We start from the raw sequence: 63,474 nt of genomic DNA, 5'->3' as shown, positions 1-63,474 counted from the left end.
AATAAATCATCTGCTGAAACCTCCAGAGTTTCTTAGTGATTTTCTCCGTCATCAGCCCCTTTTCCAAGAAGGCTACATCCATACTATAAAAATATGACACTTTGACACCGCTTTAACCACTCAGTGCTATGGAATTCTGGGATTTTACCTTTGGACACTTAGCTTTCTCTGCCAGAGAGCTGTCATTCCACAACAAACTTCAAATCCCAGGATTCCATAGGATGGAACCAGGAGAGTTAACACACTTTAGAACTGGATTATTTCTGCAGTGCAGATACAGCCTGAGTCGGTTTTAAAAGGGTAGAAGCACCCAATTCTTGTTTTTACCCTCCTAATAATGGTTTTCCTTTAAAAAAAATATGTAATTTCTTTTAGTCGCCAAACCTTATTTTTGTTGTTCTTGTTTGTTTGTATGATTGTATACATCATTCTTGGTAATATGAGTTATTCTGGTATGTCAGCTTCCTTCTTGCCTGAAAATCTATTATTAAGGAAACTGGGGAGACTTTAAAACCTCCCAAAGGAGCCAGTTATGGCCTTTTTTGGGGGACTAGCCTCCTCTTAGAAGCCAAAGCCCAATGTTTGTGAATAATAATAATAATAATAATAAGGCTTGTATTAAAACTATCCTCCCCATTTCTGATCCCTTTTAAAACCCATGATCCCCAGAAGGAGCAAAGCTTTGTAATAAGAAAACCCTCTCAGAAAAGAGGCACAAAAGACACACTTCCTTCCTTTTGGCCCAAGAATCCTGACCTCCTTCTGACTCTGGAGCCTCAGGAGAGAAAGAGAGGCCTCTGTTCAACTGAGGCCTCAGAGAAGGTTCCGGAACATTATTCCCCACTATCACAAATAGCACACAGAATGGCCCCCAGGACACAAAATGGCCCCCAGGACACAAAATGGCCCCCAGGACACAAAATGGCCACCTCTGCCTGATCACTTGGCAGTTTGAGGCCTTCAGGGAACCGAAAATGGAGGCTGAAAGGGCTGGAAAGTTGGAAGGGACCCCAAACAGCATTTCCAGGCCTTAACAACATCTAAATGTTTTCCTAATGTGATGCTATAGAAACTCCCTGATTATCCTTATAAATAAGTCTTTATAAACAAATAAATTACATTTAATAATAATAATAAGCAACAACCAAAAAGTACCCTGCCCAGGAGTTGTTTCTTCTTCTCCTTATTCCTTTCAACCTTCCTCCTCCTCCTCCTCTTCCTGAGGCCCTTCCTCTAAGACTTCTTCCTCCTCCTCCTCCTCAGGCCCTTCCTCTAAGACTTCTTCCTCCTCTTCCTTCTCTTCCTGAGGCCCTTCCTCTAAGACTTCTTCCTCCTCCTCCTCCTCAGGCCCTTCCTCTAAGACTTCTTCCTTCTCCTCCTCCTCTTCCTCAGGCCCTTCCTCTAAGACTTCCTCCTCCTCCTCCTCCTCAGGCCCTTCCTCTAAGACTTCTTCCTCTTCCTCCTCAGGCCCTTCCTCTAAGCCTTCTTCCTCCTCTTCCTCCTCAGGCCCTTCCTCTAAGACTTCTTCCTCTTCCTCCTCCTCCTCAGGCCCTTCCTCTAAGCCTTCTTCTCCTCCTCTTCCTCCTCAGGCCCTTCCTCTAAGACCTCCTCCTCCTCCTCCTCCTCCTCCTCCTCCTCCTCCTTAGGCCCTTCCTCTAAGACGTCTTCCTCCTCCTCCTCTTCAAGCCCTTCCTCTAAGACTTCTTCCTCCTCCTCCTCCTCCTCAGGCCCTTCCTCTAAGCCTTCTTCTCCTCCCTCCTCTTCCTCAGGCCCTTCCTCTAAGACTTCTTCCTCCTCCTCCTCCTCCTCCTCAGGCCCTTCCTCTAAGCCTTCTTCTCCTCCTCTTCCTCCTCAGGCCCTTCCTCTAAGACCTCCTCCTCCTCCTCCTCCTCCTCCTTAGGCCCTTCCTCTAAGACGTCTTCCTCCTCCTCCTCTTCAAGCCCTTCCTCTAAGACTTCTTCCTCCTCCTCCTCCTCCTCCTCAGGCCCTTCCTCTAAGCCTTCTTCTCCTCCCTCCTCTTCCTCAGGCCCTACCTTGCCCTCTTTCTTGTCGGATTTTCTTGGCTATTCTTCAGACTTCAAGGTATATCTATATCTATATCTGTATATCTATATCTCTCTATATATCTATATCTATATATATGCGCGCACACATATACACACACATAATATATACATATATTACATACACACACACACACACACACATATATATATATATATATATATACAGTCAAACACACACACACACATATATATACATACATGTCACAACAAACTACAATTCCCAGGATTCCCTGGTTTGACAAGGGAATTGCCTCCACGCTTCCAGATCACAGCCCCAGAGAAAGAGTCTACAGTATATCAGTGTTGCCAATTTAAATCCATTTCTTCAGCTGCATTTGGATTTAATAATGATAATAATAATAATTGTGATGATAATAGAGAGATAGATCTTGTAGCACCTTTGAGACTCACTGAAAGAAAAGTTGGCAGTGTGAGCTTTCCTAGACTTAAGCGTACTTCCTCAGATGCATGGGAATTGTAGTTTATTGTGGCACCAGAGCTCTTTCTCACAAAACATTTCCCAGAATGCCCTAGAATTGAGCCAGGGCAGCTAAAGTGGTCTCAAAGCCTTGTGGAAGCTCAAAGACTAACAGAGGTCCCAGTCACATGGCGGAAATAACCCACTTTGAGATTGCTTTAACTGCCTTTGTTCAATACTAGAGAATACTAGGAATTGTTGTTTATTGTGGCCCCAGAGCTCTTTGACAGAGAAGGCTAAATGTCTCAGAAAACTACAGATCCCAAAACTCCCTAGCATTGAGCCAGAGCAGTTAAACAGTCCCAAACTGGATAGTATGTTTTGGATCTCTGTTAGTCTTTCAGTTTTCATAAGGCTCTGTGGTTTTGTGGACAAGAGACATGATTATTATTGTCATGCCTCCAGAGCATCTTTGATGCTCTTGAGACATATATTTAGTTGAGATTATTTTAGGCTTTCTATGTATCAGTTTAGGAGGGGAAATAGAAATCTACAGCTTTAAGAATGACAAGGATTTTGGGAAATCCCAGGGTCTTATGCTGTCTAGTTAGTTTCAGTGTGTAGTAAGATTTCAGCCAAGTCATACCTGGAGAGAGTATTTTCCTTTGACAAAAAGATAAGTCCACAAAAGAAGAAAGATAGTCCTCAGAAGAAGAAAGATAAGAGTCCACCAAGAAGAGAGAGCAAGGTATTTAGGAAGGACTATTGAGAAAAAAGAGATCAGTTTCATGTTTTTGTGTTATAACCAGTAACGCCTTTGAAAACTTAAGAAATTTGTGGACAAGCCTTTTGTTCTGGCTGTGTTCCCAAGAGCCAGAGGCCTTACTACACCCAAAGTACATAGCATTGCTCTTGGGACAAAACACTGCCCCCTCCTTATGGGATTCCTTGGGGCCCAGGTACTTGGGGGGTTATTATGAGAAAAGAGGGCAGGGGGATCTTTGGAGAAAGGCATGGCCTTGGGGCCCAGGTACTTCAATAGCATTGGAAACAACATTATTCAGGGGTGGGGGGCGGGGGGGTGGAGTTGTCTCTGGGGGGATGGGGCTCTGTCTGGGGGGAGAGAAGACCCAAATCTAGGCCAAAGCCAAGAGGAGGGAGATGGAGGGATCCCAAAGCCCCTTCTGGGGTGACTGACACCCCCCAGCAACCTGGGAACTAGGCTTAAAGGCCCACAGGTTCCAGATTAGGCACTCCCCAACATACATACCTTTCCCTTCAAAACAAGCCTGTGGAGGAGGACCAGCGGAGAGACCCTCAGCCCCAGAACGTATGCCCCCCCCCCCCCCCCCGTTTCTGGAAACATGCTGAAAGGGCCTTGGACTCCCTTAAAGGGATGTATATTAAGGGAGAAGAAGGAAGGAATGGAGTGAAAGTGCCAAGGAAAGAAAAGCATAAAGGGAGTGCTGAAGTCGGGGGGGGGGGGACATCTGGGACCTGACTCAGGCACCTTCCCCCCAGAACTCATTATTAGAGCCTTCCACAGCTCACTGTGACAATTTAAATTACTATTTCACAGAGAACATCTCTCAGATAAGAGCCAAATTGGACACTGGCATTATTGCAGAGGCTATAGGTGAGGTGTCCATGCTGGGTGAATTTGAACCTGTGAATATCGAGGACACGAACAAGCTCCTTGGAAGTGTGAAGAAGAGAACTTACCCTCTGGACGCTTGCCCTTCATGGCTGGAGATGCACTTAGGACTCACCTGAGATATGCTTCTCTTAAGGAGGGCTATTGTCCATCTTGCTTAAAAGAAGCAGTGGTACAGCCGTTTATGGAAAAGCCCTGCCTAGATCCCTTGGACATGAACAATTACAGATCGGTCTCCCATCTTCCATTTCTAAACAAGGTGCTTAAGAGGGCAGTTGCTCTTCAACTCCAAGTGGTCTTGGATGAAGCAGAGTATCTAGATCATTTCAAATTGGCTTCAGGATGGGATACAGAGTCGAAACTGTTATGGTCGCCTTAGTAGATGATCTCCACTTGAATATCAACAGGGAAAGTGTGACCATGCTGGTGCTTTTAGATCTCTCAGCGACTTTTGATACCATCGGCCATGGCATCCAGAAGGGTCTGAGGAAACTGAGGATAGGGGGCAATGCATTGTGGTGGTTCTAGTCCTAGCTCTCAAGCAGATTCCAGATGGAGATGCTTGGGGACAGTTGTTCCCAGGGCCGGCTCTAGGTATTTTGCGGCGCTAGGCGAGAAATATTTTGGCACCCCTGTCGCTCCTCATAATTATTTTCACTCCTTGATTTCCTCTGTTTCATTTGTTAAAGCTAAACATGACATAAAACGTAGGTTCCAATCTCTCATCACAGTACTGAGAATTAGTCAAAAAGCGAATTAGGTTTTTACAAGTTAATTGACTGCTGTGATATTTGGAATGGCGACTAATGCACACATATTCCTTTTGCAAGCTGGAAGCATTATTCATTCTAATGATGTGGGAAAATTTGGGTCCCATCCCATGAATTTATGGGGTAGTAGTGGTCCATGTATGACCCCTAAAAACTAAACATCTTCACCCAAGGGGCAGAAAAGGGTGTCACAAGAAAGAAAACCAGTAGGGTCACCAGGTGAGAGGACCAGGGCTGCAGTTTGACACCACTTTAGCTTCCTTTGGCTCCCATGGTGACCAGTTGTACTAACCGCAAAGGAGGACAAGGCACTGCAAAATGTAGGGCTTTCAAGTAAAATGGAGGACATGACCAGTAAAAGCTGAAACCCTTCATATAAATATAAATTCATGCTTCTTAGTGATGCTCAAAAGGGAGGACATTTTTGGAATTCCTCCTGGACAGAAGACTGAAATGTAAGGTATACCCCAGAAAAAGAGGACATCTGGTCATCCTGCGGGTTCCATGCTATGGAGCCATGGGATTTGTAGTTTGTTGTGGCTCCACTGCTCTCTGACTGAGAAGGCGAATTCTCCTCCAAAAATTTAAATCCCAGGATTCCATAGCATGGTGCCAGAGCAGTTAAAGCGGTGTCAAATTGCATTACTTCTGCAGTGTAGATGCAGCCTATGAAAAAAGGATGGGAATGGCTCCAGGTTGAGAAAGAAAAGACACATAGTAGGCACAGCCACCAAGAGTGGCAAGCCACACTCTCTCAGCCTCAAAGGAAGGCCCTGGCAAAGCTTCTCTGAACTCATATTGCCAAGAAAACCCCATGGTAGGTTGACCTCAGGGCAGGACAGACCTCCTCCTCTTCCAGGACATGTCCTCCATTCCAACCTTCTGTCCTCCATTCTGAGCATGACTAAGAAGCATGCATTAACATTGTTTGGAGCTTTTCTTGAGTCCTGTCATCCCCTTTATTTGAATGTCTTCCATTTTGTGGTGCCTTATTTTGCAGTGAAGACATCTGGACACCCTGGGAAGGAGACCAAGCTTTTAAAGTGTATTGTTGGAGCCAGTGTGGACTATTTGTTTGAGCACTGGACTATGACTCCGGGTTCAAATCCCAGCTCGGTCATGGAAACCCACTGGGTGACTTTGGGGGAGTCACACTCTCTCAGCCTCAGAGGGAGGCCATAGCAAGCTTCCTCTGACAAACCTTGCCAAGGAAACGCCATGAGAGGGTCGCCTTAGGCAGAAAGGACTTGAGGACACACAGCAACAAACAACAACAATAACAAGGGGGTCTATGAATCAGAGAAAAGGGTGGGTGAGTGGGAAGGGAGGCAAAAGTGGGTGGATAGAGAAGGAATAGGGCCAAAGTCTGGGAAGGAGAAGGAGTTAATGGGGGGGAGGATGGGGCCATGGAAACTCACTGGGTGGCTTTGGGGGAGTCACACTCTCTCAGCCTCAGAGGAAGGCCATGGCAAGTCTTTCCTGAACAAGTCTCTCTCTTGGCAAGAGAGAGAGGGAGAGAGGAAGGAAGGAAGGAAGGAAGGGAGGGAGAGAGGGAGGGAGGGAGGGAAGGAGTTAGTGAAGGAAGGAAGGAATGAAGGAATGAAGGAAAAGGGAAGAAAGGGGAAAGGTAGGAAAGAAGGAAGGAAGGGGAGGGAGAGAGGTAGGGAGGGGCAGGACGAAAGAAAGAGGTAGGGAGGGAGGGAGGGAGGGAAGGAAGGGGGAAGAAAGGGGGAAGGTAGGAAAGAAGGAAGGAAGGCAAGAAGGAAGGGGGAGAGATTGACAGGAGGAAAGAAAGAGTGAGGGAAGGAAAAGGAGAGAAGGAAGGAAGGAAGGAGAAAGGAGGTGCTCGGCACTCCACAACAAACTCCAACTCTCAGAATTCCATAGCCTTGAGCCAGAAAGAGTTAAAGCAGTGTCAAACCAGGTTAATTCTCCAGTGTGGATGCAGCCCAGGAGTTGCAGAGTGCAGCAAACTTCTTCCTCCTTCCAGCCTCAGCAAGCAGGTCTCTCTTCCTGATACTTGGAGGCTGGCGGGCGTAATAGTACGGACTGGGTCCATACTAGGGTTAGAAAGAGGCATCACTTCTTGACGCCCCTAACCCTAGTACGGACCCAATCCGTACAAAATGGTGGCACCCGTTCCACAAGGGGCCCACCATTATGACGTCACCACCGTGCTGCCTCCAAATGATGCGGCGCGGTGGTGACATCGTTGTGTGACGCGAGGGCACCTAAAGCGCCATTTCCGTGGCGCAAGAAGGAGCTCCGAAACGGAGCTCCTTCTGCGGTTTGCGTCGCTGGCATAGCTTTTAGATGGCTGCACCAGCAAGGTAAGGGAGAAAGGGGCCAAGTGGCCCCTTTCTCCTCCTCCCCGCTGCCGTCGGGTGTCCTTGGGGCATGAAGCCCCAAGGACACCCCTTTCCAGGCCGCAGGGAAGCGGCCTTTTGCCGCTTCCCCACTGCCTGAAAAGCGGCGGATCGGGGCCTCAGAGGCTGCCGTTGTGGCAGCTGAGGCCCCGATACAGCAGGGAAAGGGGCGGGTGCAGGCTGCCCCAAACGGGCAGTCTGTAATGCGCCTATGATCCTCAGGTTAAAGCCACTATCTCTCTTTCTCTCTCTCTGGCGCCCCCTGCAGTTTGGCGCCCTAGGCAGCTGCCTAGTTCGCCTATATGGATGAGCCGGCCCTGCATCCCTTATTCTGTTGGCAGTCCCTCCCTCCCAACACTTTCTCATTTCCCCCCAAAACCAGCGCAAAGCTGGCAGATGGAAAGAGGTTTTAAAGCAGCATTTAAATCTGCCATATTTGTTTTTAAAAGACTAAATGTCCCAAATGCTATCATCAGTTTTGTAGCTATTATTACAGAAAGACACAGAGTGCAAACTCCTCAAGTACCTTTATTTTCTGGAGTGAGATGGGCTTTTCCAACTGACTCACTATGATGATCTCCGGTGGTCCAAGCAGCCAAACTGCGGCCCTGTAATAATAATAATAATAATAATAATAATAATAATAATAGTTTTATACCTCTCTTTTCAGCCAAAAGGCTATCAGAGTGGCTTACAAATTGTTAATTAGACATTTAGACATTATGGCTTTTGGCCCAGCAGACCCTTAAATTCCTTAAATCTCTCTGCCATCATCCAGTGAATTATAAAAGGGCTTCCCTTAACCTACACTGGGACCAGTTAAGGAACCTTATTTCTACTTCTTTACTGATCTTCCCAAGCATCAACCGAGCCAAGACACGTGTAAAAGGAGCGTCGAGTAGTAGATACTCCAAGGAGATATTTATTATAGATAACAAAATATAACTAAAACATAAGTCATACAAGGTATTAAGAATCTTGCAGGTATAATATTTGTAAGTATATAATGTTCAATTCATATAAGCTATTAAATAAACCTAAGTGTCCAATTCTGAGACTAACTTCCAAGATCCGCTCTTTAACTCTCTCTCTCGATCTCCAACCGACACAATTCCCCCAACTGTCTCTTGGTCTCTCAGGCCTTATATCTCCTTCTCACGGAAGCTTCCAGAAGGACCATTATCTTGCTCTCTGATTGGTGAAGAGAGCCTTCCGTAGCGGTGATGTCATTCTGCATTTGCATAAACCTCCCTTTTCTGCCTGAAGAAGACCTCCATTGACTGGAGCCCAGTCATTACACAAATACTTCAAGGGTTTCTGCCTAACGACAACTAAACCGCTTCTAAACTGCGTCCAAACCGCTCCTAGTCTCCTGGACGCTCAGAAATGCCTCACAAACGAAGCCGGAAGCGGTGTACCGTAAGTGGAGAGACAAGACGCGCGGCTTAAGGAAAGCTAAGCCACAGCGCCATAATGGAGTCCATTAACGCTAGCTCTGAAGACAAAGAAGGAGAAGCAATTTTGGGGCGATCTATTCTGCCTCCTTTGGATTCTACTCTTCTTTCAGAAAGGGCTTTTCTTTTTTAATTTCCTGTCTGATTTTAACTCTTAAGGTTCCTCCTTTTTCCCTGGCAGCAATGAAGATTGGGGCTAGATATATTGCCAATATTGCTGTTGATTGCTTTGAGGACGCCCTCATTTAGTTATAGTTTTCTTGTCTAGATTTTAACCGAATTGAATTTTAAACCTTTTACATGCAAGATTATTATGTAATTTACTTGTCTTGTACTTTTATTATGCTGTTCCTACAGCTGTTTTGTATCTTAACATTTTGTATGCAAATGGCCTTGGGTCTAAGTATTAATAACTGATTGATTGCTAATGTTATAATTGCAGGGCTTAATTGATTTGTTGCTTCGACTGGCAAAGATTGCAGGGGAATCACTCTCTACTCTGCATCCTCCATCTGGCTAGAAACAAGGAGGCTAAATTACATGTTCTTCATCCTGTCTCTCCAAGGAAGTGGAAAAGAATATTCTTCTCAGTTCCCATTGATCTGAGAATAGTCTGTTAAAAATGTCAGTCTTCATTTCCACACAGGAAAATATATTGTGAATATCTGAATGACAAGCTGAAAGCAACTGTGGTTGGTATTTTATGCATTCGGCTGCATGACGTTGCTAGAGGCCCTGCCCCAGGAGCTAGGATTTAGCTCCCAAACCACAGGTCCTGGGAGGGTTCAGGGAGAGCTTATGGGAGCCAATGGGGAACGTTGCCTTCTCCTCCTGGTTGCTTTCCTGCACTCTTTTGTCAGGCTTGAAGACAACACAAGGTCAGTTCATGTAGTAATTCTGGAGTAGGAAGAAGAAAGTTCAACTGAAAACCAACCCTAGGATGGGATGGGTTGGGAAAGAAGGACTCAGGCTCTTAGACTGTTCCTGACCGCTTTTAATTTCCCAGTGAGAGTGGGTTTGTTCTTCATTGGAATCCTATTCTTGGGGGTTTACAGACAAAAGAGTCTTCTTAAAGACTAAGGGTTTTTTCCAAAATCCCTCTGCTTCTCCCTCCCAGAGAACATGGCTTCCCTTTGACATCTAGCTATGATGCTGAGTAGTACTACACAAAGATTTCCCCATCTCCCTTCTTGAAATGGTTCTGGTTCTGGGGGGAGAAAACCAACCCTTCCTTCGTTTTGGCCAGCCTTGCTCCAAGATGCCATGACAGTCCCTGGTGTAGAGAGGCCTGTGGGGAGGATGGCATGGACCCACGGTGGGTGGGTTTCCCCACTGTCTCTTGGCTACAGAGAGCCTCCGTGTTGAGAGGCAGGCGGCCCTTTCCCTCTGAATCCCAGCTGCCTAGGAGGAGAGCAACCTCAGCAGAGGAAGGCTCTCTCTTTGGAGCAATGGAAAGGCATTTCTTGGCCTGCCTCTTCCTGGGAAAAGGAGACAGGGCTCACTGGACTTTTTCTGGACCCTTGGCTTATTTGGCTGCTTAGTAGGGCTAGAGCAAGGTGAGCTTATGGCAGAAGGAGGAGAACCGGCTTATGATGTTCTTCAGAGGCAAAAAACAAAGACTGGTTTGTCCTCAGAAACCCATCTTAGGATGGGAAAGGAGACAGAGCAAAGAGACCATTCTGTACTTTCCCGTCCCCAAAGGCTGGCTCTTGCATGTGGGGATGAGCTAACCTCAATCCATGCGGGATTTGCAGCATAGAGAGAGGCATTTAGAAATCCAAGCCAGAGAGACCTAGTGCCTCCCAAACTACACATCCCACCATTTCATAGCATGTAGGCATTAAAACTCAAAAAAGGAATAGTGCCGTAACAGTGTAGTGTGAAACAACCCTTTGATTCCTCTTTATCTGTTTAGACTACATCTTACGGGATCCTGGGATTTGTAGTGTAGTCGGCACTAGAACGTTCTTGCAGAAAACTCCAAGTATCCCTTCCAAATGTGCAAAGCCTGAGGGATTCCCTACAGTGATGTCATATCACTTAAAGTAGAATCCTTGTAGTGTAATTCTCTGGGCATCAGCCCAAAGGAACCATTTCATAGGAGCTGTTGAAATCCACATTCCTGTTGGAGTACTCTGCAAATACAGCCAATAACCTCAAGAGGCTGAGAGGTCTGTCCCTTTCTCTTCCTGCCAGACCCTGAAACCAATCCTGGCCAGCTCCATCAGAGCCAGCCTGGAAGAAGAGAGTCCTCCCTCCATAACTGCCATCCCCCGGCCTGCGAGGGAGTTGACCAGGCAGGCCCAGCTCCACCAGGGCTAGCCTGGAAGAAGAGAGTCCTCCCTCCATAACTGCCATCCTCCGGGCTGCGAGGGAGTTGACCAGGCAGGCACTGCTCCACCAGGGCTAGCCTGGAAGAAGAGAGTCCTCCCTCCATAACTGCCATCCTCCGGGCTGCGAGGGAGTTGACCAGGCAGGCCCAGCTCCACCAGGGCTAGCCTGGAAGAAGAGAATCCTCCCTCCATAAATGCCATCCTCCGGCCTGCGAGGGAGTTGACCAGGTAGGCACTGCTCCACCAGGGCTAGCCTGGAAGAAGAGAGTCCTCCCTCCATAACTGCCATCCTCTGGCCTGCAAGGGATTTGACCAGGCAGGTCCAGCTCCATCAGGGCTAGCCTGAAGAACAGCCCTCCCTCCAGTCCATCTGCCTTGGTCCTGGCCTCAGAGGGAGAGAATAATAATAATAATAACAAAATAATAAAAATTTTATTTATATCCCGCCCCTTTGAGGTCAATCGGGGCGGCTAACAATAATAAAATACAATACAATATATACAAAAACTTCCCTCTCCCACTGGACCTCATCCCCTTTCCCACCACCATTCCCTTCTCGTTTGGTGTCTTGTCTTTTAGATTGTAAGCCTGAGGGCAGGGAACCCTCTAATTAAAAATAATAATTGTAAGCCGCTCTGAGAGCCTTTAAATACCATAAATAAAATAAATAAATAAAATAAAAATGCCCTCAAGCCCCTCGCAGACTGTCCCTTCCCTGAGTCTTGCTCTCCTGGAGGCTCAGAGGAGATTCTGGGGGGCCTGGGCACCTCCTCTTCTTAGGGACCCCAAGTTCAACTGACAAATGGTAATTTGCCCACGATGAACCCACCTCCCCCCCCTGTCCTGGCACATGCCTTAGGAAACCTCTTCCATGGAAATTAGGGAGCTCCTAATCTTAGTGGAAATGGGAACCTCTGGAATTCTACTCTTTTTCCCAGCTGGGAAGCAAAGCATCATTGGAAATCTCTTCCAAGGACAAGAGGTATTTGTTTGTTTGTTGTTGTTGCTGTGTGCCTTCTTGATGTTGCCAACGTATGGCAACCCTAAGGTGAACCCTATCACAGCGGTTTCTTGACAAGATTTGTTCAGAGCGGGTTTGCTCTCGTCTTCCTCTGAGGCTGAGAGAGTGTGACTTGCCCAAAGTTACCCAATGAGTTTCTATGGCAAAGTGAAGACTTGAACCCAGGTCTCCCAGAGTCCATTACGCCATGCTGGCACATTGCTCATTATTATTAAATATTAAGGCATTCTACATCTATGGGCTGTTCTGTGCCACAGAGGTGACACCGGTTTCTGTCCTGGGCCCAGAGCTTTTCAACATCTTCATCAAGGACTTGGATGAAGGAACAGAGAGCCTGCTTCTCAAATTGCCAGATGAGGCCCAATTAGGAGGAGTAGCTAATAATACCCCAGAGGAGAGGATCAATATCCATAGTAACCTGAATGGATTAGAAAGCTGGGCCAAAATGAACAAAATCAATTTCAGCAGGGAGAAATGTAAGGTACTGCACTTAGGGAGAAAAAATGCCATGCACAGATATAGGACACTGGTTTGTTCAGGCCTCACCTGGCATAATCCTGTGTCCAGTTCTGGGCACTATGTTTCCAAAAGGATGTTGAGAAGCTGGAGTGTGTTCAGATGAGGGCAACCAAAATCGTGAAGGGTCTTGAAACCATAAAGCCCTATGAGAAGAGACTTAGGGAGCTGGGTATGTTTAGCCTGGAGAAGAGAGACAGTTAAGAGGGGATATGAAAGCCCTGTTGAAAATCTTTGAAGGGATGTCATATTGAGGAGGGAGCAAGCTTGTTTTCTGCTGCTCCAGCGAACAACAAAATGGAGCAATGGATGCAAACTCCAGGAAAAAAGATTCCAGCCCAAAATGAGAAAGAACTTCCTGACAGTAAATTCCCTGAAGTCACCATGTTGGGGGCAGCAAAAGTGTGGGTTGAAGGCTGCAGAAAGTGGTGGCATGTGGGGGGCTTGGAGGGGGAGGTTTTTTTGAGGAGGAGGAGGAGGAGGAGGAGGATTTGGGTGAATAAAACAAAGTGTCTCCTATTCCCACCCTGTTTTGCTGTGGGAGGGGGGTGTCCTGATGCAGGAACATATTCCCCCACATTTGACTGCAAAGCTCCCCATCTCTGCCTCCCTCCCAGCCCAATGCTATTCCAACACAAGAAGAGAGATGACAGGGGTTTAATGCCTTTGAAAATGTTCAAGGAGGGGGGGGAGGAGCCACGAGCGATGGTGTGAGTAGCTAAGATCGACCGCTCCTGAAAGCAAAGCCTAAAAAGCTAAAAAAATCTCTCCTAATGAGAAAAAAAACTGTGAGTAACTGCAAATAAATATATTGGAAAGGGAAGAGAGCAGATTGGAACTGTTTAATTAAAGTTTTAAAGGGAAGGAAGAGAAATAAACAGCAATCTAACATACGGCATTGCCGGCTAGAGGTTTGTCAGCCGAGCGGACGCTTGGATTGCTGGTAGATGTCTAAAAGCCAAAAGAAAAATAAGGAACTCAAACAAACAGTGATAAACTGGGGAAGAGAGTCTAAACAACACCCTTCCGACAAGGCTTATAGTCGTTTGCAAAGAATAAGTTCTCAAGAGAAGCTTGGAACTTGTAATAAAGAAATGAAAAAGACAACGTCTAAGGAGGAGGTGGGAAAAAATGGAGCTAGACCCAAACAACAGGGCGAAGTTCCGGGAACAGAGCCAAAACAAGAAGAAATAAAGATATGGTTAGAAAAAACTCTCACTGAAAACCAAAATAAAGGTTTTGAGACCATGAACGAGTTGATAATTAAAAATAATGCTATTTTAACAGAAACTATAACTAAGACAATTATGGGTGAAATGAAAAAATCTTTTCAGATGATTACAAAAGAAATTGAACAAGTGGATAAAAAAGTCCAATTAATACAAAGTCAACAGAAAGATCAACAAAAAATAACTTTGGAACATTCAACCAGATTGGACCAGCTGGAAAGGAAAATTATTGACTTGCAGGATCGTAACAGAAGGAATAATATCCGCATCCGAGGCTTTCCTGAGTTGCCAAATGAAACATCTAGATCATTAAAAACAGAAATCCTTAAATGGCTACAAAGCATTGTCCCTCAGATGACTTGGGCAGAGGAGGAAGTGGAACGACTACACAGAGCATCAACAGTTAAAAGGGGCTTGACCCCTAGAGATGTAATCATGAAAATAACAAGTTTTTACAAGAAAGATCAGTTAATGAAAGAAATCAGGAAACTCTCAGGAGGACTGAAATATGGAACCACCACAATTGAAATTTACAATGATTTATGTCCAGAGACTATTAGTTGGAGAAGAAGCATTAAGCCTTGTATTGCAGTTCTGCAAAAAAGTGGAATAAGATACAGTTGGGGCTATCCTGTATTTTTGAAATTTCAATGGAAAGGAAAGCAGCACAAGATTTTCTCCATGGAGCAAGGATTGCAGCTGTTGGAGCAATTGGATCTGGCCAAGCAAGGAGGAGAGAGCGACAAGGGTGCAGCTGGAGGAGCCAAGGAATGATAGAAAACAAGGACAAGGACGTGGACTTTTTTGCTGTTCTATAATTTTCTCTTTTTCTTCTTTTTCTTCACTTTCTTCTTTTTTTTTAAAAGGACATGACAGGAGAGATTAATAATAAACAACCAGGAGGAAGAAATGGACCACACATCGGAGAGATGGCTTCTTTCTCCCCCCCCCTCCTGGAGGGCTAATAGAAGCCATGGGCGAGGTCTAAGACCTTGGGGATGGAGGAGGGGAAGAAGGGATAGGTGGGTTAAATGGGGAAGGGGGGGAGGGACGGGAGGGAGAGGGAGGGAGGGGGGAAATGTTTGTAGGGGTAGTGCACTGAAGAGCCTAGATAGAAGATGTAGAATAGCAACATGGATAACAAAATAAGGATAGCAACATTAAACGTGAAAGGACTGGGGTCTGTAATTAAAAGGAAAAGGATTGAATCATTAATGAAAAAACAGAAAGCGGATATTTTTTTCATTCAGGAAACGCAATAAGCGAAATCAGGATCGTCGGAATTGAAGATGAACTGGGTTGCCACATATGAAAAAGCATATGGTACTTCTAAAGCAAGAGGAGTAGCAACCTTAATATCTAAGAAATGTGGGTTTGATATACTAAAAGTTAAGTCAGATGAAAAAGGAAGATTTGTATTGGTGCAAGGAACGATGGGGGGAGAAAAATACTTGTTGGTAAATGTGTATGCTCCAAATGAAAATCAAATGGAATTTTATGAAAAAGTATTTAAGGAAATGGAGGATATGCAGGGAGATTACACAATTATGGCAGGAGATTTCAATATGGTCATGGATAAGGTTAAAGATAAATCAGACCCAACAATAAGGGACAGACTTAATAAGATTACACCTTTGAACAAGATAATGAATAGGAAAGAATTAAAAGATGTATGGAGATTGATTAAAGGAGATGAAAAGAACTATACTTACTATTCAGCGGCTCATAAAAATTATTCTAGAATAGATTTCATTTTTGATTCCAAAAATATGATGTCAAGGGTATTAAATAGTGAAATAGAAGGAATAAAAGTTACAGATCATGGAATAGCAAACATGGATTTCATAATTAAAAAAGATTATAGAGAAGCAAAAAGATGGAGGTTAGACACTAGCATACTTAATAATAAAGAAATAGTGAATAAAATAGAGGAAGAATGGCAGGTTATATGAGATATTAATAATAAAGAGATTTCTCAAGCTTTATTATGGGATACTATGAAAGCAGTGGCAAGAGGGATTTGTATTAGGGAAACATGCAAGGTAAGGAGACAAAAGGAAGAGAGAAAAATCAAATTGGAAACGGAAATTGAAAAATTAAATAAGGATTATATAAAGAATAGAAGTAAAAATATATATATAAAACTGCAAGCGAAAAGAAAGGAATTAGAGAAGATAGAAATAGATCAGATCCAGAAAAATTTGATATATTTACGGAGGGAGTTTTTTGAATATAGTAACAAAAATTCAAAAATGTTAGCAAGATTAACACAAAAAAAGAAAGAGAAAAATCTGATAGCGGTTATAAAGGACAAAACAGGGAAAAATGTATGCTGATGAAAGAAAAGATAAAGATATTTGAAGAATACTACAAAGATTTATATACAGCAGGGGATAGTTCAATTGACAAAATTGAGGAATATATAGAGAAAAATTGGAGAACAAAGATAGAAGAAGAGGATAAAGAAATAATGGAACAACCAGTTTCAAAAAAAGAAATTGAAGAAGTGATAGATAAATTAAAAGGAGGGAAATCACCAGGAATGGATGGATTAGGACCAGAATATTATAAAACTTTTAACAAGGTTTTAATACCTAAATTAGAAGTGTTATACAATAAAATTTTAAATGGAGAAAGGATCCCACCATCATGGGACCACTCAATGATAATATTGATTCCAAAACCGGATAAAGATTTGTCAGATCCAGGCTCATACAGACCTATATCCCTTATCAATCAGGATGCTAAAATATTAACAGCCATAATGGTAAAAAGAATGAATAAGTTTATATATAAATATATTCAAAATGATCAATGTGGATTTGTGCAAGGAAGACAAATGTCAAATTTAATAGGAAGAGTACTGAATAAAATAAATATAATAGAGAAAAGAAAGCAGAAAGCAGGAATAATGGCATTAGATATTTATAAAGCTTTTGATTGTGTGGAATGGCCAGCATTAAAAATAACGTTAAAGAAATTAGGTATGGGAGAAAAGTTTAGAGGATTGATAGATCAGTTATATTTAAATAATAGAGCAGTAGTAACAATAAATGATGGAATAACAGAACACATTTCAATTTCTAGAGGAACAAGGCAAGGATGCCCTCTTTCCCCGGTTTTATTTGCAATAATTATTGAAATATTAGCAAATATTATTAGGGAAGATAAAAATCTGGAAGGAATTGGGATGAGAAAATTGAATAAGATAAGTTTATTTGCAGATGATACTCTATTAACAATTAGAGACCCCTTGGAAAAAATGAATAATGTGAAAAATCATTTAAAGGAGTTTGGACAAATGACAGGACTAAGAGTCAATTGGAATAAATCAGAGCTAATGTTGTTCAATTATCCAAAAACGGAAGAACAGGAATTTGTAAAGGATGGAAAGATAGATATAAAGGTAAAAGATACAATTAAATATCTAGGAATAAAAATTACAAAAAATCTACACAAATTAGAGGATCAGAACTATAAAAAATTAAGAATAGAAATTAAAAGGAAATTAGAAGAATATAAAAATATAAAATTATCATGGTTCGGTAGAATCGCATTAATAAAAATGAAAATTCTGCCTAAGATTAATTTTTTGTTTAGGATGTTGCCAATACAAATATCAGAGGTTGAAATTAAAAATTGGCAAGTATTAGTGAATAATTATTGTAATGGGAATAAAAAAGCAAGGATTAATAAAAGATATTGGTATAAACCCCAAAAAGAAGGAGGTTTGGGTCTCCCAAATTTAAAATTGTACTATAATGCAAACCAAATAAGATATATTATAGATGGAATCATAGAGAAAGGGGAATTAGATTGGTTAGAGATGGAAACAACAGGAATAGAGGAAAAATTGGAAAATATATTTTTTAAAGAACTTACTATGAAAGAAATGAAGGAAATAGAAAACCCCTTTTTAAAGAATATATTAGAAATTTGGAAAAAAAATAAAGAAAAACTAATGCCAGCTATTTCACCTTTAACACCAGTTATAATGCTAAAATTTTTTCCAGTAAATTTAAAGGAAGAAGTAGAGAAATTAGTAAAAGGTCAAGAAATATATAGGATAAAAGAATGGATGAAGACTATGAGGGAGAAAGGGAAAATAAAGGAGAAATTGCAAGGATCAGAATTAACTTGGTATAATTGTATTCAGTTGGAACAATGGACAAAGAAGTATGAGAAAAATATAGGAGAGATTAGAGAATACACAAAATTTGAACATTTGATCAGGCAAAGAGAAAGTATAGAGGCAAATGAAACTTTGAAAGGGGTCACAAGTGAAATATATAAATTATTATTAAAATATAATGAGAAAGAAGATTATTTAAAGACAACATGGGAGGATGATTTAGTACAAAAAATAAATGACCACGAATGGGGGAAAATTTGGAATCAATGCCATTTAAAATTTTATTCTATACGAATGAAAGAGAACTACTACAAAATAATTTGAAAATGGTATTTAACGCCTGTAAGGTTAAGTCATATAAATAAGAATTATTCAAGGTTATGTTGGAGAGGGAGTCAAGAGATAGGCACTTATATGCATATGTGGTGGGGTTGCAGAACCGTAAGGAGATTTTGGCAAATGGTATTTGAGGAGATAAAAGAAATAACAAAAATTGATTTAGAACTTAGTCCAAAGATAGCGTTATTATCTTTATATGATAAAATTAACTGCACCCAAGTTATAAAGGATCTAATTACAAATTTATTAACAGCGGCGAGATTAAGGATAGCAAAAAAGTGGAAAGACCAGGGAGATTTACAAATACAAGATTGGTATAGAGAGATTTGGCAAATAGCAATTAATGATAAGTTAACTAGTGAAATTAAGTTTAGAAGAGGAATAATCAAGAGAAATGATTTCGAAGCAATATGGAAAACATTTGTACAAAAAGCTTTAGGAAAAGAAGGAGGTGTTTTACCACCAGAGGAAGAGTTACAATTCTGGAGATAGAGTAATAAGAAGATATTAGGCTCAGGGGATGGGGAGCACTTGGGGGAAGGGGGGAATTATGAAACATATATGATGAAAAGAAATATGAAGTAAAGTTAGATAAAGTAGTAAAGAATGGAATATAAAGGGATATATTATATGTATGGGGAATATAAGGTAAAAGTCTTTTTTATATATTATTGTAAGGTGAATTTAATCAATATTTTATCAATTTATTATAATAACATGTATTAATTTCATTCTACCAATAAAATTATAAAAAAAAGAAAAGAAAGAAACTCACTGGCTGCCCTTGGGCAAGTTACACTTTCTCAGTCACAGAAGAAGGCAATGGTAGCAAGGCTTTTACCAGAGGACCTCAATGTGTGGGGCGGATTATATGGGAGAAGGCGATCCCGTAAGTAAGGTTATAACCAAGACCTTGTACTGTGCCCTGAAATTAATAGGCAGCCAATTAAGAGATTTTAATATAGGTGTGATATGGTCACCTCTAGACCTTCCAGTGACTACTCTGGCAGCCATATTTTGGATTAGTTGAATTTTCCAGACTTGGTACAAGGGTAGCTTAGGTAGAGCGCATTACAGAAGTCAAGACGTGAGGTTACCAGAGCATGCATGATAGTTTTCGGGGCTACAGGTTCCAGGAAGGGGCGCAATTGGCATATCAACCAAAGCTAATAACAGGCACTCCTGGCCATCACATCTATCTGAACTCACATCTGGAGCAACGGATTCAGGAGCAACCCCAAACTGCAAGCACAGTCTTTTTTGGGAAGTGTGACCCCATCCAGGACCGGTTGACAAACCTCCATACCTGGATTAGGATCTCCATCAAGTACCTCGGTCTTATCTGGATTCAGTTTTAATCTGTTTCTCCTCATTCAGCACATTACTGCCCCAAGACATTCATTCAGAGGGCATCCTTAGTTGATGCAGAGGTCTGGGGCATGAAGAGATATAGTTGGGTGTCATCAGCGTACTGATAGCACTCCATGTCTCCAGATGATCTCTCCCAGTGGTTTCATGTTAAACAGCATTAGTGACAGGATGATGCCCTGAGGAACGCCAAATTTAAACCCCCTTTTAAAGGAACAACTATCCCCAAGCATCTCTGTCTGGAATCTGCTTGAGAGATAGGACCGGACCCATTGCAATGCATTGCCCCCAATCCCCAATTCCCTCAGGCTTTCCAGAACGATACCATGGTCGATGGTATTGAAAGCCACTGAGAGATCCAAAAGTTTCAACAGGGTCACACTTCATCTGTCGGTGCTCAAGTAAAGATTATCTACTAAGGCGACTATAGCATTCTCAACTCCATATTCCCGTCTTGAAGCCAGTTTGAAATGGGTCTAGATAATCTGATTCTTCCAAGAATGCTTGGAGTTGAAGAGCAACTTCCTTCTCAATCACCTTGCTTAGAAATGGAAGATGGGAGACGGATCTGTAATTGTTCATCTCCAAGGGATCTAGGGAGGGCTTTTTCAGAAGACACTGAAGCACTGCTTCTTTTAAGCAAGATGGAAAATAGCCCTCCCTAAGAGATGCATCTATGATACATCTCAGATGAGTCCTAAGTCCATCTCCTCCTTGGAGGACTAGACAAGAAGGGCAAGAGTTGAGAGGGCAAGTTGTCTTCTTCACACTTCCAAGGAGCTTGTCCACGTCCTCAGTACTCACAGATTCAAATTGATCCAGTATGATCTTATTCACTGAGTTACTGGACACCTCACCTATAGCCTCTATAATAATGTCGGCCTCTGGAAGAAGGGAAGGAGTACGCCCTTCCTTCCTTCCTTCCTTCCTTCCTTCCTTCCTTCCTTCCTTCCGGAATGGAGCCCAGGCTGCAGAGCTGGACTCAGGAGAGAAAGGCTGGGAAGACTCTGCTTTGTACATATATCTCTTTCTCTCTCAGTGCGTGTGTGTTTGCCTCAGTTCTTATGGCTGGGAATGGAGCTGAGGGCTGAGGAAAGAAGAACGTGTCAATTTTGTGCAAATGCAGAACTTCTGTGCATCAAAGAGTCCAGTGTGTTGAAATAGCAAAGAACTTTATTGAGAACACATAGAAGGAATTCAGTGTTTAAGCCAGAACTGCCCACTCCAAGCCAAACTATACATTAAAACCCCAAAACCTAAAACACCACCCTCTTCCCAACCTAGCCCCCATCTCCAATTCCTACAATCTATGCTCCACAGGTAACAAGGCCCCCTTTGCCACCCCCAGAAACTAACCCCCTTTCTGTTAATATCGGCCCCCAATTTTCTTCAGCCAACATCTCACCCATTGCAAAAACTAACATTCCCATAACTATTTGAGCCAGCTGCAACAAATCCCACCCCTCTATTTCGCTAACCTATACTACAAACTCCAGTCAAATTTATAAACTATGATCTATACTAACAGCAATGAAAACCTAAACTTAACAAAATATAACTTTAAACATAAACAGACTTAGCCACAGACAAACCACAGACATATGGATAGACAACCCTTACAAACATAAGCATAAGGGCCTTTTCACTGCTGGATTGAAAATATATTTTCTGTATTCATTCTTGACAAAAATAATGTTAATTCACTTCTGGGATTTGTTTGGCTTCTTTACTGTGTGGCCTCTCTGATGTCTCACTAGATTTGACCTCAAAGAAAAACATTTCCCACAATGCTGGCATTTGTGTGGCTTTTCTCCTGTGTGGACTCCCTGATGTGTAACTAGGCTTAACTTCCAAGAAAAACATTCCCCACAATGCTGGCATTTGTATAGCTTGTATAATGGAAAGGACAAGGGCTCTCCCCACTTCCCTCCCTCCCTCCCTGTGAGGGCAGTCATGGCTTCAGGGGCTGAGACTGTGCTTTCACAGATGCCCCCAAAGGGCCCTCTTCAGCATGCGCAGGAATTGCCAGAGCCTAGATGATGCTGCTTATTCCGCTGGCGGCCTTTACAGGAAAGGAAGCTATGTGCCGGGAGCTCAGCAGCCTCCCCTTCCTTCCTTCCCTCTTTTCTTCCTTTAAGGAGGCCAAGGTGCAGAGCTGGACTCAGGAGGGAAAGCCAGTAAAGGAAGGCTCTAGTTTTGAAATATAGCTCTCTCTGTGTATCCTGTATGTTTGTGTGTTTCTGTGCACATATGTGTGTGTGTGCCCCTTCTGTTCTTATGGCTGGGAATGCAGCTGAGGACTCGAGGATAGAAGAAAGGGTCAGTTTTGGGAAAATTCAGAACTTCTGTGCATCAAAGAGTCCAGTGTGTTGAAATAGCAAAGAACTTTATTGAGAACACACAGAAACCCAGTGTTTAAGCCAGAACTGCCCACTCCAATTCAAACAATACACTAAAACCCCAAACGTTCAACATCACCCTCTTCCAAACCTAGCCTCACCCCCAATTCCCACAGTCTATGCCCCACAGGTAACAAGGCCCCCTTTGCCATTCCCACAAACTAGCCCTTTCTGTTGATACCGCAAAATTTCTTCAGACTACATCTCACACTTTGCAAAAGATACCATCCCCATAACTATTCTATCCAGATGCAACAAATCCCACCCCTCATCTTCCTAACCTATACCACAATCCACGACAAATATACAACCCAAAGCAATTACCTATACTATTACCAATTAAAACCTAAACTTAACAAAATATGACTTTAAAACATAAACAGACATATGGACAGACAAAGCTAATAAACAAAACCATAAGGTCTTTTTCTTATTACCACAGGATTAAAAATATATGCTTTGTATTCCTTCTTGACAAATATAATGTTAGTTCAATACTGGGATTTCTGTAGCTTCTCTCTTGTGTGGCCTCTCTCATGTTTCACGTGGGCTGACTTGTCAGAAAAACATTTCCCACAATGCTGGCATTTGTATGGCTTCTCTCCTGTGTGGATTCTCTGATGTGTCACTATGTTTGACTTTGAAGAAAAACATTTCCCACAATGCTGGCATTTGTATGGCTTCTCTCCTGTGTGGATTCTCTGATGTTTCACTAGGTCTGACTTCAAAGAAAAACATTTCCCACAATGCTGGCATTTGTATGGCTTCTCTCCTGTGTGGACTCTCTGATGTGTCTCTAGGTGCGCCTTTGAAGAAAAACATTTCACACAATGCTGGCATTTGTATGGCTTCTCTCCTGTGTGGACTCTCTGATGTCTCACTAGGTCTGACTTCAAAGAAAAACATTTCCCACAATGCTGGCATTTGTATGGCTTCTCTCCTGTGTGGACTCTCTGATGTGTCTCTAGGTGCGCCTTTGAAGAAAAACATTTCACACAATGCTGGCATTTGTATGGCTTCTCTCCTGTGTGGATTCTCTGATGTTTCACTAAGTGTACCTTCAAAGAAAAACATTTCCCACAATGCTGGCATTTGTATGGCTTCTCTCCTGTGTGGATTCTCTGATGTGTCACTATGTTTGACTTAGAAGAAAAACACTTCCCACAATGCTGACATTTGTATGGCTTCTCTCCAGTGTGGACTCTCTGATGTCTCACTAAGTGTACCTTCAAAGAAAAACATTTCCCACAATGCTGGCATTTGTAGGGCTTTGCTCCTGTGTGAGATCTCTGATGTATCACTAGGTATGACTTTGACGAAAAACATTTCTCACAATGCTGGCATTTGTATGGCTTCTCTCCTGTGTGAACTCTCTGATGTCTCACTAGGTTTGATTTCAATGAAAAAGCTTTCCCACAATGCTGGCATTTGTATGGCTTCTCTCCTGTGTAGACTCTCTGATGTATCACTACGTCTGACTTTGAAGAAAAAGATTTCCCACAATGCTGGCATTTGAATGGCTTCTCTCCTGTGTGGACTCTCTGATGTGTCACTAGGTTTGCCTTCCAAGAAAAACATTTCCCACAATCCTGGCATTTGTTTGGCTTCTCCCCTGTGTGGACTCTCTGATGTCTCACTAGGTGTGACTTCCGAGAAAAACATTTCCCACAATGCTGGCATTTGTATGGCTTCTCTCCTGTGTGGACTTTTTCATGACTCAAGTGTTCTTCTGTAAAGAAAGAAAATGACAGATGAGACTGAACATCAGAGTTAAGAGAGGAGGGTGTTACCCCATGATTTAGCCCTCATTAATCCCTCCTTATTAGAGATAAAATTAAGAAAGTTTCTGTGAGTAACCGAAGCATGACCCTGCCGCTTATGGCCCTAAATCCATGGAACGATTGTATATTTACTTATAGGAGTTGACAAAGAAGAGATTGGAGGGGGTCTACCTTAAGGGAATCACTAGAAGGAGATATTCAGACAAAGGACTGTTGAAAAAAATATTCCATTAAACATGTGCAAAAATACTTTGATTGACAGGTGGCATAATATCCTGTGAGACTGCCATAGAGTGCTGAGTGAGAGCCCAAGTCATGATGGAAGCTAACTGCAGAGGTCACTTCATGCTGCTTGGCACCAGGAGATGACTCACAACCAATACAGTATGCAGCTCACATGCGGATTTGTGTGGATTGGATTGGAGTTGTGTGTACAATGGATGGTGAAGATGATGGAAGTCAGAGATGAGAGCTTGCAAATATTTGTATTATTTTGCAACTCAGGATAAAGAACCTTCAATGATTGCGATGAAATCAACTGTATTTGTGACATATTTTTAAGTGTGAAAAGTAGTCAGTGCATTGCCAATATCTATATATCTGGCTATTTCCTTCCGTACTCTGCTATGTTATTGCTGAGCTGCATCTGGGAGTGTCACACTCAGATTGTAGAGTAAACTGGCTTTTGAACACAATCGAAATTCGGAGCCAAGAAGGACCCGAGATTCTATGCGCTAATGAAATTTGTCTGAGATATTTGCACCAAGGACCCATTGCATTCAATTTGGTTTCAGATCATTTTCTCCCACAGGAAACTTTCTAAAGTGATTTAAACCTTTTTGAACACTCAGTTACATGGATCTGTAATTGGTTGACTGGCTGAAACCAAAGGGTGCTCAATAATGGCTCCATTTCATCTTGGAGAGAATTGACCAGTGAGGTCCCATAGGGTTCTGTCCTGGACCCAGTGCTGTTCAACATTTTTGGATGACAGAATTGAGGGTATACTTATCAAATTTGCAAATGACACCAAATTAGGAGGAGTAGCTAATACCCCTGAGGACTGGATCAAACTTCAGAATGACCTTAATATATTAGAAACCTAGGCCAATGCTAAAAAATTGAATTTCAACACAGAGAAATGTAAGGTACTGCACTGAGGGCGGAAAAATGAAATGGACAGATATAGGATGGGTGACACCTGGCTGAATGAAACTACGTGTGAAATGGATTTTGGAGTCCAAGTAGACCACAAGTTGAACCTGAGTCAACAGTGTGATGCGGCAGCTAAAAAGGCCAATGCAATTTTTGGCTGCATCAATAGAAGTATAGTGTCTAGAACAAGAGAAGTAATAGTGTCACTCTACTCTGCTTTGGTCAGAGCCCACCTGGAATATTGTGTCCAGTTCTGGTCACCAAAATTCAAAAGGACAGAACAATGGAAGCAAGGCACAGGAAAAGAGGTTCCACCTAAACATTAGGAGGAACTTCCTGACAGCAAGAGCTATTCAGCAGTGGAATGTACTCCGTCAGAGCATGGTGCGTCTCATTATGGTTATTATTATTATTATTATTATTATTATTAATTTCTAAAGCACTCCTTCTTTGAAGGGTTTTTAAGGTCTTTGAAGGTATTTAATCAAAGGCTGGGTGGTATCTGGTGGGGATGCTTTCAGTGTGTATTCCTGCATGGCAAGCGGTTGAACCAGATGGTCCTTGTGTTCTATTCCAGCTCTATGATTCTATGATTCTAAAGTGGAATCATAGTGCCATGATTATGTAGTATGAAAGGGACCTCAGTCTTCATAGGAAAGGCAATGAATTCAGCTTCCTTACCCACAGAAGCCACATTCTTGTAATTCTCCATCATCACATAATTGTACATAAGTCGCTGCTTCTTTGTCAACAATTTCCATTCGTCCTCAGTGAAATATATTGCCACATCAGCAAAGGTCACCTGCAACAGAAAATAGCCCTCATCCACAGAGTGACTAAGCAAAAGGGGAGGAAAGCACATGGTGCATCCAAATATTATTTGATCACTTTAGAATTCATTCCAGGGAATAAACTTTAAATGCTGTCAGCAAGAAAAAAGCTACTGCTGTTGAGATCCAGTTTGTCTTGAATCTTTTCAATATAATACACAATATAATTTAGGCCATAGCTGGGATATTGAAGATGGATTAGGATACTGACAATCCCAACACATGCAGTACATTTAGCCACCAAAGAATTATGGTGCCTTTAGACATTTCTTGCAACATTTCAGAGGCAAACATCATTTTAATAACAGTTCTGGGGAACACTCTGGGCTTGAAGCCCACTGGGCCCACCCCATATTTATATCCAAAGATGTTCTTCCATATCCTCCACCATTTCACAGATTGGAAAAGTAAGACACATGTGGACAAGCAACCCAGAATGCAGTGAAGATGGCCAAAGGTGTTTATGAGGAAGATCACACAAGCTAGGAAGGCACAGCAGTTTGCTTTGGTTTCAGCCTCCTGGGAAGGGCCACATCCTGCCTCCTTCTTTCCTCTTCTCTCCCCACTTTTGAGTTGATGGGCTGCAAACTCAATTGCACTCAGGAACTGAAGTGAGCTGAGAAGGGGGAAAGTGGGAGGAGGAGAGAGCAACCGGGACATTTTTAAAAGCCCATGAAGAAGTGGGTTACAGAGGATTAACCAGGACTGTCTCTGCCAAACTCAGACAGTATTTGATTTGCTTCTTTTCGTAAATTGGCCCAGCAATGACACAGATGAAGCTAATAGCATAGTGACTCACCAAAGAGCTGTTGTACCTCGGCATCCTCTTTCTGTTGGAGCCCAACTCCCTCCGCTTAGCCTCTGTGTCGGCTATCAGGTGGGCAGAGGTCCTGGTGGCCCTGCACTTGGTCACTTCCAACAAGAGAGGCCCCAAAGCCGTGTACAAGGAGGCCGAGATGGAGTTCCTGAGAAAAGGGACCAGGGTTAGGATTGGCTTGGCAAGAAACCCTGAAGCACTCGAAAACACAGAGAATAGCATCCTGCTGGTGACACACACAGATGACATATGCCTAGGGATGCCATATCCTGGTGGCCCCCGGGACAATTCTGCTTTTGCCCCCCCCCCCCGCTGCCTGCCCCGGTCCAGTTCCCCCCCAACCCCGGCCTTTGTCCCGCCTCCGGGCCAGCCCCGCTCATGCGGCCGTTGCCACGGCCGCTAACCCACCTCCTCCTCCTCTTCTTGGGCAGCGTCGCCCTCCTGCTTCTGGGCAGCGCCGCCTTCCTCCTCCTCGCCAGCGCTGCCGCTGCCGCCGCTGCCACCACGCCACCTGCAACAGGGCTTTCCCGCGCACGCGCGGGGCTAGGACAGAGGAGCTCGTCCCCTTGGGCCAGCCGGCCATTGGCCAGCTGGCCAAAGGGGACGGGCTCCTCTTCCCTTGCGCGCGCCACCCCGGCCGCAGCATGGGCCAGCAGCAGCGCACGCACATCCTTCACATGCGTTCCCTCGCGCGGGGCTTCCCAAGGAGCCCTTGCACCGAGGAGGAGGAGGATGAAGAGGAGGAGGAGGAGGAGGTGGAAAGGTGAGTCAGTGGCCATTTCAGGTCTGCCTTGGGGTTTTCTTAAATTAATTTTTAAAAATATAAAATACTTTTTTTGTTTATTTTATTTCATTTATTTTTATTATTGCTTGTTTTTATTTTATTTTATTAATTTTTATTGTTGTTTTTTATTTTATTTTATTAATTTTTATTATTGCTTGTTTTTTATTTTATTACATTAATTTTTATTATTAAATATATACACCCCTGCCTTGTTTTTTTCCCCATTATTTTTTATTATTAAATATATGCAAGTGCATTTTCTGTGTATTTATGGCGCTTTGAATGCTAACAAGTCTGCCTTTCTTGGACAATTATAGTGATGATGATGATGGTGGTGGTGATATTGATATCAACAAGCCTCTGAGGCACGGCCAATGTAAGTTGCTGAGATTTTTACAAACTCATGCGCAGTGAAGTAAAACCACAGTCCCTTGCCCAAGTACACACTTCTGAGAAGTACAGTGGAACCCGAGGGCAAGTCCATTTCTGCCATCTGTCTAGGAATGATGCCAAAATGTCCTCCATTTTGATCATGCCTAAAAAACATGCATTTATATTAAGATTTTTGAAAAACCCTCAATTTTTTGGCACGTCCTCCATTTTTTAAAAATGTGTCCTACATTTGAAAATGTTGTCCTACATTTGTCCTACATTTGTCCCGGTTTGGAGGTACTGACTTATGGCAACCCTATATATGCCTCCTTTGTGCCGATGCAGAGGTGGGCATCCCCTTCCTCCCTCTGCACCAAACAATGCTTCCTAGACCTAGCATAGATTCACTGCAGCTCCCCTACACAACAGATACTCCATGCCTTCTAAGAGTGGAGGGGGATTAGGGGATGGGGAATTGGAGAGGGCCCTGGTTATGTCACCATAAATAGATATGAAATGAGTGCATAATAAACAAACAAACAAACAAACAAATAAACAAATAATCTGCTGAAACTTCCAGAGGTCCCCAGTGCTTTTCCCCAGCATCAGCCCGTTTCCCAAGAAGGCTGCATCCGCACTATAGAAATAAGGCACTTTGCACTGCTTTAACCACTCAGTGCTAGGGAATCCTGGGATTTTACCTTTGGACACTTAGCCTTCTCTGCCAGAGAGCTCTCATGCCAAAAAAACCTACAAATCCCAGGATTCCACGGGATGGAGCCAGGAGAGTTAAAGCGGTTTCGAACTGGATTATTTCTGCAGTGCAGATACAGCCTGAGTCGGCTGTAAAAGGGCAGAAGCACCCAAGTCTTGTTTTTACCTTCTTAATAATGGTTTTCCTTTAAAATAAATAACCAGTCTGCTTATCTGTCTAATCCTTATTTTTGTTGTTCTTGTTTGTTTCTATGTTTATTTGGTAATAATATGAAATGGTCTGGTCTGCCTCCTTCCTTCTTCCCTGAAAATCTCTTAATAAAAAAACTGGGGAGACTTTTAAAACCTCCCAAAGGAGCTACTTTTGGCCTTTTTGGGGGACAAGCCTCCTCTTAGAAGCCAAAGCCCAATGTTTGTGAAGAAGAAGAATAAGACTTGTATTACAACTATCCCCCCATTTCTGATCCCTTTTAAAACCCATGTTCCTCAGAAGGAGCAGAGCTGTGTAATAAGAAAACCCTCTCAGAAAAGAGACACAAAAGACACACAAAGGGACACTCTTCCTTCCTTTTGGCCCAAGGAGCCTGGCCTCCTTCTCTCTCTGGAGCCTCAGGAGAGAAAGAGAAGCTTCTGTTCAACTGAGGCCTCAGAGAAGGTTCCGGAACATTATTCCCCACAGTCACAAGCAGCACAAAATGGCCACCGGAAGAGGAAAAGGCCACCAGAACACAAGATGGCTGCTGGAAAACAAAATGGCCACTAGAACACAAAATGGCTGCCAGAACATAAAATGGCAGCCGGAACACAAAATGGCCGCCTCTGCGTCAGCACTTGGCAGTTGTCAGTTTGAAGACTTCAGGGGAGAGAGAGACACTGAGGGGAAGAGTGGAAGGGTCCTGGACAGAAGGGGCCTTGGGAGATATAGAGCCTTCTGATATATTCGGACTTCGCTTCCTAACAAAGGGGTTTTTTGGCTTATAAAGGATTTGGGGCAAACTGCCAATGGGATTGAAAGTGTATTTCCTGGACTGGATCTCCCAGCATCCACATGGCCAGAAAGAGGAGGGGTCCTGTCCTGCAGTAAGGCCCCTACAATCCCTATGAACTGACGACTACAACTCCCAAGTTTTCTTTCTTTCTTTCTTTCTTTCTTTCTTTCTTTCTTTCTTTCCTTCCTTCCTTCCTTCCTTCCTTCCTTCCTTTCTCCCTGATGTTTATCACACTATGCTCTTAAAGAGGTACTATTCCAGTGTGACTCCCCTAGCTGCCTCCTGTTGCATGCTGGGATTGGCAGTTTTAAGGAGGGGTATTTAGAATTCTCAGGCAGAGAAGTTCAGCTCCTTAAAACTGCCAATCCCAGCATGCAACAGGAGGCTGCTAGAGGAGTCACACGGGAATAGTAGCTCTTTAAGAGCATAGTGTGATAAACATCCCTGTCTGGGTTTTGAGGTGTGATTAAGCCTTGTTAGTGGTGTTACTCCTCTTGTTGTCGTTGTGTGCCTCCAAGTTGTTTCTGACTTATGGAGACCCTAAGGGAAGCCCTTCGCAAGCTTTTCTTGGCAAGATTTGTCCAGAAGTGGTTTTGCAAGTGCCTCCTTCTGAGGCTGAGAGAGTGTGACTTCTTGCCTAAGGTCACTCAGTGGGTTTCCGTGGCCAAGAGGACATTCGAACACTGGGCTCCAGGATCATAGTCCAATGCTCCATCCACTAAACCACACTGTCTCTTTCTTGAGGCTTTGTGGTTTTTTGTGGAGTGGATCCAAGTCATTGCCGACTTCTGGGGAGCCTCTTCTGGGGTTTCCTTGGGAAGAGTTGTTCAGAGGAGGTTTGCCATTGCCTTCCCTGAGGCTGAGAGAGTGTGACTTCTTGCCCAAGGGCACCCAGCTGGTTTCATGGAGGAGTGGGGCACTGGACCCAGGCCTCCAGAGTTGTAACTCAACACTCAAACCACTGCACCACACTGCCTCCCATTCCCATGTACAACCTGAGAAATAATTGCAGACTTTTTTCTGTTTTTCATGTGTGTCTTCAAGTAGTTTCCAACATATGGCAACCCTAAGGCAACCTTATCATGGGGTTCCCTTTCCAGGTTTCTTCAGAGAGGGGTTGCCATTGCCATCCTCTGAGGCTGAGAGAGTGTGACTTGTCAAGGGTCCCCTAAGTCCCAAACACACTGCAGCAATAATCCAATCTGAGACCGCTTTAACTGCCCTGGCTCAGTGCTAGGGAATTCTGGGAAATGTAGTTTTGTGAGACACTGAGTCCCTCCCTCCCAACACTTTCTCATTTCCCCCAAAACCAGCGCAAAGCTGGCAGATGGAAAGAGGTTTTAAAGCAGCATTTAAATCTATATTATTTGTTTTTAAAAGACTAAATGTCCCAAATGCTATTATCAGTTTTGTAGCTATTATTACAGAAAGACGTAGAGCGCAAACTCCTCAAGTACCTTTATTTTCTGGAGTGAGATGGGCTTTTCCAACTGACTCACTGTGATGATCTCCGGTGGTCCAAGCAGCCAAACCGTGGCCCTGTAATAATAATAATGATAATAATAATAATAATAATAATAATAATAGTTTTATATCCCTCTCTTCAGCCAAAAGGCTATCAGAGTGGATTACAAACTGTTAATTAACCATTTAGACATTATGGCTCTTAGCCCAGCAGACCCTTAACTTCCTTGAATCACACTGCCTCCATCCAGTGAATTATAAAAGGACTTCCCTTAACCTACACTGGGACCAGTTAAGGAACCATGGTGGGATACAAACCGCCATATAGTACGTATTGTATACGTACTAGGGTTAGGAAGGGGCGGTGCTTCCGCACCCCCCTAACCCTAGTACGTATACAATACGTACAAGATGGTGGCGCCCCTTCCACATGGGCGCCGCCATCTTTACGTACTGGACGCATAGAGTCCAGACGTGTCGCGGCGCTAATGACGTCGCGAATGCGCCCTTGGCGCTTCGCGACGTCATCAGTGCGCCGCGGAAAGAAGCTCCGAAATGGAGCTTCTTTTTTGCTCCGCGCGGGAGCCGCGCGGTTTGGCTGCTGCAGCTCCCGCGCGGAGTAAATGGCGCCGGCGGGGGAACGCCGCAAAGCGGCGGTTTGTATCCCGCCCTTATTTCTACTTCTTTACTGATCTTCCCAAGCATCAACCGATCCAAGACACGTGTAAAAGGAGCGTCGAGTAGTAGATACTCCAAGGAGATATTTACTATAAATAACAAAATATAACTGAAATGTAAGTCCTAGAAGATATTAAGAATCTTGCAGGTACAATATTTGTAAGTATATAATATTCAATTCCTACAAGCTATTAAAATAATAAATAAAGCTAAACGTCCAATTCTGAAACTAACTTCCAAGATCCTCTCTTTAACTCTCTCTCTCGATCTCCAACCGACACAATTCCCCCAACTGTCTCTTGGCCTCTCAGGCCTTATATCTCCTTCTCACGGAAGCTTCCAGAAGAGCCTTTATCTTGCTCTCTGATTGGTCAAGAGAGCCTTCCATAGAAATGATGTCATTCTGCATTTGCATAAACCTCCCTTTACTGCCTGAAGAATACCTCCATTGACTGGAGCCCAGTCATTACATAAACACTTCATGGGTTTCTGCCTAAGGACGACTAAACCGCTTCTAAACTGCATCCAAACCACTCCTAGTCTCCTGGACGCTCAGAAACGCCTCTCAAACGAAGCCAGAAGCGGCGTACCATAAGCGGAAAGACAAGATGCGTGGCTTAAGGAAAGCTAGAGCATCCGGCAACAGTGCCGTCTCTTTGCCTGGAGCCATTGCAGGGGAATTTCCATCCTTTGACAAAAATGGGGCAGAGGAACCTGTCCTTTTTTTTTTAATAAGTCTTTTATTGAGAGTTCACATATTAATACATAACAATGCAACACTAAACACATGTAAAATAATAATAAGAATCATAGTCATAATAATAGGTTTGATTTTAACTACATATAATGATGAATCTCCATATCCTATATAACATTTCTATTTGTGTTATTACGGGATAAACAAATCAAACACACTATCAATTGGACTAAACAAACACATTTAACACTAACACATTTGACACTAACGGTTAACGAAAACAATAAAGAAAAAAACATTTATCTAAAGCTAACCTCAAACATTAACATCCAACCAAGACAACTAAACATTTAGACTAAAACAATTCTTCCTATGCTATGCATGAGAATAAAGCTTGTTATTTCCTTTGTTATCCTTATTATATAAATTGTAATATAAACTAGTTCGTTAGCGACATCTTAACTATATTAGATATTTCTCAAAAAACCCCGAACTTTGTAAAATTTCTTTGGCTATCTACTCTAATATTTATTTATTTATTTGTTTATGTAAGGTTATAGAAATTGTTACAATACTCATATAACTATATATGAACATAGATATATTAAAGTAAACATTCAATATTTATATAATTCATTCATAGATCTTAATCTTTAAACCCTTCTGTAAGTAAGTCGTTTCTTCCTTGTTGTATATATATTAACACGTTCTCCCAGTCTCTGTAAACATCTTCTAGACTTTCGTCCTTCAATAGTCGTGTCAGTTTGTCCATTTCTGCCAATTCATAAATCTTTTCAATCCAATCATTTATATCTGGAATTATTTCCTCCTTCCACTTATGGGCTAATGTTAATCTTGCTGCAGTGATTAAAAGAAAAACTATTCTACCATGTTCCCCCCCCCCCCCCCCCCCAAATTGTCATCTATTATATTTAACAGGTAAATTTCTGGCTTGAATTCCATTTTTATTTCCAATATATTGCAAATTATCTTATGTATTTCTTGCCAATATTTTTTAACTTTTACGCATGACCACCAGCTATGGAAGAAAGTTCCTTTTTCTTTTAAGCATTTCCAGCATTCATTCCTTACACCATATATTTTAGCCAATTTATCCGGGGTCTTATACCACCTATAAAACATCTTGTAGTAATTTTCCTTTATATTTTGGCATCGTGTATATTTTAACCTTTTATTCCAAGTATATTCTCCTTGTTGCAACTCAATATTATGTCCAACATTCTGGGCCCAAATTATCATGTTATTTTTAATGCTTTCTTTTTCCAAATCAATTTTTAACAGATATTTATATAGTTTTGATAGTAATCCTTTATTACTTAAATTCAATAATCTCTCTAAATACATCTCTTCCTTCGCTATTGATTTTTCTCTTTGGTCCGTTTTAAATCTTTCTCTTAATTGCCATCTTAGGCACCAATGTATTTTATAGTTTTGATTTATTAATTCTTCTTCAGTTTTAAATCTAAAATCATTTTTCTCTTTAACTAGTAAATCCTTGTATCTAAGCCAATTTTTGTCAGTCCTTTTTCTCTCCAGAGGAACGCTTCTTGAGGGGAAGTTTCAAGTGTAATTTCTTCACCTATTTTTTCCTATCTCTTTTCCAGATCCAAATGAGAGGTTTCCTTATACAATGATTATTGAATTGTTTATCAACTTTTTCTTTATTATAATACAAGTGCGCATGCCATCTAAAAGCTATGCTCTCACCTTCCAATTTCAAAAGCTTTTTATCTTTTAATTCCCACCAGTCTTTAACCCAAACTAGACATGTTGCTTGATAATAAATTTTTAAATCTGGGACGTCTAATCCACCCCTTTCTCTGGCATTTGTAGCGTCTTCATTCGTACCCTGGGTTTCTTCCCCATCCAAATGAATTTTGTTAATTCTTTCTGCCAGATATGAATTGATTTATCTTTTAATATAATTGGAATTGTTTGATATAAAAATAATATTTTCGGTAAAATATTCATCTTAATACAAGCTATTCTTCCTAACAGAGATAGTTTTAAAGGTTTCCAATTTTCTAAATCCCTTTTAATCTAACTCCATAATTTACTATAATTATTCTTAAATAGGTCAGCATTATTTGTTGTAATATCGATTCCTAGATATCTTACTTTTTTAGTTATTTTATATCCTGATATTTTTATTAGTTCGTTTTCTTCAGATTTATTTAAATTTTTAATTAGCATATTTGTTTTACTTTCATTTATTTTCAACCCTGATATTTTTTCAAATTCTTTTAATTCACTTTGAACTTCTTTAATACTTACTAAGGGGTTTTCCAGGAAAAGCGCCAAATCGTCTGGAAAAGCCAATGTTTTAATTTCCCTTCCTTTATTATCAATCAATGAGATTATGATCCAAAATAGATTTTACCAGTGTTTTCATATTAACTATATTTTTAGCCCAATTTTTAGAGATAAAAAACATGTCTATCCTTGAAAGTGATTTATGTCTATGGGAAAAGAACGTAAAATCTTCTTTTCGATCATATTTATATCTCCATACATCAATTAGGCCCAAATTATCAATCATGTTCTTAAAAGCAGTTGGTAGTTTTCCTTGATTTTTTAAAATTATTTTACCCGAATTTCTATCCAAGGTTGGGTTTAGCACCCCATTCCAATCTCCCATCATAATAATATCGTTATAATTTGAGTCCAGAACGCCATTCATTAAATTTTGGTAAAAGTTGTCTTTTTTGTTCAATGGTCCATACACACCTAATATCAATATTTTTCGATTTTCGACTTTTACTTCTACTCCAATGTAGTTCCCTTCATTATCCTTTAGAATCTCTCTAGATGGTATATTTGATTTAACATATATTACCACACCCTTCTTTTTGTTTTCATTTGCCAAAATCAATTCTTTTCCTAGTCTTTTGTTTTCCAATAGATTTATCTCTGATTTTTTTATATGAGATTCCTGGAGACATATTATATCCCAGTTCTCCTTTTTCAAGAGATGGAAAGTTTTTTCCCTCTTAATAGAAGTATTTAATCCCTTAATGTTCCAAGGAATTATCTTAAATTTCATCTCTGTTTTCTCTTGTAAAAACTAAGCAAGGAGGAAAGAAGGAGAGAAGAAAAAAACACTTATCTTATAACTCGTTAGCTGTTTCTCCTTCTTCTTTCTCTTCCTCACTTCCTTCGTCCCCCTGGTCACTTTGATTTTCTTCTTCTCCTAAATGGTCCAAGTGTTGATTAGAATTACTTGTCTCCTCTGGTAATTGGTTCTTCTTTAGTGTTCTCAGGAAATCTTTCGCTTTGCTTTGTGTGTTGATCCTCAACCTCTTTTTCTTGTAGGTAAAAGAAACTCCCTCTGGTATTTCCCACCTGTATGGAATATTCTGTCTTTTAAGGGATGATGTCAAAAGTTTATAATCTGCTCTCCTCCTCAGAATTCTCAAGGGAATGTCCTTCAAAATCATTAGCTCCTCTTTATCCACAATTAGTCTTTTCTGATAACTTTTCTACAAAATTAGCTCTTTAGTTCTGGTTCTGATAAAATAAATTGAAATATCCCTTGATAGATTTCTTTCTCTTGCTGTTCTAGAGTTGATTCTAAAGATTTTGTCCACTTCTTTTATAAGCTCTGAACACGATATTTCTGTGAAATCAGCCAAAATAGGTAAAAGATATTTATAAAGGTCTTCGATTTGTAATTCCTTGAGTCCTCTAATTTTAAGACATCGTTCCCTGGTCTTTAGATCTGCAATAGCTCTTTGATTGCGTTCTCTTTCTTGCTCTAGTGAAAGTTGTAATGTCTTATCTTCCAGTTCCTTAGTTTTAACTTCCAAAATTTCAACTTTCGTATCTGTTTCTTTTAGATCTTTTGCCACCTTTTCGTCCGTTTGTTTCAAGCTCTTAATTTCTGTTTTAAATTCACGTTTCAAATCTGTCTTCATTTTCCTCATTTCTTGCCGCATATCTTGCATTTCTTGATTTAGTTTTTTGATTTCCTCTAGGATTACAGACTGTTTTAATCTGATATAATAAGGGGAAAATATAATAAAGAAAAGCAAGAACCACTGACAAAGAAAATATTTCTATAGGATAACGAAAATGGCAATGTCTTTAAGGAAATACGCAACATCACAATTACCTCAATCCAGTGCCCAAAATAGGAGACCACCTTTAGAATATCTGTCTGTTTAGTATTATATTCTAAAGATGGTCTTCTATTTTGGGCACTGGATTGAGGTAATTGTGATGTTGCGTATTTCCTTAAAGACATTGCCATCCCTCTCTCTCTCTCTCTCTCTCTCTCTCTCTCTCTATATATATATATATATATATATATAAACTCTCTCTCTCTCTCTCTCTCCATATATATATATATATATATATTTAAATACATGTATGTACACATGCACACGTCCCAACAGATATCTATGGGTATGTATAGATGTATCTATGGGTGTTGTATGCAAGATCTATAGACTTGAAACATTCCATATATATATATATATATATATATATATATATAGGCTCATAAAGGTATAAGTCTGAGTGCACTTAGATAGAGATGCCTACACACACACACACACACACACATATATATATAAATATATATACACACACAGATGTACGGATGTATATGCACAAACACACATGCCACATACATCTGTTGTTGTCCATTGTTCTGGTTCCGTGTTCCAGGTGATGCTGGAGAAGAGGCCCTGCCTCCAACGTAAACAGAAGCTGCAGGCAATGAGGAGAGGGACTCCTTGCCCAATGCATCGGTCACCCGGAGGCCCAGCACCAGGAAGGCCAGTCCCCCCACCTTCACAAAGGCCCCATTCCCACTCCCTCATTTGCCCTGGACAGAACTGGGCAGATCCAGGTGCCCCCATATCGAATCTCCCCGGAAACAAGTTCCTACTACCCTTTACCTCAATCGGGGCAATCTACCCCCTGAACTTGACCTGATCATGACTCGGGTTGAGTTCATATTTGCCGGCAGCAGGGAAGAGCCAGTTGTTTCCAAAAAGAAAGGGTCAATAGTCCGCTTTCAGAAAACCACACTAAGGGGGATTTGTCCTGGATCTCTTGTGCAAGCGCCTAATCGAGTTGTGTTAAAATCGGCGCAAGTGTAAACCGGTTTGGGAACTGGGGTAAAATGTAGTCTGAATGGTCCCTACATTTAAGGGTGAAGGGAGCAAGAAACAACAAGCAAAGCCACCCTAAACACTTCCTTTGACCATTGCAGCGTTGGAGCGTGTCGCCACCCTTGAACTGTCAATCGCTCACCTGCAGACAGGCCAGGAGCAGCACAGAATGTGGCTATAATAACTCAGTGTGTGGCGCTCCCCACAACAATGATGTGGGTCTTCCTTTTTTTATGTTCAAAATTTTTTATTACACTGAGATATTCCCATGATAGTATTTAAATTACCAAATATCGACCAAACATTAACTATTAATTTAACAGAATGTTATCACCCTTTTCTTCAAATGTTTTAAGACAACTCTATTCCATTTCTAAATCTTCTTTTGGTTTCCCTCTTAGTAAGGCAGATACTACATCCATATTTCTAGCTTCATATATCTTAATCAACCAATCTTCGATAGAAGGATTAATTGTAGATTTCCAAACTTGAGCAAATAAGATCCTTGCAGATGAGACCATATATAAAACAATTCTATTGTATTTTACTGACTTTATGTTGTGTGTCATGTTTAGTAAAAATACACTTGTTTCAAAGGGGATATTCATATCAAGTATGTTTTGGATGGTTCCATGAATCCTTTGCCAGAATCCTTTAGCTTTAATGCATGTCCACTTCATATGAAAGAAGCTTCCCTTGGGCTCCCTGCATTTCCAGCACTTAGCATTGCCAGTTTTGTATATCTGGTGGGTTTCTGGGGGGTTATATACCACCTGTATAACATTTTGATATCATTTTCTTTATAGTTTTGGCACAGAGTGAATTTATTTGTTCCTTTCCATGATTTTCCCCATTCCTCTATAATTATAGTTTTATTTATATCACGTGCCCATCTTACCATGCTGTGTTTAATAATTTCATCTTCTAGATCTCTTTCTTTGAATAGTTTATAACATTTGGATATGTGTTTACCTTTTTTGTCCATCATAATTTTATCTATTTCATTGTTATCCATCGTTAACCCTGCCTTAAAACGATTGTTTAATTGGTTCTATAAAAACCAGTCCTTCATGTTTCCTCTTTCATTAAGTTCTTCCATAGATTTCATATTGTATTTTCCTTCTGGTGTTTGGTTTATTAAATCTCCGTATCTTAGCCATGGAGTATCTTTGTCCTTTGTTCTATTGTAATAGGCTTCTTGCAATTACACCCAAAATTGATGTCTCATTTTATACCATACTTTAAGCAATGATCTTCTTATAACATGATGGTTAAAAGTATCATTATCTTTTGGTTTTGTATACCACATATATGCATGTATACCAATATTCAGGTTAGCTTTTTCTGTATTCAATAAATTCTTGTTTTCTAATTTGAACCATTCTTCTAACCATTTGAGACAAGTTGCATAATAATACACCTTAAAGTTTGGTAAGTTACATCCCACCTTGAAGCAAAGATCATTTACTAAGGCAACCATAACAGTTTCGACTCCGTATCCCATCCTGAGGCCAGTTTGAAATGGGTCCAGATAATCTGTTTCATCCAAGACCGCTTGGAGATGAAGAGCAACTGCCCTCAAAATTATGCTGGTTAGAAATGGAAGATGGGAGACCGGTCTGTAATTGTTCATCTCCAAGGGATCTAGGGAGGGCTTTTCCATAAAGGGCCGTAGCACCGCTTCTTTTAAGCATGATGGAAAATAGCCCTAACTAAGAGATGCATCTATGATATATCTCAGGTGATATAAAAAGGGCAAGGGTCGGGAGGGCGAGTTCTCCTCTTCACACTTCCAAGGAGCTTGTCCACATCCTCACTACTCAGATTCAAATTGATCCAGTATGATCTTACTCATGGACACCTCACTTACAGCCTCTGCAATAATGCTGATGTCCAATTTGGCTCTTATCTGAGAGATATTATCTGTGAAAGAGCCATTTAAAGTATCATAGTGAGCTGTGGAAGGCTCTAATAATGGGTTCTGGGAGGAAGGTGCCTGAAACAGGTCCCAGATCCAACAACCCCCCCCCCCCCCCGACTTCAGCAGTCCCTTTATGCTTCTCTTCCCTTGGCACTTTCATTCCTTTATTCCTTCCTTCTCCTCTTTTAACATACATCGCTTCAAGGGGGTCCAAGGCCCTTTCAGCGTGATCCCAGAACCATGAGTTTCCCCCAAATGAATGAGGGCTCTCCCCACTTCCCACACTTAAAGCAGCTTCAGGGGCTGAGAGTCTGCATGCGCAGATGCCCCAAAGACCCCTTCTCAGCATGCGCAGGGATCGTAAGGCCTTTGCTGCTGCTGCTGCTTATTCCGCTGGCGGCCTTTGGAAGAAGGGAAGGACTATGGCCTTTTTTCCTTCCTTCCGGAACGGAGCCCAAGCTGCAGAGCTGGACTCAGGAGGGAAAGACTGGGAAGGCTCTCCTTTGTACATATAGCTCTGTCTCTCTGAGTATATATGTGTGTATGTGTGTTTGCTTTTGTTTTTATGGCTGGGAAAGGAGCTGAGGGCTGAGGAGAGAAGAAAGGGTACATTTTGTGCAAATGCAGAATTTCTGTACACCAATGAGTCCAGTGTGTTGAAACAACAAAAACTTTATTGCAAACACATAATCAGAAATTCAGTGTTTAAGTCAGAGCTGCCCTCCCCAAACCAAACATTAAAACCCCAAAACCTAAAACATCACCCTCTTCCAAACCTAGCCCCCCTCCAATTCCCACAGTCTATGTCCCACAGACAACAAGGCCCCTTTTGCCATTCTCACAAACTAGCCCTTTCTGTTAATACCTGTCCCCAACTTTCTTCAGTCAACATCGAACAAATTCCAAATGCCATCATTCGCATAACTGTTCTAACCAGCTGGAGCCAATCCCACCCCTCTGTTTAACTAACCTATTCCACCACCATGATCCCCACTCAAATTTATAAACTAAAGCAATAATCTATACTAATGGAAATTAAAACCTCAACTCCACAAAATATAATTGTAAAATATAAAGAGACATATGGACACACAAACCTAACACACGAAATTACAAGGGCCTTTTTTATCACCACAGGATTTAAAATATATTCTTTAGTATTGCTTATTGACAAATATAATGTCAGTTCATTTCTGGGATTTGTGTGCCTTCTTTCCTGTGTGGACTCTCTGATGTCTCACTAGGCTTGACTTATCAGAAAAACATCTCCCACAATGCTGGCATTTGTATGGCTTCTCTCCTGTGTGGACTCTCTGATGTGCCAATAGGTATGACTTTGAAGAAACACATTTCCCACAACGCTGGCATTTGTAAGGCTTCTCTCCTGTGTGGACTCTCTGATGTGCCAATAGGTTTGACTTTGAAGAAAAACATTTCCCACAACGCTGGCATTTGTAAGGCTTCTCTCCTGTGTGGACTCTCTGATGTGCCAATAGGTTTGTCTTTGAAGAAAAACATGTCCCACAATGCTGGCATATGTTTGGGTTCTCTCCTGTGTGGACTCTCTGATGAGCCAATAGGTATGGCTTTGAAGAAAAACATCTCCCACAATGCTGGCATTTGTATGGCTTCTCTCCTGTGTGGACTCTCTGATGTCTCACTAGTTCTGACTTCCAAAAAAAACATTTTCCACAACGCTGGCATTTGTGTGGCTTCTCTCCTGTGTGGACTCTCTGATGTGCCAATAGGTTTGACTTTGAAGAAAAACATTTCCCACAATGCTGGCATATGTTTGGGTTCTCTCCTGTGTGGACTCTCTGATGTGCCAATAGATATGACTTGGAAGAAAAACATTTCCCACAATGCTGGCATTTGTATGGCTTCTCTCCTGTGTGGACTCTCTGATGTGCCAATAGATATGACTTGGAAGAAAAACATTTCCCACAATGCTGGCATTTGTTTGGGTTCTCTCCTGTGTGGACTCTCTGATGTGCCAATAGATATGACTTGGAAGAAAAACATTTCCCACAATGCTGGCATTTGTATGGCTTCTCTCCTGTGTGGACTCTCTGATGTGCCAATAAGTTTGACTTTGAAGAAAAAAATTTCCCACAATGCTGGCATATGTTTGGGTTCTCTCCTGTGTGGACTCTCTGATGTGCCAATAGATATGACTTGGAAGAAAAACATTTCCCACAATGCTGGCATTTGTTTGGGTTCTCTCCTGTGTGGACTCTCTGATGTCTCACTAGTTCTGACTTCCAAGAAAAACATTTTCCACAACGCTGGCATTTGTATGGCTTCTCTCCTGTGTGGACTCTCTGATGTGCCAATAGGTATGATTTTGAAGAAAAACATTTCCCACAACGCCGGCATTTGTAAGGCTTCTCTCTTGTGTGGACTCTCAGATGCATGACTAGGACTGACATGTAAGCAAAATATTTCCCACAGTGCTGGCATTTATGTGGCTTCTTTCTTGTGTGGACTTTCTTGTGACTGACAAATTCTTCTGTAAAGGAGGACAATGACAGGCAAAACTGAATATCAGTGTTAGGAGAGGAATGTGTTACCCCAAGATTTAGCCCCACGTTCACCCCTCCCTATTTGAGATTAAATTAACAAAGTTGGTGTGAGTGAACTGAGCATGACCCTGTTCTAGATGCCCCCAAATCCATATAATGACTGTATTCTTACTCATAGGAGCTACTAAAGAAGTGATTGAAGGGGAACTGCCATGAGGAAAGAAGTGGAAGGAGATAGTCAGGCAGTTATAAAATATTCCATTAAATGTATATAAAACTATTTCAATTGAAAAGTGGCATCATTTCCTGTGAGACTGCCATAGAGTGTTGAGTCAGAGCACATGGCATGATGCAAGCTAACTGCAGAAGATGCTTCATGCTGTTTGGCACCAGGATATGACTCACAGCCAATACAGTATACAACTCACATGCAGACTGGTGTGGGTTGGAGTTGGGTGTGTAAGAGATTGTGAAATGGATAGAAGTCAGAGAGGAAAGTTGGTAAATATTTGTTTTATATTGCAATTCAAGATAAAGAACTTCTAAGGACTTTGAGCAAATCAACTGTGTGTGAGTAATTTTTAAGTGTGGAAAGTGGTTTGTGCATTGCCAATGCCTATATCTGGAGATTTGCTTCTGTAGTCTGCTATGTTATTGTTGAGCTCTGGGAGTGTCGCCTTCAGACTGTGCTATACACTGGCTTGTGAATCGGATCAGAATTCAGATCCAAGAAGGACCTAAGAGCCAGTGTGACAATCCTGTTTGGCTGAAGTATTTCACCAAGCACCCATTGCATTTATTTCAGTTTAAGACAATTCTTTCCCCACCCAGGAAAAATCCTAAAGCAATTTAAACCTTTTTGAATGCTCGGTTTCTGCCCCCAAGCAACAACTTCAGTATAAATATCAGCCCCAACCGGCTGTTCTTTAGTTTCAGTCCACTTGCAGACAGATAGTCCATTGGTGTACATCTCACTACACTCGCCAGCCCCACTTGCCACAGGACATACTGACTTCTCTCCCCTTTCTGGACCCTCAGCAATTGGAATCAAGATCCATCTAGGCAATGTATTACCATTTGCAAAGCCTCAAAGTATTCGCCACTCCCACCTTTGTTACTCAGTTCTTGTGTGTGTGTGTGTAAACACCTATATGTGTATATGTCTGTGTATGCGTGTATTTTGCTTTTCCCCTAAATAAAACACAAAAACCTATTTGAAATGCATCTGGAGTTCTGTGTGCTTCTGGGCCTGGTATAGTTGGGATGAATCCCGAGGTCACTGTTGCCCCAATCTCTCCTTTGGGCTAAGTATGAAATTCCCCTAAAAGCATAGCTCTTGGGAGTGTCCTCCCCAGACTCCAGCATTTCGAGTGACAAAGGGCCTCTGGAATCAACCACGGAGCTAAGCAAGCTTAGGATGGAAAAGAAACATTAGAGAAAAAGGAGTTTTTGTGTTACTCTTTCCTCTCTTCAGAGACATTGCTTATAATTGCTAAATGGAACCCTTAATATGTATGAAAACAAGGGCCTGATTTCAAGTTCAGTTCTTAAGTTCAGTGCTCTACAAGGGGCTACCTTTGTCCCAAGTTCGGAAGCTTCAATTAGTTCAAAATGCTGCACCAAATTGGTCACCGGAACATCTAGGTCAGACCATATAACACCAGTTCTAAAATCTCTTTGTTGGCTGCCAATTAGCTTCCAGGTGCAATACACAGTGATGGTTATTACTTTTAAAGCTCTACATGGCTTGGGCCCGAGCTTCTTGAGGGAAGGCCTCTCCCTACACAATATGCCCCATACTCTCAGAACATCTGGGAAGACTTTATTAGATTACCCAAAGGTCAGGCTAAGAACAACTTCCCACAGAGCGTACATAGCCATGGCCCCCCAAGTTATGGAACAACTTGCCGGAGGAGATCTGTCTTATCACCACCTTGGATGCTTTCAAGAAAGCACTTAAGACAGATCCCTTCCGGCAGGCTTACCCACCCGACCTCTTGTAAAGAACTTAAGGAAAAATCCCACTTCTGATCGCAATTGTGCATTTTATACAATGTTTTTATTTATCCCGAATTGAGTTTTAAGCAACTTGTTTTTTTACTGTGTGTAAAAAGATGCTATTGTTGTTTTGTGGCTATTTTACAGGTAAATACAAATAAAACCTATTATTATTATCTGAATGGTTGGTGGCTGCCTCCCAATCCCCAAGACCCCTCTCCTTGCCCTTCCCAGAGGTCCCTTCCTCTCCGCACAGAGCCAGGCGATCCTGGCTTTGCTCCTGCCTTCCCCTCCTGGCTCCCACAGGCTTGATCCCCTTCCCTTTCTCCCTCCGTTCTCCAACCTTCCCTCTTGCCCATCTGCACTGCTTTACCATTTAACCCTCAGCATCTCTTTCCTGCCTTTCTGTTTTTCACATTGCCTCCATTGCTCTATCACAGACACACATCCACAGAGTGTGATGCATAAAAGGGACACTTTGAGGTTCATTTCTTGAGAAAGGCAGGGCAATCAATATACAACTAATGCATTAGGAAAGGCAGAAGAAGGAGTCTGGGACCTGGTTTTTGATATTAGTGAGGGTCAAGTGCCAGGGATGAGCATTAAAACAGCCTCTTCAGAGCCAAAAAAGGCTGGAAGAGGGGCTACAAAAGCCAGGAAACTTGATCAGGAATGGCATAAGGACCTTTTGGAGGCAAAAAGCATTAATCTCCATGGCTCCTTCCCACAAAATTCCAGAATTGGCAGTTTAGGATTTGATATTTAGAATCCTTACAAAGTGGAGAACAATAGTGCCTCTCTAAAACTAGAAATTCCAAGATTCCACAGGAAGTTGTTATGACAGTTAAATTACATGTGAAAGGGAACTAGGAATGGTAGTAGAGCACAAGTTGAACATGTGTCAATGGTGTGATGCATCAGCTAAAAAGGCCAATGTGATCCTAGGCTGTATCAATAGGAGTATAGTGTCAAGATCAAGGAAAGTAATAGTGTCACTCTATTCTGTTTTGGTCAGGGCTCACTTGCAATAATCCTGTGTCCAGTTCTGGGCACCACAATTCAAACAGATGTTTAGAAGCTAGAGCATGTCCAGAAGAAAGAAACCAAAATGTTGAACAATCTGGAAACCATGGTCTCTGAGGAATAACTTAGGGAGCTGGATATGTTTAGCTTGGAGAAGAGAAGGTTAAGAGTGGATATGACAGCCCTGTTCAAATATTTGAAGAGATGTCATATTCAGGATGGAGCAAGCTTGCTTTCTGCTACTCCAGAGAAAAAGACATGGAACAATGGATGCAAGTCACAGGGACAAGAGATTCCACTTAAACTTTTGGAGGAACTTCCTGACAGTAAGAGCTCTTCAACAGTGGAATATACTCCCTCAGAGTTTGGTGGAGTCTCTTTCTTTGGAGGTCTTTAAACAGAGGCTGGATGGCCATCTCTCGGGGGTGTTTTGAATGTCTGTTCCTGCATGGCAGAAGATTGAACCGGATGGTCCTTGTGGCCTATTTCAACTCTTTGATTCTATCATTCTAAAGGGGAATCATAGCGCTGTGACAGTAGATTATGAAAGGGCCCTCAGTCTTCACAGGAAGGGCAATGGATTCAAGTTCCTTACCCACAAAGGCCACATTCTCATAATTTTCTATCATAACGGAACTGTACATAAGTTTCTGCTTCTTTGTCAATAGTTTCCATTCCTCCTCGGTGAAATATATTGCCACATCCGCAAAGGTCACCTGCAACAGAAAATAGCCCTCATCCAGAGAGTGACTAAACAAAAGCGGAGGAAAACACATGGTGCATTGCAAATATTATTTCAATACTTCACAATTCAGTCCAGGAAATAAACTTTAAATTCTGCAAGCAAGCAAAAAGCTACAGCATTTGAGATCCAGTTTGTCTTGAATCCTTTCAGTATAATATACAATATAATAAAGAATATAATTTAGGCCATGTCTGAGATATTATTGATTGATTAGGATACTGACTATCCCAACATGTATAGTACATTTAGTCACCAATGAATTATAGTGCATTTAGCCATATCTCACCTAATTTCAGAGGCAAATTTCATTTTTAAAAAACAGTTCTGGGGAGTACTCATGGCTTGAGGGCCACTGGGCCCACCTTCAATTTAGGTCCAGAGATATTCTTCTATAGCCCCCAGCATTTCACAGACGCGGAAAAGAAGACACATGTGGACAAGCAACACCAGAAGGGGATCAAGATGGCCAATGAAGATCACACAAGCGAGGAAGGGTACAGTAGTTTGCTTGTGCATCCGACTCCTGGCAAGGGCTAGACCGTGCCACCTTTTCGCCTCCCTTCTTTTGAGTTGATGGGATGCACACTATTTTGAACTTGTAACACATTTTGCAGCAACTGAATTGACCTGAGGAGAAGGGGGAAAGTGGGAGGAGCAGAGAGAAATAGGACATTTTCAAAGCACCTGAAAAAATGAGGTGACAGAGGATTAACCAGGACTCTTTCTGCCAAACTGGGACAGGATGTTCTCTGCTTGCTTTCATGAGCCGGCCCAGACACAGATGAAATGAATAGTCAGGATGGCAACTTACCAAAGAGCTGTTGTTCCTGGGCAGCCTCATTCTGTTGGAGCCCAACTCCCTCTGCTTGGCCTCTGTGTTGGCCATCAGGTGGGCAGGGGTCCTGGTGGCCCTGCACTTGGTCACTTCCAGCAAGAGAGGCCCCAAAGCCGTATACAAGGAGGCTGAGATGGAGTTCCTGAGAAAAGGGACCAGGGTTAGGATTGGCTTGGCAAGAAACCCTGCAGCACTCAAAGAGACAGAGAACAGCATCCTGCTGGTGACATACGCAGGTGACATATGCCTCCTTTGGGCCGATGCAGAGGTGGACATCCCCTTTCTCCGTCTGCACCAAACAATGCCCCCTGGACCTAGCATAGATACTCCATGCCTTCTTAGAGTGGAAGGGGATCAGGGGATGGGGAATTGGAGAGGGCTCTGGTTATGTACCCGTAGCTAGATGTGAAATGAGTGCTCCATAAATAAATAAATAAATAAATAAATAAATAATCTGCTGAAAACTTCGGAGGCCCCCAGTGCTTTTCCCCAGCATCAGCCACTTTCCCAAGAAGGCTGCATCCACACTATAGAAATAAAGTACTTTGGCACCACTTAAACCTTTCAGTGCTATGGAATCCTGGGATTTTACCTTTGGGCAACTTAGCCTTCGGTGACAAATAGCTGATGTCACAATGAACTACAAATCCCAGGTTTCCATAGGATGGAGCTAGGACAGTTAATGCAGTTTCGAAGTGGATTATTTCTGCAGTGTAGATACAGCGTGAGTCGGTTTTAAAAGGATAGAAAGCACCCAATTCTTCTTTTTACCCTCCTAATAATGGTTTTCCTTTAAAAAATAAGTAATTTGTTTTAGTGCCTAATCCTTATTTTTGTTGTTGTTTGTTTGTATGTTTGTTTGTTTCATTCGTGGCAATATGAGTTATTCTGGTCTGTCTCCTTCCTTCTTCCCTGAAAATCTCTTAATAAGGAAACTGGAGAGACTTTTAAAACCTCCCAAAGGAGCCACTTTTGGCCTTTTTGGGGGACTAGCCTCCTCTTAGGAGCCAAAGCCCAATGTTTGTGAAGAATAAGAATAAGGATTGTATTTAAACTATCCTCCCCATTTCTGATCCCTTTTAAAACCCATGTTCCCCAGAAGGAGCAGAGCTGTGTAATAAGAAAACCCTCTCAGAAAAGAGACACAAAAGACACACAAAGAGACACCCTTCCTCCCTTTTGGCCCAAGGAGCCTGGCCTCCTTCTGACTCTGGAGCCTCAGGAGAGAAAGAGGAGCCTCTGTTCAACTGTGGCCTCAGAGAAGGTTCCGGAACATTATTCCCAACAGTCACAAGAAGCACAAAATGGCCACCTCCACCTTAGCGCTTGGCAGTTGGAGGCCTCAGCACAGCAGTGAAGCCTACCGCTTCCAGGCCTTGTCCCTCTCCTCTCCTCTCCTTCCTGCCTTCCCTCCCTCCTTGTCTTTGTCTCTCTCCTTACTCCTTGTCTGTCTCTCACCCCTTCTCACTCTCTGCTCCTCACTCACTACTACTACTACTACTACTACTCCTTCACTCACTCCTTCCTTGTCTCTATCTCTCTGTCCCCTTCTCACTCTCTGCTCCTCATTCACTCTTCTGCGCACAGAGCTAAATAGAGAGGCAGAAGCTCCTCCCCTTCTTCATTCTGGCCAATGGGGGCAAAGGAGTTGGAAGGCCCTGCCCCCTGCCCCACCCTCACAGGCTCCTCCTGCAGTTAATATGGAAGAAGGCAGGAGGGACTGAGGGACCCTGGAGCCCCAGCCACACGGACACTGGCCAAAGGCACACATTCCCAGAGCCTAAGACCCATGAAATGGCAGCCCTATGCAGGGCAGGACCCTCCCCTCTCTGTCCATGAGGATGCTGGGAGATCCAGTCCCGGGAGTACACTGCAAACCCCATTGGCAAGAGGAAAGGCTAATACTACTCTCTGATGTCTCACTAGGTGTCAGAACCTGTTATTAATATCAGTTATAAGGTTATATCTTTTCAGTTCATGTACATTCACTTGATTTTAAAACCTCCCAAAGGAGCTACTTTTGGCGTCGTTTGGGGGACAACCGTCGTCTTAGTGGCCCTCCTATTAGAGACCCCTCCTCTTTTGACCCAAATCCTTATGAGGCCCAAAACCCCTTTGTTAGGAAGCGAACACCGAATATCTCAGGAAGGCTCTATATCTGTGAGGGTTGGAATCCTCTGATCAATGGCCCACATCCAAACGTATACCAAAAGTAGAAAGTCTATTGTAAGAGCATTGCAGTAGTGATCTGTAACACTTTTTTGCAGAGTCTGAGGCTTCAGAGAAAAATGTACACTTTTAAAATTATTATTATTATTATGATTAACCTTTATTTATAAGGCGCTGTAAATTTACACAGCGTTGTACATACAAAAACGCCCCCTCCTTTCTCCCCCCTGCTAGTTCCCCACCGCACACACACTTAGCCAGGTCCCCATCACAACCCAGCCTCACTCAAGACAGTTGCAACATTGCCAGCTAGTTGTCTAAGACAACACTCCAAAGCAGTTAATAGGGCCCCACTTAGAAACTAACACTAACTTTAATATTCTACCCATATACTCTCCACCCCCAACATCTTAACTAACAGAACAATATAGGTCAGATATCTCAAAACATACATGAAGTGATTATACATGAACTGAATATATACAGCATTATAACTGATCTCAATAACAGGTTCTGACAATATCTCCCAAGGCCCCCTCCCTCCAGGACCCCCTTCCACTCTTCCCTCAGTCTCTCTCTCTCCTCTGAAGGCCTCAAACTGCCAACTGCCAAGAGCTCAGGCAGAGGCAGCCATTTTTTATTCTGGGGGCCATTTTGTGCTGTTTGTGACTATGGAGAATGTTCCAGAACCTTCTCTGAGGCCCCAGTTGAACAGAGGTATCGCTTCTCTCCCTAAGGCTCCAGAGAGAGGAGGAGGCCTGGCTCCTTGGGCCAAAAGGAAGGAAGTGTGTCTCTTTGTGTGTCTAGTCCTCTCCTTTCTTGGGAGACTCTGTGGGGCCATGAGATTTTTTTTTTTTTTTGGGGGGGGGGAATCCCAGAGAATCAAAGGGACACTGTGACCATGGAACCTCAGAGTATGATCAAGATTACAAGGTTATTTCTGAGGAAGGAGAGGCAAACTAGGAGAGGCTGCAGCTGTTTGCTTTTGCCTGAGCCTCTGGGAAGAACCCCTCTTCTCCTTTCTCCTTGGCTGTCTTCATGGAGGGCAGACTCCTTTTGCCCTTTGGACTCAGTCTGCAGCAATGGCAGTGAGCTGAAGAGAAGGGGAGAAATGGCAGCAGGAGGAGGAAACTGTGGCCTTTGAAGAGCAGCTGAAAAGGTGGGAGGGCAGAGGATGAACCAGGGGAGGGTCCCTGCCAAAGTGGGAGAGTTGGAGGGTATGCAGAAGGAGCTGGGCCTGTAAATGGAGGAGGAGAAGGGGGCTTATAAAATGACCTCCATGGATGAGGAAGCTGGGCCAAGTCCATGGCATACAATGGCCCATTGAAACCATGTCCATGTTGTAGGAGCCAGTATGGCCTAGTGGTTTGAGCATAGTGGAACTACGACTCTGGAGTACAGATTTAGAATCCTAGCTCTGCCATGGAAGCCCATTGGGGGACTTTGGGCAAGTCACACTCTCTCAGCCTCAGGGAAAGGCAATGGGAAAACTATTCTGGAGACATTTGCCAAGGAAACCCTGTGATAGGTCTGCCTTAGAGTCACCATAAATTCAAAACGACTTGGAGACACACAATAACAACAAGAAAAGCAACGTCTATTATATAAAATGGCAAAAACAAGAGTTGCCCTTGGAATTTACATTGTTTTTCTATGTTTTCAAGCTTTGGATGGTTCAATCCATGGGTAAAGAAATCTGTAGATAGAGAGGTCCATCATCATCCTCATCATCATCATCATGAAAAAATAGAGGGTCTTCTTTATCAGATTTTTATCAGGAGGGCGACTAAAATGGTGAAGGGTCTGGAAACCATGAAACCCTATGAGGAAGGCCTTACGGAGCTTGGGATGTTTAGCCTGGGGAAGAGAAAGTTAAGAGGTGACATGATAGCCCTGTTTAAATACTTGAAGGGATGTCATATTGAGGAGGGAGCAAGCTTGTTTTCTGCTGCTCCAGAGACTAGGACCCAGAGCAATGGATGAATGCAAAGGAAAAGAGATTCCAGTTCAACATTAGGAGGGACTTCCTGACAGTAAGGGCTGTTCGACAGTGGAACCAACTCCCTCAGAGATTTTGATGGAGTCTTCCTCCTTGGAGGTCTTCAAGCAGAGGTTGGATGGCCATCTGTCAGGGATGCTTTGATTGAAAGTTCCTGCATGGCAGAATGGGGTTGGACTGGATGGCCCTTGCGGTCTCTTCCAACTCTACAATTCTGTGATCAAAAGTGTTAAAAATCAAACAGGAGAAAGGCATTACTGTTGTGCATTTTGGATGTTATTGTTTACAGTGTGGCCAAAACACCTTCTCCTGGATATGCTTTCTAGATTCCAGGATACTACATTTTTTTAAACTTTGGTGCTAAAAGGAAAAAAACCATATAGGACCAACAACAATAACACAGATACAATTAAGAGACCTGACAAAATACAAATATTCACAAGCAACAAAATTTGTGAAACATACTAAGGCAGGGTACAGGCCACCAGAAAGAGGTGCGTCCCTGGCCCTACTCTTTTCTCCGCAGAAGCGCCGCAACAAACAAATTGAGCAGTGCTGTTGCGGAGCAAAAAAGGAGCGCGCGGAACTGGCTCCTTTTTGCGCTGCACTTCTGCCGCCCCAAAGCGCCAGCGATGGCGAGGGTACATTGCAGTTGCGCCTCCCTGTTTGGAGGTGGCACATCTGCAATGTCACCATTATGCGCCACGTATGGTGGGTGTGCTGCAGCTGCGGCGCCCTCATCACTTGCGAGGGTTGCCAGCTGTGTGGGCACTCCGCCTACCAGGCAACCCTCCCACATGACCAGGGTGCCTCAAAGGCTTCTAAAGGCTTCTAAAAACAGATCAAAGCGGCTAACAGTAAAAGCACTGGTAAAACACAATAACAACTTGTCATTGTTGGGTCCCAAACCCTCCCAATTCCTCCCATCCACAATAAAATATAATTAAATTCTTAAACAATTATTAAAACAATTATTAAAAATAGGGCAGAAGCAGTTAGAGCAGTTGCTGAGCAATTCAATTAATAAGAGATTGCTGGAATGCTAATCTGGAAAGAGATATGTCTTGATGAGCTTTTTTAAAGCCTTAAAGACTGGTGACATATCGGATCTCTTCTGGAGGCTGTTCCATAACTTGGGAGAAGGTCCTTTGTGTAACTGCAGAGAGCCTTGTTATTGCTGGCTGCAGTAAGTTTTTACTAGAGGACCTCAAAGTGTAGGGCAGATTGTATGGGAGAAGGTGATCCCGTAAGTAAGCTGGACCCAAGCCATGGAGGGCTTTAAAGGTTATAACCAAGACCTTGTACTGTCCCAGGAAATTAATGAGCAGCCATTATAGGTCTGATATGGACACCTCTAGATATTCCAGTGACCACTCTGGCTGCCATATTTTGGATTTGTTGAAGTTTCCGTACTAAGTGCAAGGGTAGCCCTATGTAGAGCTCATTGCGGAAGTCAAAGCATGAGGTTATCAGCGCATGCATCATAGTTTTCATGTCCTCAGGTTCCAGGAAGAGACGCATTTGGCGTATCAACCAAAGCTGATAACAGGCACTCCTTGTTTTTGCGTCTATCTGAGCTGACATCTGGAGTGACAGATTCAGGAGCACCCCCAAACACAGTCCTTTAGGGGAAGTGCAACCGCTTCCAGGACCAGTTGGCAAACCTCCATACCTGGATTAGGACCTCCAACAATCAGCACCTCCATTTTACCTGGATTCAGTTTCAGTCTGTTTTTCCTCATCCAGCCCATTACTGCCCCAAGACATTCATTCAGAGGGGAGATGCCAAAAGCCTAGGCGACTCCTGCAGCAGCTCAGAGGCCAGTTGTGTCAGCTTGGCTAGGGAGTCTGTTAAGGAACGGGGAGGACAGGAAACCAACAGATTCCCCAGACTTTCTCTAGTCTTTAAGCTGAGGTAAATACATTCAATGTGGTCCATCATACGGATAGGTATCCTGCTCAAGGCAAGATTGTCTTTATGGACAAAAGGCACTCCCCTTACCTGCTCACTGACAGAGAATCCGGATGGTAAGGCCCGAACCCAGGTGGCTATCTTCACCCAGCCAGGTCTCTATGAAACAAGCCAGGTCAGCCTCTTCATCCAGGACTATGGACTATCTGCGTTGTATTTTTGACTGACCTGGCATGACACAAGAGCAGGGGAGGGTTCTCTGGTTGGTTTGGTATGTTCTCCAGCCCTTTTGGGATAGCAAGGTGAATGGAAGAGGAGATAGATATCTGTCAGGGTCCTAATTGCAGCCCGTCTTGCAACACAAAAGGCAGTACTTTGAAAAAGGAACAGCTTTTATTGAAGAAGAAGAAGATACATGTAATAGAAGTGACATTTTTGTCAGGAATGAAAGAAAGTATAAATATATCCCTTTTACAACCATATGAATCCACCCCACTCCGTTTACCAATAAAGCTAATTAATTGGATAGCCCTTTCCCGCACAGCGTTCTCCCGCCCTTTTCTGCGCAGTGTCCTCCCATCCAGGATTCTGGCAGCTTTCCTAAAAGCAATGAAGCTCTCATGTGCCTTTTCTCAACCACTGCACCTGTGGCCTTGGACCACAGAACTCAGCCACACAACAGTTTAATTAACATTATGGCTTTACAATATATATAGTTATCTATAATATAAAACCCTATCAATCTCCACATAATATGAGACCGTATGAAAATATAATAAGCATAAACCCATAGCAACATAATGCAATATAAAAATATCCCTGGTGGCGCAGTGGTTAAATGCCTGTACTGCAGCCATTCACTCAAAACCACAAGGTTGCGAGTTCAAGACCAGCAAAAGGGCCCAAGCTCAACTCAGGCTTGCATCCTTCCAAGGTCGCTAAAGTGAGTACCCAGACTGTTGGGGGCTAGTTAGCTTACTTGCAAATTAGCTTACTTGCTGTTCACCGCTATGATCTCTGGAATAGCGGTATATAAATAAAATAAATTATTATTATTATTATTATTATATAAAAATACCAATAACTCTCTATGTTCCCCCTCCTTTTCCAGAGACCAGCCTTTTAAACTCAAGCCTCTGTTAGAAGGGTGATTCCCACACAATCCAATCCTAGCAAAGAAGCACATTCTTTTTTTTATCAAAAACATAGAACCAAATACATTATACAATAATAACACATAAAATATACATTTACCTAGACAATATATACCCCACTCAACCTCATCATTAAACATTTAACACTAATAAAAAACCACTTAACATATACTGTACCTTCCAGCTGTCTGAATCCCTATACAGTCTATCAATTTTACATTGCCTTTATCTTACATGTTATTCAGATGTTTCCTTCACAAAGTGCACAATTAGTTCAATCCCATTTCAACAATGAATTTCTTATTGTATTGTTTTTGAACAGTCTTTTACCCTGTAATTTACCTTAAGTGAGTAAATCTATATGAACATATTACTAGTAAATGTGAACAGCATACACTCAATTTAATACTCAAGTGTTTTCTTCACAGAGTACACAAATTGTTTGATCAATTTTTTCGGAGTGGATTTTCTATCATTTTAGCCTGTTTTTTTCCCTTGGTTTTTTTCCTTCCTCCTCCTCTCTCCCTCCTCCTTTTACCCTATAAAATTACTTCATATAAGGAGAATTGTGTAGGCGAACTTCAACTTAGTTATAAAGAGCATACCCTCAATTTCCTTGCTCTGTATTCATTTATAAATTGGAAACCTAAATTCACATTGAGTTCTGATTTCTGAAACTATCAAATTACTATTTCTCACTGCTTACTGAATGTCATATTACGTAATTATCTCAAAACCACAATATTTCCCCATTTTCCTTCTATAAATTTGTAAAAAGGTTCCCATTCTTTTTTGATAGATTCTTCATTTTTCCCCCTCATCCAACAGGTCATCTTATCCATTTCTGCCATTTCGAATACTTTCATTAACCACTTTTCCATGGATGGGGTCTGGTCAGATTTCCAAAATGTAGCATATGAAATTCTGGCACATGTAAGAAGATAGAAGATTAATTTACCATGTTGTTTCTGCAATTCTGAATCAACCATACCTAGCAAGTATGTTTCAGGAAGAAAAGAGATTTGAACATTTAGTTCTCTAGTTATAATATTATGCACCTTTAGCCAATATTGTTTTGCCGCAGTGCATGTCCACCACACATGGTAGTAAGACCCTATTACTTTCAGACACTTCCAACACTCTGGTTTGCTGCCTTTAAACATCAAGGAGATTCTTTGTGGAGAGAGATGCCATCTATATGTCATTTTATATATGTTCTCCTTTAAATTCTGATTACTGGTATACTTAAGATCTTTGGTCCAAATGTTCTCCCATTTTTATATGCTAATTTGTGACCCACATTCTGTGCCCATAGGATCATGCTACGTCTAATTACCTCTTCCTCCGTATCCCAGCTCAAAATCATTTTATCATTCTTCTTTCCTTTCCCCATTATCTCTTCCCATTCAGTTCTCTTGTTACATATGCCTGGCTGTAATTTATCAATTTTCCATCTTTCTTTCAATTGCATGTACAAATACCAATGACATGCAATGCCCGAACTTTGTAACTCTTCCACTGTTTTGAATTCTGTCAGATTCTGTGTTACATTAATTAAATCTGCGTATCTTAGCCATTTTTTTCTTTGGTATACCTTCCCTCCCAAAAAAGGCTTCGTGTGGAGAACAACTGTGAATAATTTGATTACACAGTCTCGGTTTTAATTTATCCCACACCTTCAGCATTGATCCAATTATAATATGATTTTTACATTCTCTGTGGATTTTATCTTTATTATAAAATAGATAGCCGTGAAGCCCAAATCTTAGTCCGTCTCCTTCTAAATTCAGTATATACTCATTTTCTAACAGAATCCAATCTATTAACCACAATAATGTAGATGCAAAATAACAGATTTTCAAGTTTGGGAGCCCCAGGCTCCCTCTACCTTTCTCATCACACATTATTTTCTTTCCAATTCTGGCCTTCTTTTTGTTCCAGACAAATTTCATTATATCATTTTGCCACATATCCAAAGGTTTAAAGGAATGCAAAACCAGAATAGTCTGAAACATAAACAAAATTTTAGGAAGCACATTCATCTGAATGACTGCTATCTTCCCCAAAAGAAATAGCTGAATATTCCCCCATTTAACAAGGTCTTGTTTAATGTTCCTCCACGTTTCCTCATAGTTGTTATGGAATAAGTCTGTGTTCCTGTTAGTTATAGTTATTCCCAGATATTTCACTTTTTTTCCTATTCTGAATCCCGAAAGTTCTTCCAAATTCTTAATAGCCGCATCGTCCATATTTTTCGTCAGCATATTGGTTTTGTCCTTGTTCACCTTAAGCCCAGAAGCTTTTTCAAATTCTTGTACTAGGTTGATTAAAGCTTGAATACTGTTACAGGGGTTTTCCAGGATATAAACCACGTCGTCGGCGAATAACCTCATTTTAAATTCAGTTTTCTTAATTTTTAAGCCTTGAATTTGTTCTTCCAACCTAACTCTATTGTTTAACATTTCTAATACAAAGATGAATAACAATGGGGATAGGGGACAACCTTGTCTCATTCCCCGTTTTATTTCAAATTCTTCAGATTTACTGTTATTTATTATTAAATTCACCTTTTGTTTCTTATATATTTCCTGGATCCATTTCTGGAATTGTGCCCCAACCTCCAGTTTTTCCAACATTGTAAATAGCGTTGTCCAGCTGATGTTAACATTCTTTAGCATGATCTCTCTACCTCTTTCTAGTATCTTCTATTAAAGCACATATTAAAACATATTATTTTAACCCAGAATAAATCCAATCTATCTTAATTCTACTCTAAACCTAAACCAATAACCTTTATGGCTTGAATCCCTAAATGAATAAATGCATGAATAAAGGGATTCATGACATATTGTCACTTTAGGCTGGTGCTCCTTGCCTGCCGCAATGAGATGGGACCATTGTGAATTTAGGCTAATGCTGCTTGCCTGAAGGTTTGAGATGTGACCATTGGAACCTGAGGCTGATGCTGCTTGCCTGAAACACTGAGACTGACCCATTGTGATCTCAGCCTCAAGTTCTTTGCCTAAAGAATTGAGACGGTCCTATTGTGACTTCAAGGTGGTGCTCTTTACCTACAGGATTAAGACTGGCCCATTACAACTTCAGGCTGATGTTAGTTACCTGAAGGATTGAGATGGGAGAATTGTCACTTCAGACTGGTGCTCCATGCCTGAAGGATTGAGAAAGGTCCATTGCATGTCAGAACTAGTGTATAAGGGTTCTGTCATAAAGGGTAAACATATTAGGGTTTGGTTATTAAAGTAGGAGTTATAGTTGTAATTCATAGTAGGCAGTGTGGAGTGATGGGTTATAGAAAGTACGTAATGGAAAATGATAGAAGGACAGATGGAGTGGCTTTTAGATGAAGGAGGGTGTTTGGAGAAGGGGATGGGGTTGCAGCTGTAGACTGGTTATCAAGGAGGAGTGAAGCAGGTTTGGGAACACCGCTCTTCAAGGTGAGGCTGTCTGGGAGAAGAGAAGGGAAGTATAGACAACCTTGGTATCTATGCAACCTCCGCTTGTGTTGCTTTAGCTTGGGAATTGGGGGCTGGCTTAGGGAGGGGTTGAGTGGGTTAAGAAGGGAGCAAGTTCCTTTGGACTTCAGACTTTGCAAAAAGGTGTTAATGGATGTTTCTGCCTGGATTCATCAATAAAGCTTCTTTTGTTTCAAATGTGTTTTATTTTTTGAGCACAGAACTGACTCCAGATCTCACTGTTTGCAAAGTCTCACAGTTTTAGCTCCAATGGAGACCCAGGAACAAGAAGAGTTCTTGGGGAACCAGGTGGTTCTGGAGAGTCCGGTGGTGGAGGAGCAGGTGCCTTCTTCAGAGGAACTAGGGCCAAGCCCAAGACTGGGAAACCTCCTGAAGCTCACATCATCCAGGCCACCACTGGAGGATTTAGGTTTCTAGCCCCAGAGTGGGGAAAGGAAGGCCGTCGGGGGGCAGAGTGACAGCCTGGGACCTGGCAGTGGGGGAGTCCCTTCATAGCTGCCCCAGCACAGAAGAACCCCAGGAAGACGTTTATCGAATGGAAGAAGACATAAAGGAATTAAAGGACCTTATGCAGTGGATGGTGCCCAAGTTAAAGATGCGGAGGAGGAAGATGTCAGAGGTGAACCAAGGGCAGCTGATGCTCCTTGCCTGAAGCAATGAGACTGTCCCATTGTGATATTTGGTTTCCAAACTCTTCACCATTTTAGTTGCCCTCCTTTGGACATGCTCCAGTTTCTCAATGTTCTTTTTGAATTGTGGTGCCCATAATATTCCCGGTGACCAAAGCAGATTAGAGTGGCACTATTACTTCCCTTGATCTAGACACTATACTTCTATTGATGCAGCCTAAAATCGCATTGGCCTTGTTAGCTGCCGCAGCGCACTCTTAACACATGTTCAACTTGTGGTCTACCTTGGACTCCCAGATCACTTTCACACGTACTTTCATTCATCCAGGTGTCCACATCCTATATCTCTGCCTTTCAATTTTCTGCCCTTAATGCAGTACCTTACATATCTCCATAAGGAATTTCATTTTGTTCGCTATGGCCCAGCTTTCTAGTCTATTCAGGTCATATTGAATTTTGATCCTGTTCTCTAGCGTATTAGCTACTCCTCCTAATTTAGTGTCATCTGCAAATTTAATAAGTATGTCCCAAATTCTGTCAACCAAATCATTGATAAAGATGGTGAATAGCGCTCAGCCCAGGACAGAACCCCACTGGACACCCCACTGGTCACTTCTCTCCAGGATGAAAAGGAGTCATTGTTGAGCACCCTTTCGGTTTGGCCAGTCAACCAATTGCAAATCCATGTAACAGTTTCCTTTTCTAGCTTGTTTCATGTTTTTGTGTTATATACTGTTTAATTTGGTTAACTGCTATTAGTGAATTATCAAGAGTGGCCACCAGATGGCGCTCCAGGATAGAAGTTGGTAAGAAGCCAAAGAGCCTGCAGTGCCCTGAGTATCCACAAGAGGGCGGCGTTGTTTTAGGAATGTTCTTTATTGATAAAATCGTTCTATAGGGACTAATGTGATTTTCCCATTGGCTCCCATTCCTGAGGGGGCATGTCCTCCTTCCCTTTAACTGGACCTTCCTCCGCTCCCATTGGCTGCCTATTCCCCCCCTCGGTTGCCCTGAAAGCAAAAGGGCCACCAGAAGGAAATGGGGGGGGGGTTGCAGCGCTGCATCGTGGGAAATTTGCAACCAGGGGGGTTTGCGGTGGTGAAACAGAGCAGAAACAAATCTGTATTCCACACCAGAACAATTCGGAGTGGAATCGGGAGCGATTTCTGTGCATTCGCTTGTTACCGATTTCACCAAAATGAGGGGTCACTTTGGAATCACTGCAATAGCCCCACAGAAGGAGCCCCCATAGAAAGGAATCACCTGTGATAACACAAAACGTTGTCGTGTGAATTTGCATCATTGGACCCGCAGTGGCTTTGGATCTGAGCTGCAAAGAGCTGCAAAAACCACTGTGTGATAAACACAGTCTTTCAGATTTCACAAGGCTCTGTGGTTTTGGGAACAAGAAACTGATTATCATAATTCTTGTTGATAATAATAATAATAATAATAATATGCCATTCTCCCTCATAAAGGGACACAACTGGAATTACAAGTTTAAGACAATAAACTCTCTTTTCCTGTCGTTTGCACCCATTGCTCCGTCTCCCGGTCTCCTCTGCTGGGAGGAGGGAGAGCGTGGAATTCTGGGAAAAGCTGGCGGTTGGCTTGGAGCCTGAATAGGGTTCTAGAAGGCTGGTGGCTTTGACCGTTGGTTGCTTAGGAAGAAGTAGGGCACCTTCAGGGTTTCCTTGGCAGGAAAGGGAAGGTGGGGGCCTTGAGATGGCGAAGGGGGACCCCCAAATTTGGTTCCTCTGTGAGACGGATGGCTGAAGGGAAGAGCCCCCATTTTGGAGCCAAGGATGGGGGTCTGGAGGGTCTTCTGTAGGGAGGCAGCTTTGGGGGCTTGAAGCAAGGAAGCCCCCCTCCTCCTCCCCTCTTCTCCGGCTGCCAGGCCTCCTCTCCTCTCTTGGGAGTCTCTGTGGGGCCCTGAGATTTTGGAGAGGGATCCAAGAGAATCAAAGGGAGGCTGGGACCAAACAACCTCAGAATATGATCAAGACTGCCAGGTTCTTTCTGAGGAAGGAGAGGCAAACTAGGAGAGGCTGCAGCTGTTTGCTTTTGCCTGAGCCTCTGGGAAGGGCCCCTCTTCTCCTTTCTCCTTGGCTGTCTTCATGGAGGGCAGACTCCTTTTGCCCTTTGGACTCAGTTTGCAGCAATGGCAGTGAGCTCAAGAGAAGGGGAGAAATGGCAGCAGGAGGAGGAAACTGTGGCCTTTGAAGAGCAGCTGAAAAGGTAGGAGGGCAGAGGATGAACCAGGGGAGGGTCCCTGCCAAACTGGGAGAGTTGGAAGGCATGCAGCAGGAGCTGGGCCTGGAAATGGAGGAGGAGAAGGGGGCTTATAAAATGACCTCCATGGATGAGGAAGCTGGGCCAAGTCCATGACATACAATGGCCCAGTGAAACGATGTCCATTTTGTAGGAGCCAGTGTGGCCTAGTGGTTTGAGCATAGTGGAACTACGACTCTGGAGATCAGGGTTTGAATCCCAACTACATCATAGAAACTCTCTGGGTCACACTCTCTCAGCCTTAGGGGAAGGCAATGGGAAACATTAAATATAGACATTTAAATATTGCAGTTGCTATGGTTGTTGTTATTGGGTTGTTGTTGTTGTTATTGCTGTCTATCTATACAGTATGATTTTATGTAGATTATTGCAAGAAAAAAACAGACCCATTAAAATCAGACACATGATTTACTCCTATTGACCTCTTTGGGAGTGAGGAAGTCTGGGGCCAACCCTAGGACTCCAATCCTAGCCCCATTTTCTGGAAATTAAGGAGATGTACAGGCTGCCCCTTTTAGCGCCAGATCAGGGCCATGGCAAACACACTGCTTTTTGCAGCTCCTTTTTGCACTATGATAAGGCTACGCTGTGGCCCTGATGTGGCCTTTCTGTTTTGCAAAAAGGAGCTCCTTTCTGCGCCAGGGGAAAATGCCATATCCACCAATGGTGTGGCTTTTCTGCACTCCTTTGGCACTGCGTCATCTGAATGTAGCACCAGAGGAATGCTGGGACGTCACCTGCGATGTGGTGCAATGTGCAGGATCACACCGGCATGCGGGAAGAGCCAGGGAGTGCGCTGTGTAGACGCCATCTTTGCCCTCATGCCGGCTAAGGATGCTGGTCTCTACGCCCCGAAAGGCCCAGTGAACTGTCTCTTGCAGCATTCGGAAGATTGTCTCTCTGAGGGTTTGGAGGCAAGACTAATAATAATAATAATAATAATAATAATAATAATAATTTAATCAATAATTTATATCCTGCTTTCCAACAGATTTATTTTGAATTTTAGGGAAGGTTCAGGTTTGATTTGCCCTTAATGCTGTTGAATTGTATTTTCGGTGGTCCATGAAAGATTGCATAAATGTGTGCACATAAAAACACTTTGTATTTTCTGCAGGTGTGGAAAGAACCAAGATGGCTTCCAAAGGAAGGGAGAGAAGAGAAAGGACCCTCAATTCCTCCTTTGTGGAAGAAACTGGAGGAAAGAAGACCTCCGGACAGTTAGTGTCCAGACCTCCTTTTTTGACTCTGGAGCCTCAGGAGAAGAAAGAGATACTGAAGGTTCTGGAACATTATTCCCCACAGTCACAAGCAGCACAAAATGGCTGCTGGGACACAAAATAGTCGAGGGATGGTGGGAGGGATACGTTTTCCAGCCAATCAGGGCAAGGGATGGTGGGAGGGACTGGGACTCCAACCAATCAGGGCAAGGGATGGTGGGAGGGACTGGGACTCCAACCAATCAGGGCCAGGGATGATGGGAGGGACTGGGACTCCAACCAATCAGGGCAAGGGATGGTGGGAGGGACTGGGACTCCAACCAATCAGGGCAAGGGATGGTGGGAGGGACTGGGACTCCAACCAATCAGGGCAAGGGATGGTGGGAGGGACTGGGACTCCAACCAATCAGGGCAAGGGATGGTGGGAGGGACTGGGACTCCAACCAATCAGGGCAAGGGATGGTGGGAGGGACTGGGACTCCAACCAATAAGGGCCAGGGATGGTGGGAGGGACTGGGACTCCAACCAATCAGGGCAAGGGATGGTGGGAGGGACTGGGACTCCAACCAATCAGGGCAAGGGATGGTGGGAGGGACTGGGACTCGAACCAATCAGGGCAAGGGATGGTGGGAGGGACTGGGACTCCAACCAATCAGGGCAAGGGATGGTGGGAGGGACTGGGACTCCAGCCAATCAGGGCCAGGGATGGTGGAGGGAGGGGGGTTCCAGCCAATGGCAGCCACTCAGAGTGTCCTCAGGAGGAAATCATGTGTAAAATACATATCATAAAAACATCACAAAGTATAAAAATTCCAGTTACAGTCATCGCAGGACAGTTATGCTGTTATGACCGGAACTAAACATATATACATATATCATTATATATACATGCTGATGTTGACCAGAATGTGGGGGGTGTATACATGCGCAGGTGCATCCATGTGCATGCATATCTACACACATATTTCTCCATGCATTTGCTTATGTTTAAATTGTATGCAAGTAGAAGAGTATATATAAATGTGTATATATACACACACACACACACACACACACACACATTTGTGTACACATGCAGACGTTCAGACAGATATCTATGGGTATGTAGAGATGCCTCCACATATATACATATATGTATATACACAAACACACATCCATCTGTTGTTGTCCATTGTTCTGGTCCGTTGTTCCAGGTGATGCTGGAGAAGAGCCCTGCCTCCAGCGGAACCAGAGGCTGCAGGCGATCAGGAGAGGGACTCCTTGCCCAATGCATCGCTCACCTGGAGGTCCAGCACCAGGAAGGTCAGTCCCCCCACCTTCACAAAGGCCCCATTCCCACTCGTTCATTTGCCCTGGATAGAACTGGGCAGATCCAGGTGCCTCATATTGAATCTCCCCAGAAACAAGTTCCTACTACCCTTTGCCTCAATCGGCAGCAGGGAAGAGCCGGTTGTTTCCAAAAAGAAAGGGTCAATAGTCCGCTTTCATAAAAACCGCGCTAAGAGGGAATTGCCCTGGATCTCTTGTGCAAGCCCCTGATCAAGTTGTGTTAAAATTGGTGTGAGTGTGAACTTCTTTTAAATCGGTTTGGGAACCGGGGTAAAATGTAGTCTGAATGGCCCCTACAATTAAGGGTGAAGGGAGCAAGAAACAACAAGCAAAGTCTAAACACTTCCTTTGACCATTGCAGCATTAGAGCGTGCCGTCACCCTCGAACTGTCAATGGCTCACCAGCAGCAAGGCTAGGAGAGCACAGAATGTGGCTATACAACTCGGTGTGTGGCGCTCCCCACAACAATGATGTGTGTCTTTTTTATTTTCAAAAATGTTTATTACACTGAGATATTCCCATGATAGTATTTAAATGACCAAATATCGACCAAATATTAACTATTAATTTAACGGAATTTTATCACCCTTTTCTTCAAATGTTTAAAACAACGCCATTCCATTTCTAAATCTTCTTTTGGTTTCCCTCTTAATAAGGCAGATACTATATCCATATTTCTAGCTTCATGTATCTTAATCAACCAATGTTTGACAGAAGGATTAACTGTAGATTTCCAAACTTGAGCAA

The 63,474-nt window shown here is 42.6% G+C and overlaps 2 protein-coding genes across 2 annotated transcripts; both read right to left on the bottom strand.

Annotated features, from left to right (window-relative positions):
• Nucleotides 1-22,556: 22,556 nt before the first annotated feature.
• Nucleotides 22,557-26,670, bottom strand: LOC149290542 (uncharacterized). Its single transcript, XM_089489371.1, has 3 exons — nt 26,631-26,670; nt 25,683-25,803; nt 22,557-23,794 (listed from the first exon to the last, which is right to left on the bottom strand). The coding sequence occupies exons 1-3, from the start codon at nt 26,652-26,654 to the stop codon at nt 22,557-22,559; spliced, it is 1,383 nt and encodes a 460-aa protein (XP_089345497.1). The 5' UTR covers nt 26,655-26,670.
• Nucleotides 26,671-40,452: 13,782 nt separating this feature from the next.
• Nucleotides 40,453-61,061, bottom strand: LOC149290541 (uncharacterized). The gene is made up of 2 exons (XM_089489370.1): nt 60,915-61,061; nt 40,453-41,495 (listed from the first exon to the last, which is right to left on the bottom strand). The coding sequence occupies exons 1-2, from the start codon at nt 61,059-61,061 to the stop codon at nt 40,593-40,595; spliced, it is 1,050 nt and encodes a 349-aa protein (XP_089345496.1). The 3' UTR covers nt 40,453-40,592.
• Nucleotides 61,062-63,474: the final 2,413 nt, after the last annotated feature.

The sequence above is a fragment of the Sceloporus occidentalis genome, unplaced genomic scaffold (assembly GCF_023333645.1).
Source record: "Sceloporus occidentalis isolate IW3139 unplaced genomic scaffold, rSceOcc1.0.p SCAF_39, whole genome shotgun sequence".
NCBI classification, from domain to species: domain Eukaryota; kingdom Metazoa; phylum Chordata; class Lepidosauria; order Squamata; family Phrynosomatidae; genus Sceloporus; species Sceloporus occidentalis.
Note: the sequence above shows the minus strand (reverse complement) of the source record. Positions and strands in the feature narration are given on the sequence as shown.

Coding starts and splice junctions, on each gene's coding strand:
- LOC149290542 (XM_089489371.1), bottom strand. CDS start 26,654: ATGCCGAGGTACAACAGCTCTTTG. Junction 25,804..26,630: donor CGAGGTACAACAGCTCTTTG/GTGAGTCACTAT, acceptor TTTCTGTTGCAG/GTGACCTTTGCTGATGTGGC. Junction 23,795..25,682: donor CAAGAATGTGGCTTCTGTGG/GTAAGGAAGCTG, acceptor CTTTCTTTACAG/AAGAACACTTGAGTCATGAA.
- LOC149290541 (XM_089489370.1), bottom strand. CDS start 61,061: ATGCTGCAAGAGACAGTTCACTGGGCCTTTCGGGGCGTAGAGACCAGC. Junction 41,496..60,914: donor CACATTGCACCACATCGCAG/GTGACGTCCCAG, acceptor TTTTCTTCAAAG/TCAAACTTATTGGCACATCA.